Source organism: Pristiophorus japonicus, chromosome 4, assembly GCF_044704955.1.
Source record: "Pristiophorus japonicus isolate sPriJap1 chromosome 4, sPriJap1.hap1, whole genome shotgun sequence".
NCBI classification, from domain to species: domain Eukaryota; kingdom Metazoa; phylum Chordata; class Chondrichthyes; family Pristiophoridae; genus Pristiophorus; species Pristiophorus japonicus.
Genome location: NC_091980.1, coordinates 161,457,670 through 161,529,758, shown reverse-complemented (window position 1 = coordinate 161,529,758; position 72,089 = coordinate 161,457,670). Strand labels below are relative to the sequence as shown.

Here is a 72,089-nt window from a genome sequence, read left to right as displayed (position 1 = left end):
TAATTCAGAGAAGTGTGAGTTGCACTTTGGGAGGGTTAATAAAGAAAGGGCATTCACATTAAGCGGTAAGTCACTTAAAAGTGTAGATGAACAACGGATCCTTGGACTGCTTGTCCACAGAACACTTTTTTGGGAGAAATTTAAATTTTAAATCATTAAATCGTGTCCCCCGATCGAGGGGCGCACCAAACATTTCCAAGGCCCTTTTTTTGTGGTTTTTTTGGGGGTTTTTTAAGGTTTTTTTTGGGCACTAAAATCTTATTTTTTTTCCCTGCACGTGCCCCCTATAAAAGTGGAGGGGGACACTAAAAACACCGGCAATTAAAACAAATTAAACTTTAAAACATAAAATCAAATTAAAATTTGGTTGCCGGGCGTGATGATGCACTCCAGTCCTTCCGGCGCCCACCTCTAGCGGAAGGCCGCGAGCGTACTGGTGGACACCACGTGCACCATCTCCAAGGACACCCTGGCGCGGATGTACGCGCGGAAGAGAGGCAGGCAGTCAGGCTGAACGACCCTCTCGACCGCCCGCTGCCTGGACCGGCTGATGGCACCCTTGGCCATGCCCAGGAGCAGTCCTACGAGGAGGCCCTCGGACCTACCCGCTCACCTCCGCACAGGGTGCCCAAAGATCAGGAGTGTGGAACTGAAGTGCAGCCAGAATTTCAGGAGCAGCCCCTTTAAATAATAAAACAGGGGCTGCAACCTCGTGCATTCGGTAAAAACATGGAACACAGACTCTTCCAGACCACAGAAATTGCAGGCGGCCTGGAAGCCCGTGAACCGGCTTAAAAATTTAATGCACGGGACTGCTCCGTGCACCACCCTCCAGGCCAAGTCCCCGATAAATACTGGGAGGACTCCCACGTAGAGTGGCCTCCATCAGGGACCCCCGCCTCCTCCGGACGGCAAGATGGTACGCCATGGCATGTCCGGACGGCAGGCGAGGATGACAAAGTTGAGAGTGTGCAGGAACAGCCCGTACAGGAAACCCCTCCGCGCGGAACTGAAAGGCACGGAGGGGATTTCCTCGAGGTGGCTCAAGTTGTGAGGCGCCGGCTCCCGAGGGAGGTTCCGGGGTTTGGCGCCGATGAGGAATTCCGTCCAGACGGGAGTCAGTTCGGACGAGATCTCCCCACATGCTTGAGCCTCCTCGATGCACCTAACGGAGGCAGGGCCCAGAGATGATTTTAGCGACTCGATGGCATCGGCCGCGCGGCGGACGTTGGTGGAATTTAGGCATCGCGCCAGCGTGTCTGGCGCCATCCAGCCCGCTCCTCCACCATCGAGCAGGTCCCTGACCCTGGTCACCTCACCAGCCACAGCCCTCTCGTCCGACCGCCAGCTAAAACCTCGGTCGTGGAGGTACGGATTACCGAGCAGCGGCTCCTGCAGGACAGCTGCCACTCCAGCCGGTGGAGAGCTGCGCATGGTGGAGACTTTGTTCCAGACCCTGGTGAGTTCCTTGTAAAAGACAGGTAGCTCCTGGAAGGCAGTCCTGACGCCCCCCAAGCTCACAAACAGGAGCTGTGTGTCGTAGTTGAGGCCGTGCTGCTGGCGGAAGAAATACGTCGCCAGAGCATGCCACCTAGGAGGGGGCTCGACGTAAAGGTATCTCTGCAGGGTCTGAAGATGGAAAGTCGCAAGCTGGGTGCTGACGCACACCAACGACTGACCGCCCTCCCGAAGCGGGAGACTCAAGACCATGGCAGAGACCCAGTGCTTCCTGTTGTTCCAGAAGAAGTCCACCAGCTTCTTCTGTATCTTGGTGACAAACGCAGGGGGAGGGGTCAAAGTGACCAGCCGGTACCACAACATGGTGGCCACCAGCTGGTTTATGACTAGCGCTCGGCCCCTGTAGCACAGCACTCAGAGCAGTCCTGTCCAGCACCATAGGCGAGCGGCGACCTTGGCCTCCAGCTCTTGCCAGTTCGCCGGCCAGGCTTCCTCGTCAGGGCTAAGGTAGACTCCCAGATAGAGGAGATGGGTCGTGCTCCAGGCAAAAGGCCTAAGCTCCTCCGGCAGGGAGTCCATCCGCCACTGACCCACCAGGAGTCCGGAACATTTCTCCCAGTTGATCCTGGCAGAGGATGCGGCCGAGTAAATCTTCTGGCAATCACGCATCCTCCGCAGGTCAGCGGGATCCTCTACCACGAGGAGCACATCATCGGCATAAGCCGAGAGGACGACCTCCACGCCCGGCCCTTGCAGAGCCAGTCCCACCAACCTCGTCCGCAGGAGGTGCAGGAAAGGCTCCACGCAGATGGCATATAACTGGCCGGACATGGGGCATCCCTGGCGCACCCCTCTCCCAAAGTGAAGGGGCGCCGTCAAGGACCCGTTAACCTTTATCAGACACTCCGCAACGGCATACAAAAGTCGGATCCGGGCGACGAAATGCATCCCGAACCCGAAAGCGCGCAGAGTTCCGAGCAGATAGTCGTGATCCACCCTGTCGAACGCCTTCTCTTGGTCGAGAGATAGGAAGGCGACCGACAGACCAGCCTCCTGGGAATGATGGATGAGGTCCCAGACCAGATGGATGTTATCGTGGATTGTCCGGCCTGGGAACGTGTAGGACTGGTCGGAGTGGATCGTGTGGTCCAGCATGGCGCCAAGGCGAGCAGACATCACCCTGGCGAAGATTTTGTAGTCCGTGCTGAGGAGGGAGACCGGGCGCCAGTTCTTAAGGAGGCGGAGATCACCCTTCTTAGGCAGCAGGACGATGACTGCCCTGCGCCAAGAGAGGGGCATCTCCCCGGTCGCCAGACTTTCCCCCAGGACCCGCACGTAGTCGCCCCCTAGGACGTCCCAGAATGCCCTGTTGAACTCCACGGTCAGCCCATCCAGCCCCGGGGCTTTTCCCCTCAAGAGCAGGGCGAGGGCGCCGGTCAGCTCCGCCAGGCTTAGCGGAGCTTCCAGATTTTCGGCGCCCTCCGGGTCGACCTTCGGCAGGTCCTCCCACAAAACTCTACGCGCTTCCTCGCTGGGTGGCTCCGGAGAGAACAGAGCCCCGTAAAATTCACGGGCCCTGTTGTTGACGCCCTCCGGATCTGAGACGAGAGAGCCGTTGTCAGCCAGCAGCGTCAAGAGCTGCTTACGGACACTCTGTCTTTTTTCCAGCGAGTAGAAGAAGGGGGAGCCGCGGTCCAGATCCCGCAGGAACCGGATCCGCGACCTCACGAACGCACCTCGGGACCCGACGAGCTGCAGGTCCTTCAGCGCGGCCTTCTTCGCTTCGTACACCATCCGCAGGGCCAGTTCCTCGACGACTTGACCGAGACGGGACTCCAGATTGAGCACCTCTTTTTCTAGGCGCCCGGCCCTGGCCGCCCGCCTCTTGGTCGACCCCCTCGCGTACTCTTGACAGAAGACGCAGACGTGAGCCTTGCCCACGTCCCACCATAGCCTCAAGGAGGGGAAGCCCCCCTGCTTCTTTCTCCAGTCGGCCCAGAAACGATGAAACGAGTCCTGAAACCGCACGTCCTCCAGCAGCTGGTTGTTAAAATGCCAGTATGCAGACCCCGTCCTAGCGCGGAGCAAAGCGAGCTCCGCCCACACCAGGTGGTGGTCCGAACACGGCACCGGCCACATGGAGGCCGCCGGGATGCAGGAAACATACGCCCGTGCCACGCAAAGGCGGTCGACTCTGGACCATCCTACTCCAGGCCTCACCCAAGTAAAGGCGCTGGAGTTGGGAAGGAGATTTCGGCAGACGTCCACCAAGTCGAAGGACCCGACCAGGTCCCTCAACTTCTCCATCGCCGGACCGGTCCCTCGCCTCGAAAGTGCAGTTAAACTCACCCCCGAGGACAATGCAGTCGCCGACGTCGAAGGAGCCAAGAAGAGCGGACACTTCTTCGAAGAAGCGCTTTGCTGCGGTCCGGGCTGAGGGGCATACACATTCACGAGATGGAGCGGCACCTCCCCCAGGCAAACTGTGATGTGCAGCAAGCGGCCTGGCATGGGCTCCTCGACCCCCAAGATCTCTGGCTGAAAATGCGGGGCCAACAAGATGGCCACCCCACAAGAAGTGATAGTGAGGTGGCTTATGCGGTCCTCTCCTTGCCATTCCAGGAGCCACGTGGCTTCGTCTCCCGGAACGGTGTGGGTTTCTTGCAGGAAGCACACCGCATATTTCCCCTCCCGCAGGAGCGAAAAATTGTTAAATCTACGGTGTGCCTCTCTGCTGCCGTTGATGTTGAGGCTGGCTATGGTTATCTTCATGACAAAAGCATAGTGCAACCTCTACCTAACCTATTGTGGGGGGGGGAGTGGAGTCGTTTGTTGACCTCCACTCCTTCAGCAGCCCAGCGAGGAACCTTTTGAGCCAGCGCAGCTCAAGGCCTTGCGCCTTTGATAAGCGCCCCCCCGCGGCAGCGCGGGCGGACGCGACGAGCAACCCCGGCTCGGACCATCTTTCCAGGGCCAGATGGGCTCGGTTGCGGCGACCCTGGCTCTGGACCAAAAAGTCCCGGAGTTCCTTTACAGGAATGAGGGGGGACTCAGTGGTGGGCACGAGGAGATCCACTGCCTCACTGGCGATGGACTCGAGATCTTCTCCCTCGTCCCCCACCGAGTCCCCGTCCCCCTCCGGGAGGTCGCCACCAGCAGCCGGCCCGTCGACTGCACGAGGTATGGCAAACGGCCCGGCCGCTCCATCCGACCCTGGCTCCGCCCCGATCCCACCCCCAGGATCGTCGGTAGAGGAGTCCCCACTGGGCTCTTTTAAAAGCGGTGCTGGGTCAGGAAGCGACAGCGGAAGGGGTTCCTCCTCCACCCCAGGAGCCGGGGAAGGCGGAGAGACCTGGTCAAAGTAATGTTCCAGGTCCTCCAAGTACCTCAGCTCCAAAGTAGGGGCCGAGGGTTGTTGTTCTTCCCCCTCCCCGCCGCCACCCCCCGGCCCAGCGTGTGGATGTTCTGTAAAATTATCATTTTCAGTTTCTGCCGAGTCGAGCAAATCCCGGGGGAAGTTGGATATTGGCTGGGCGGGCTCAGGTTCGGCCTTTTCGGCCCCGCCCGCCTCAGTCCCCGGGACGCTCGACCCAGCGGCATCGTATTCCTCCGCTGGCCCCACGCCCCCCACGAAAGGCAGATCCTCCACGCCATCCCTGGGAGGCAGAGGCTGGGCAGCCTCGATTGCCCCTCCCTCCCCGGCGACAGATTCCTCCCGTCTACGGCGCAGTTTGGGGGTGCTAGTGGGGGACACGGGACACGCAGCGGGCACCGACTCCTCCGTGGAGGGATGTTGTTCCCCCTCCGCCTCAATGGAGCGGCGCCTCCTTTTGTTCCTGGGGATGCGCGGAGGCAGGGAGACCTCCATGTCTGCCGAGGCCTCCCGCTCCACCCCTCCCTTTTTCTTATCTTGCCCGCGCCCGAGCCCCTCTGTGATATTGGTCAAGGGCTCGGGCACGGGCTCAGGGCACCCCGCTCTCGCCGGTGACAGGGTTGGGCTGAGCGCGGTGATCAGACTGTCTGGCGCACTGAGGGGACCCGCCTCAAGATGTTTCGCCTTCCTCCGCGCCTTCTTTCCGATCGGACGTTCTCCCTCCCCCCCGCCGGAGGCCGTGAAAACAAAGGCCCCCGACAAAGCCCGCGCACCTACGGCTCCCGGCACGCGGACGCTACTAGGGGGAGGGGTGGCGGCGGTGCCAGCCTTGGCCGCCTTTGGTGGTTTGGCGGCCTTGGAGGTGGGGCAGTTCTTGCGAATGTGCCCCACCTCCCTGCAGGCATGGCACCGCACGCCGTCCGACATCCAAAAGATGCGGTAGGCAGTCCCCTCGTGCACCACATTAAAATTGCCCTCCGTCGTCTCCTCCCACGCCAGCCGGACAAAGAGCTGGCGGCGGAAGGAGAACACATGGCGCAGGCTGTTCTCCCTGAGGCCGAGCGGTATGGGGTTGATCCCCGACCTTACCTCCCCCAGTTGGTGTAGGTGCGGGAGGAGGAGCTGAGCGGGAACAAAGGGCGGGACATTTGAAATGATGACCCTCTGCGCGGTGGCCTCGAGAGGATCCACCGGCAGGAACGTCCCGCCCACCGTGAGCCCCTTTTCGAGGGCCAGGGACACCGCCCCCTCTGACCGCAGGAAGAATACAGCCTTCCCAGACATCTTGGAGGCTGCGACAATGGCCGAGGGGCCGACTACCCCAGCCATCGCCCGCACGCACTCCTCGATGCTCATTGTGGGGTGAGTGTAGCTCTTGACCCCGTGTTTTTTTGTTATCAGTCTGAATGGTGGCAGGGCAGCAGGAGGCGCAGGAGGTGCCGTGGATGTGGACGCCGCCTGCGCATATGTCCTAGCTGGCCCTGCCACCGGCGTGGATGGGGTCGCCATCATGGGGTCCCTTTAAGGGCTACACCCACCCTAAAGTCACAGGCCTTAATGGTCTTTAATTGGCCTCGTTGGTTTTTTGAGCAGAGGGAGCTCTTAATGGGGCACACCTCTCCCCCAGTTAACGAATGGGGAGGGGCCTTGCTCCCTCTGCTCAGTTGTCTTAATTGTTTTACAATTAGGAGGAAAGGGCTCTCAGAGAGAGAGGGGAGAGACAGAGAGAGGGAGAAAGAGGGTGGGGGGTTGGGAAAGAGGGAAGCTGCGAGGGCAGGTCTCCCCTCACAGCGATGGGTGGTTGTTTCTTGGGGTGCACTCCCCAGATGGCAAAAAACACAGTCTTTGTAGAATGGTCTTCGGGTGGGGGTGAAGATGTCTTCACCTGGGGTAGCTGGAGCCACCCAGGCACACACTCCCAACGATGTTTAATAGGGTGATTAAAGATTCTTCAGCCAGGTCGCTCCAGCTATCCCAGGCTCGGCAATGGGGGAGGGGTGCTTCAGTGGTGTGTGGGGCCTAGCTGTAAGCAAGACCCGCACACACACTTCCACACACACACACCCGCCGCGATGTTCCGGCCCTCGAAAGGTCTTCTTTCCTCCCCCCACCGATACAACAAAGTCTTTCGGGGAATGCACCAAAACATACCCACCTGTCGAGGATTGTCGAAATGGCTCTCCCTCCTTCCACACTGGATGGTGTTTTCTGAGGATGTTCTTTTCCCCCTCTCTCCAACTCTCTGTAGTAGCAATAAATGATAAATTTTCTGCTCTCCTCCTCTCCCTCTGGACGTTGAATGTGTAGTAAGCCAGCCCTCTCCTCCGCTTCCTGGGCTGTTCTCAGGGTTCACTCTCGGCCTTCCAGACAGGAGCTTCAGAAGGGAGTTCCTTCTCTCTCAGCAGCACAGCTCCAACTGAATAGGCCACGCCTCCAAAGCTCCACCATTGGTCCACAGATCCCTGAAAGTTAACAGGCCAGGTGGATCAGGTGGTTTCGAAGGCATTTGGAATGCTTGCCTTAATTGGCCGAGGCATAGAATATAAGAGCAAAAAGGTTATGCTTAAATTTTATAATATTCTGGTTAGGCCACAGCTAGAGTACTGCATGCAGTTCTGTTCACCTTATTATAGGAATGACGTGATTGCACTAAAGAAGATGCAGAGGAGATTTACTAGGATGCTGCCTGGAATGGAGAATCTTACTTATAAGGACAGATTGGATAGGCTGGGTGTTTGCGTGAATGATTCTCGGAAGATCACTCAACACTCAGAGTCGGTTCCAATGCCAAAGCGGTCTTTATTTTCCTCGGCGGGGAGAGAGCCTCTGATTTACTCCAGGCACTCTACTCCAATGAACAAAGAAATTCATTGATATTTATATGTTTTACAATAGTTCTTTACAGTTACTCAGCCCACTTCGGCTGGACACAATCCAGTCATAATGATTATAGGTTACATATGGGTTTCTTTAACCCAATAGAATTCTCCTGATACCTCAGGCGCTGTATGTTCAGTTTTTGTCAGCTCAGGCTGATTAATTACCTCGTTATGTGAGGTGCCCCCCCCCCTTATCTCTGTTCCTCGGGCTCTGCTGTGTGAAGTCCTTAATCAAGGACATTCCACATCAGGTACTATAATGGTTCGTTATAGTTACCTTGTCTCAAGTGAGTGAGCCAAGGCATTCCCGGTAGTGGGCCTCACAGGGTCATTGCTTGGTCATTGCTCGGTCAGCCCCAGTTCATTACTTGACTAACTGAGTTCCCATCATGCTTGGGCAGCCATTTTATATGTGGCCAATTTAAACCGATATGAGCTTAAATATATTCAGCAGGTGCCTAATGCCTAGTGTTTTGATATATTCAGCAGGTGCCTAATGCCTACAACAATTCCCCCCTTTCGGTAAAGGGACTAGTCCTAGTCCCCCTTTAACCGACCGCCCTACTTTTATTAAATTTTGTGCACGGCCCGGTACTCCCTGCCTCAACGTGCTGGCCTGTCACGCAGTTTCAGGAGTCCCGGTTGCTTAAATCAAATTGACAAAGGCCAAATCCTCCTGCCCCTTTATTAGACAGGCTTGTTTAATATTTGGGGACCGGTCATGGGTCCCTCTTCGTCGTGCGTGGTGCCTGCATGCCTGGCAGGCCATTATGCCCCATGTTATTGCTAAGATCAATTGTATCCCGACCAGTATGTGTGAAATTATTCGAATCCAAGGATGGATGTTCACATTTATTCCCCAGTCCCAGACCTTTCTCCACCAACTCTGACTTTGTAAGTCTACATCAATATCTTCTTCCAGTACTTTGATTTTAGTTTGCAGTTGGTGGTAGAGCTTTACGGATTGACCCACCCTGAGCCTCAATTCTCGTAATACTTTGGTTAGATGTGGGATAGGGACCTTATCTGGCTCGTCATAATCCTGCAAATGATCGTGGAGCTGATCGGTTACATCAATAACTTCGGGCTTCCGGCGCCTAACCTGGGTGATATGCGCTTGCCTGATCGTGACAGGTCATAGCGGCGCAAAGCAAAAGTTCGGCTGTGGTATCGGGCACTGCAGGTCATTATACCGGTATGAACACTCTGTGGTAGAGATGCAGTATCTTCCCTTCCCTCCGTAGTCTGCCCTCGCGAAGTGCCTGTGTGCGGGCACTATTTCTAGTACACACCCGTCAGTTCGGTTAAACCTGCACTCGTCTAGCTCACCTCGGCCTACCGGGTGAGGGCATACTGTGACCTCCCCCCTTTGCTTGCATTCTGTTAGGGAAATTCCAGTAAGTATGTAGTTTCAACGAACGGCGGAGGTGGTGGTCAGATAGTAACGTATGGAGACATATTCCCGTATTACTCCGATATTCTCTAGTTGGTACAGGGGGAATGGCCCTGAGTCCGGCGTGGCTATAGGAATCATCAGGACTATCCCTATCCCAGTATTCCTACCCATTTGGCAATCTAGAATTGCTGGGTATACTCGGCTCAGTCCCTTCAGAGTACAATTATCCATTGTCCGCTCTGGTTAGCCAACTGAGCTAAATGTGAATTGTCTATCCAATCGGGTAGAGATTGTGGCGGATCTGTCCCACCATCCACAGACCATAAGCGTGACAGAGTTGCCCCTGTCTTTGCTTTCCGGTATCTTCTTTTTCTGTATCAATGAGGTGATTGATGGTTTTGGCATGAGCTTCCAGGACTGAGATGCCATCCAACTGGATTTCGGCACCCTCCTTTCCTAGGTTGACTTGGTCTTCCTGGTTTTGCTCCAACCTCTCTAATAATCCCTTCATCACCCCTCTAAGCTGTTCCACCCTCTCGTTTAACCTTTGTATGTCTATCGAGTTTACTACGGAGGTCCCTGTATTGAAACTGGTAGCAACATCATTAACTATTCCCCTCTTTATCCTGGGGGCTGACCCCTGTCCTCGGAATCTAATGGCACCCATTGCATCGGCAACTCCACTTAATGCATTGTACACTTTCCTTGACTGTTCTGTACAGTATTCCGGCATCTGGATGCCTGAAATATCGATCAGGACAGGCACAATTTCATGTTTAACATTATCATACAATAATTCCCCTTCGTGGTACATTACAGTCCCATTTTCTGGTCCCTTAGTAGTTATGGGACAAGGAAGTTCCTCAGGCAATGTAGTGGCTCGTACGGGGTGTGCCGTCGGCGAAGGGGAGAAGCACACAGACAATGATATTGCAGCCGCCCCCACCTCCTCGTAGTACCCACACAGCCCCACTCCCTTTTTGCGGATGACTGATTGCTGGGACTGTCCCGGAGGTGCGCAAATTATGCCGAAAGTACATTCATCAGGCCCTTTGACATCCCTCCGTTTAATGCAGCTGCTCCTTATACCCGTGGAGCACTGTACACATACCCGGTTCTTATTAGGATTCACTTGTAACCATGCATTAAAATAAGTCCTGTCCTTGCTCCAATCCTTAGTCGCTGGGATGCACATTCCATCCGTTAAATTAAACAAGACTCCATAGTTCATGTAGTTGTTTATTTCCTGAGTGCGCTGCAATCCGTTGGTATCATCCAGTGTTTGTGTGGGTCTTGAGGTTACCAGTATCATGAGTCCCCAGAGTCGAAGTCACCACTGCGGTCCCATCTTGGTGAGTGTTTTATCTGAAAATTTTAAACAGATAGCCTGGTCATCACCAGGTGTTAGGTTCTGGTCTACTTGTGTCGCTGTCACTCTGTGGAATCGGAGGTAAGGGTTAGGTTAACCATATTCTTTATAGTCATACCATCTCTATCACTTCATGTCCCTTTCTGGGCTGCCGTCAGTTTTGCATTTGAGCCTGCTGTGCTCGAGCCTGCACGATGACTCATCTAAATATTATCCAAACTCCAATCAACACCAATGCCACCACTATTCCTCCAAACAATCCAGTCTGCTTTATTGTTAGGTTGGGTTTGTGGCCTACACCTACCCCCTGTGGGGTACATTGGCTCGATTGCCATAGGTGTTGGTGCTCTGGCTGCACACTTCCCTATCCGTCTGGTCCAGTTTTTAAAAATCTTTTCCAGCTTATTTATCTTAGCTTTTAACTCTTGAATTTGTTTTGTTTGAGTATCTTTCTTTTATTTGTATCAGGCGAGTATTATGGTTTGGAGGGCCATGACCACAGGGTCAGTGGGGCCTCCCTGGGTGCATTGCTCAACTGTGAGCAAATGTTGGATTGGTGTACACATGATACCAATTGGAGTCAATGCCGGGCCACCAAACGTGCAACCTGGCGATAGCCTTCACCATGCCTATGTCTGGGTGGGTACTGTGTACGTCGCGTATAAATGTTTCCCTGCCTTTTTTTGGCAACACCACGCAATTGCCCCATAGAACACAATTTGATTGGATGGACAATTCAGCCTTACATCGGTGGAAAAGCTTATTTTCATCTTGCATTTCCCCGGGTACCGTCAACCAGCTCTTATTTAGGATGCAGCTTTTTACTAGTGACAGCACAGGGTCTTGGCTAGTCCAGGTCCTGATCTGGTGAGCCATGACAGGTGACCCCTCACTATCAAAAGCATCCATTACCAGAATCAAGTCTGTGGGTTGTGCCATTTCCACCCTGTGGCGGATTACATAGTCATATGCCAACAATGTTAGTGCCCATCTTTGGATGCGGGACGAAGCATTGGTGTTGATATCTTTGCTTTCTGAGAGCAGTGAAGTAAGCAGTTTGTAGTCGGTTTCGAGCTCGAACCGGAGACTAAACAGATATTGATGCATTTTCTTAACCCCGTATACACACACTAACGCTTCTTTCTCAACAATACTGCAGGCTCATTCAGCAGTGGATAAATTTCTGGACGCAGATGCAACCAATTGCAGCTTGCCTGACACATTTGCTTGCTGTAACACACAACCAATCCCATATGACGATGCATCACAAGCTAGTACTAAACGTTTAAATGGGTCATACAATACAAGTAACTTGTTAGAGCATAGCAGGTTTCTGGCCTTATTAAAGGCTATCTCTTGAGATTTACCCCAAGTCCTGTCGTCATCCTTGCGTAACAATAAATGCAAGTATTCCAGCATAGTGCTGAACCATGGTAGAAAGTTGCCAAAATAGTTGAGGAGTCTCAGGAACAAACACAGCTCAATCACATTCTGTGGTCTGGGTGCATTCTTGATGGCCTCCATCTTTGAGTTCATGGGTCTGATGCCGTCCGCCTCAATTTTTCTCCCCAGAAATTCGACCTCTGGCAAGAGGAAAATAGACTTGAAGCGTTTCAGCCTGAGTCCCACCTCTGTCCAGTCGCTTTAGAAACTCTTCCAGGTTGTGCAAGTGTTCGGTGGTGTTTCGACCTGTGATCAAGATAACGCCTTGGAACACCACGGTACACGGAACCGATTTCAGAAGACTCTCCATGTTCCTCTGGAAGATGGCCGCAGCCGAGCAAATCCCAAAGGGGCATCGGTGGTACACGAACAGTCCTTTGCGCATGTTGATGCACGTCAATTTCTTTGACGGTTCAGCCAGCTCCTGTGTCATGTAAACAGAGGTTAGGTCTAGCTTGGTGAACAACTTTCCCCCTGCTAGCGTTGCGAATAGGTCCTATGCTTTAGGTAGTGGGTACTGTTCCTGTAACGAGACTCAGTTGATCGTTACCTTGTAGTCACGCAGATTCTGACCGTCCTATCGCTCTTTAACATCGGCACGATTGCGCTGGCCCATTTGTTGAACTCGACTGGCAATATGATTCCCTCTCATTGAAGTCTGTCCAGCTTGATCTCAATGTCTCTCACCTCATATATGGGACTGCTCGGGCCTTGTGATGAACGGGCCGTGCCCCAGGAAGAAGATGGATCTTCACCTTGGCACCTGTGAAGTTGCCGATGCCTTGTTAAAATAACACCGGGAATTTGTTTAACATCTGGGCGCAAGGGGCATCATCCACCGAAGACAATGCTTTGATGTCGTCCCAGTTCCATCGGATCGTTCCATGCCAGCTTCTGCCGAACATTGTTGGGCCATCGCCAGGTACAATCCATAGTGGTAAATCATGCACCATTCAATCGTACGATACTTTCACTGCCATAACAGGTTTGAGTTCATTGGTGTAAGTGCGCAGCATTGTGTGAATCAGGCTCAGTTTTGGCCTCTGTGCCTTGTTGCCCACAGTTGCTCAAAAGTATCTGGCTCATCATTGATTGACTCGCCCCCGTGTCCAATTCCATGGAGACTGGAATGTCATTTAGTCTAACTTTTAACATTATCGGAGGGCTTTTGGTGGTGAAGGTGTGTACCCCATACACTTCCACTTCATCCTCAGGTTGAGTTGCCTCCTCTGCTCGTTCAGTGTGATCCGCGCTGGATCGGTCATCCCCTGCTGACTCCGCCACTTGGTGAGTCAGAGGTCATTTGCACATTCGCTGGACGTGCCCCATTGTTCCACAGCCCTTGCACAGATAGTGCTTGAATCGGCATTGATGGACTCTATGACTGCCCCCGCAGTGCCAGCATGGTGTTAATGGATACGCATTCACACCCCACAGCGGCCTCTGAGTCACCCTAGGCCTGGCCTCTGTGGTCGTGTAGGCCCTACCATGTACAGTTTTGCCTGCTGAAGGCATTATTTTATGCATAGTACTTGCCAGCAAACTTCGATGCCGTGAAGATATCTATTCCGTGTTGTCGCTCATGGATATGCAAGCCTGGGCTATCATGATGGCATTGCTCAGATCTAGGGATTCAGCAGACAACAGTTTGTGAAGAATGACCTAGTGGCCAATTGCAAGCACGAAAAAGTCCCGCAACATTTCCTCCAAAGACCTAGCAAACTCGCACTGTCACACAAGGTGTCTTAGCTCAGCGACAAAGCTCGCCACGTTCTGACCCTTGGTGCAATGGTGCGTGTAAATGCGATACCTGGCCTTCGGCTTTGAGGTGTTCCCAAACCAGCATACACTGCTCTGTGTAAGTCTTGTCCGTTGGTTTGACTGCTGCCAGCAGATTTTTGATGAGGCCATAATATCGACGACCCACATATGGTGAGGAGAATCACCCTGCGCTTGATCGCCATCTCAGCCATGTCCAGCTCGTTGGCCACAAAGTACTGGTCGAGGGGCTCATGAAGGCTTCCCAATCATCACCCTTAACAAATCTCTCAAGAATACCAATGGCAACCATTACCACGTGAATGTTGGTGATCTGTAACTTGTCGCCAGTTGCTAAGTTCAGAATAACTCCACAAGACTGTGTTGTCAGCTCAAACCATTGTGACCTTGGTCACTTTAATCTAACTCCAAAGTGAGGCAGCAGCATGGTGGATTGCCTTTTATACCTGCTTGCTCCAGGGTGCACAGGTGACCCTAAGGTCTCCCACAGGTGTGCCCCCTAGTGGCAAGTCTTACGCATTGGTGAGGTTTGCATACATAACAGTTACAAACCTAGAGCTGGTAATTGGGATCAGACTGGATAGCCTCTTGTTGGCCGGCACAGATATGATGGTCAGTGCGGCAGCGATCAAATACAGCCAGGGTGATCCCCTGGACTAGTTTCGATTGCCTGGATGGGTCGGAGAGGAATTTTCCCAGATTTCTTTTTCCCCAATTGGCCTGGGGTTTAATCTGGTTTTTGCCTCTCCCAGGAGACCACATGGCTCCGGTTGGGCTGGAGCATAGAATGTTTCAATGTAAGGGGTGTCGCAGTTGTGTGGGGCAGACTGGTTGGGTTGGGAGCTCTTTGCCTTTCCGCCATTGTTCATTGGTTTATATGTAATTTTTAGGGCTGCTGACCAAGGGCCGTGCGGCTTTTTCGGCTGGCTCGGACATGATGGGCTGAAATGGCCTCCTTCTGCATTGTAAATTTCTATGTTCTATCTTTCTATGTAATACCATTCCCTGCTGATCCTGAAATGAGCTTGAATTGAGCTTTTGACCAGATATCCACAGCATAACTAGGACTGCCTGTTTCCACCTCTGTTACATCGCCCACCTCTGCCCTAGCCCCTGCTCATCCGCTGCTGACGCCTTCATCCATGCCTTTGTTAACTCGACTTGACTATTCTAATGCACTCCTGGCTGGCCTCTCACATTCTAAGCTATGTAAACTAGAGGTGATCCAAAACTCATCTGCTATGTCCGAACTCACACCAGGTCCCGCTCACCCATCACCCCTGTACTCGCTTACCTTCCGGTATAGCAAGGCCTAGATTTCAAAATTCTCATCCTTATTTTCAAACCCCTCCATGGCTCGCCCCTCTCCGGTCTCTGTAATCTACTCCTGGCCCACAACCCCCTGAGAGTTCTGCGTTCCTCTATTTCTGCCCTCCTGAACATCCCTGATTATAATCACTCAACCATTGGTGGTCATGTCTTCTGTTGCCTAAGCCACAAGCTCTGGAACTCCCTGCGTAAACCTCTCCACCTCTCTTTCCTTCTTCAAGATGCTGCTACATACCTCTTTGACCAAGCTTTTGGTCATCTGCACTAATTTCTACTTATGCGACTCGGCGTCAAATGTTTATCACATAACGTTCCTGTGAAGTGCCTTGGGACATTTCACTACATTAAAGGTGCTATATAAATACAAGTTGTTGTTGTTGTTGTTGAGAATTGAATATTTTTCTCATTTACAGCTGCTCTTCTTCATTATCATATTAACATAAGATGCATCAAGGAATCACTTGATACGATGAGGGGTGCGAATTCTCAAGCTGCTTTATTCACAGTGACAACACATGGACAAGAATCATCATCAGACTTCTAGAACAGAGCTAAAGGAATTCTAGTCTGGGCATAATATATATGGTGCTAAATCTGAGAATTACAGAGCCACTCAGCTCAATGCAATTATCATTTAACGCAACTGTACTTCAATTTCAACTGTTTCTCAAATCTACTCAGTTATATAATGGCCCCTTCCAGCCCATCTCACTAAATTATCGTCAATAAGCTTATTCAATATGTGTACTTAAAAGAAACAAAATTAATTGAAAAGTTGCAGTGTTTTCTGTTTCTTTATAAATTATTCTTGTATCTAATCAGGGCATTTATAGCAATAGGAGTTATGTTAACATAAAATATAATTATACAGCAAAGAAGGATACCATGAGGCCCATTGTGCCTATGTCGGCTCTTTGGTGGAGCTGTCCAATTAATCGCACTCCCCTGCTCTTTCTCCATATCCCTGAATTTTCCCTCCACGTATCTATTCAATTATATTTTAAATTATACTACTGAATCTGCTTCCACCACACTTTCAGGCTATGTATTTCACATCACATCAACTCGCTGTGTAAAACAAAATCTTTCTTCATGTCGCCTCTGCTTCTTTTGCCAATCACTTTAAATCTGTGCTCTATGTTTGCCGACCTTTCTGCCACTGGAAACAGGTTCTCTGTTTTACTCCATCAAAAAAATAAACGGATAAAACGTTAACGAAGGCATACATGTGAGTCTTCAGGGTGAGAAAAATCCTGGGGTGACAACTGCAATTAAAATATTGTAAAATTATTACAGGATGGTGGGGCTTGGAGTTAACAGAGCCCGGAGCATAACCAGGGGAAGCTTCACAAGTTTTCTCAAAAAATTGAAAGGAATTTCAGGCTCTATTAACTAATGCTCCAATATCCGGTCAATAATGGAACATTCGTTCTCGAGATTTAGTTGAGGAAGATAAATACCGCTCCACTCTCCGGAAAAGGATCACATCAAACTGCTCTGTCAGCGGCTAGTACAAGCCTTGTTTCTCATTGGTCAACAGTTCTTAAATTGCGATAAAAGCCTGGCCGTTTTAAATGGTGAGAATATTGACAGGTTAAAATCGGAGCACGAGTTCACTGTGCCTTGTTCCAGTGCACTTTTGCTCAGTGTGTGAGGGACGTGGGCTGAAGCAAAGAGAGTTAAAGATCACTGCGGGAACAGTGAGGCCTCTTTAAGTGAGTTTTACGTTTTGCTTATTGTTGCTTAATCGAAAGATACTCTTTTGTTTGCTTTCCACTGTGCTGCTGAATCTCAGGAGTGTTTATTAAGATCAGTTTGCCAAGTCATTACAGTATGAGTCTCCTAGGAGTCCAGAGTCTCCATGAAATAATCATAATTATTAGTAGCATTAGTAGCATTACAATAAAATTAATAGCTTTCTTATTTTCATGGTATGGTTCCACTAAACTTAGTATTAATAGTAATGATTCGTTAGTAGTAGTATTAGGAGCTTCTCTTCTTAGGCAATCCCTCCGAGTCAAGGATAACTTGCTTCCACAATAAAAATGAGTTCTCAGGTTACTGAACAGTCCAATGCGAGACCTACAGTCTCTGCCATAGGTGGGGCAGATGGTGGTTGGGGGAACGGGAGGTTGGGGTGCCTGGGTTGCAGCATACTCCTGCTGATGCCGATTGGCTTCAGCTTGCTCTCGGCGAAGTGACTCGAGGTTCCAGTGCCTTCCCGGATGCTTTTCCTCCATTTTGGGTGGTCTTAGGCCAGGGATTCCCAGGTGTCGATGAGGATGCTGCACTTTTTCAGGGAGGCTTTGAGGGTGTCCTTGAAGCATTTCTTCTACCCACCTGAGGCTCGCTTGCCATGTCGGAGCTCTGAGTAGAGGGCTTGTTTTGGGAGCCTTGTGTCAGGCATGTGGACAATGTGGTAGTCCAGCGGAGCTGATCGAGTGTAGTCAATGCTTCAATGTTGGGATGTTGGCCTGAGCGAGCACACTGATGTTGCTGTGCCTATCCTGCCAGTGGATTTTTAGGATCTTGCGGAGGCAACATTCTCCAGTGTTTTGAGGTGCCTGCTGTACATAATCCATGTCTCTGAGCCATATAGGAGAGCGGGTATCACTACTGATCTGTAGACCATGAGCTTGGTGCTTGGTTTGAGGTCCTGGTCTTCAAACACTCTCTTCCTCAGGCGACCGAAGGCTGTACTGGCTCACTGGAGGCAGTGTTGGATATTGTTGTTGATGTCTGCTCTTGTTGAGAGTAGGCTCCCGAGGTATGGATAATGATCGACATTGTAAAAGGCCTCATCGTGGATTTTGGTAACCGGGGGGCAGTGGCGGGGGCAGGTTGATACAGTGCCTTTGTCTTACAGATGTTTACTATAAGGCCCATGCTCTCATAAGCCTCAGTGAAGGTGTTGATGGTGGCTTCGAGTTCAGCCTCGGAGTGTCCGCATACACAAGCATCATGGAAATTGGTGGTTAGTGGTGTGCCACAGGGATCGGTGCTGGGACCACAACTGTTTACAATATACATAGATGACCTGGAAGAGGGGACAGAGTGTAGTGTAATAAAATTTGCAGATGACACTAAGATTAGTGGGAAAGCGGGTTGTGTCGAGGACACAGAGAGGCTGCAAAGAGATTTGGATAGGTTAAGCGAATGGGCTAAGGTTTGGCAGATGGAATACAATGTCGGAAAGTGTGAGGTCATCCACCTTGGGAAAAAAAACAGTAAAAGGGAATATTATTTGAATGGGGAGAAATTACAACATGCTGCGGTGCAGAGGGACCTGGGGGTCCTTGTGCATGAATCCCAAAAAGTTAGTTTGCAAGTGCAGTGGGTAATCAGGAAGGCGAATGGAATGTTGGCCTTCATTGAGAGAGGGATGGAGTACAAAAGCAGGGAGGTCCTACTGCAACGGTATAGGGTATTGGTGAGGCCACACCTGGAGTACTGTGTGCAGTTTTTTCACCTTACTTAAGGAAGGATATACTGGATTTGGAGGGGGTACAGAGACGATTCACTAGGCTGATTCCGGAGATGAGGGGGTTATCTTATGATGATAGATTGAGTAGACTGGGTCTTTACTCGTTGGAGTTCAGAAGGATGAGGGGTGATCTTATAGAAACATTTAAATAATGAAAGGGATAGACAAGATAGAGGCAGAGAGGTTGTTTCCACTGGTAGGGGAGATAGAACTAGGGGGCACAGCCTCAAAATACGGGGGAGCCAATTTAAAACCGAGTTGAGAAGGAATTTCTTCTCCCAGAGGGTTGTGAATCTGTGGAATTCTCTGCCCAAGGAAGCAGTTGAGGCTAGCTCATTGAATGCATTCAAGTCACAGATAGATAGATTTTTTAACAATAAGGGAATTAAGGGTTATGGGGAGCGGATGGGTAAGTGGAGCTGAGTCCACGGCCAGATCAGCCATGATCTTGTTGAATGGCGGAGCAGGCTCGAGGGGCTAGATGGCATACTCCTGTTCCTAATTCTTATGTTCTTATGTTCTTATGTTCTTATCTGCGTACTGTAATTTGATGATGGAAGATGGGACGACCTTGGATCTGGCTTGGAGGCGGCAGAGGTTGAACAGTTTCCCGTTCATCCAGTGATTTAGCTCCACTCGAGCGGGGAGCTTGCTGAGGATGAGATGGAGCATTGCAGCAAGGAAGATTAAATATATAAATAGCATTAGTATTATTGGCGATAGGTTTTAAATTCTTTTCATTAAAGCTCGGGAGGTGGGCTCATGGCATATCCATCTCAGTCAGGTGGTCAGCGTGATTGATTGCTTCAACAAATGCTACATACCACCATCTGTACCACAGTCTTTACACACTGCCCAAAGCACCACACCCCTAGCATTCACCCACCAACAATCTCTACCTACCAACATCATAACCACCTCTCACACCTTGCACATAATGACAACTATTCAGCTATGGCAGACACAATATTCATTAGTTATTAGAATGAATGTGATGCATGTGATATGTCTATTCATATATTTATTAATGGAGTTTTCAATATTTCGTGGTCTCTGTCATTTCACCTTTGTGCCCAGGAGGACACTGTGATATGGCATGTCACAGGGATGATATGATGGGCATGTGGTGAGCAAAAGGAATCTGGGTTTGAAGTCATCCTGGGGAGAGCCCTGATGTCCCTCCTCATCCCTCTGCGCACATGTTTCCACATTTATGGCTGCCTACACTCCCTCTATAGTAGATCCTGGAGGCTGAGGTGGCATGCCAGTACAGGCCCCATTAATGTTGCCAAGTGTAGCAGTTTAAATATTTGAATAATAAATGTAGCCACTTTGTATTTGCCACAACAATGCTGATAAAAAAGAACCTTGAAATTAGTCATGGAAACTCATCCACTAGCTGAAACTGGCAGGAGCCCACAGAATCTAACCTGCCCTGACAGCTGCGAGTGATTCATGTGGATGCCTTTAAATAACATCCCGGGAGCCAGTGACCTGCAGCTCTACACCTCCTATCTCTGTCTCTATCTGGTCGAGGTGCAAGGGTAAGTGTCCATAATGAATTTGGCACATTGGGCGCCCAGTGAGCATTGGTGTCATGTCTGCCTGGTGTTGAAGTCCCCGGCCGTACCTGGTACTGGCGGCGCAATGGGGGTTCCAGATTTGCTATGCGCCACTGCATTCACCTCGTCCCAGCACTACTGCATCAATGCCCATTACTGCCCTCTGCAGGCACTAGCGGGTGGTGATAGCCTATTGAATTTCCCCCATAGTTTTATTATTAACATCGTTTCGAGCATTAATAATATTAGCGGTATTGGAATTAATATTAAACTTAATATTTATTTAGCAGTATTATTAGCAGATCTTACTACTATTCATGGTATCAGAATTGGTATTAAGCTGAAACGTTTTATATTAGCAGTCGTATTCGGATTAGAATTGATAGTGTTGGTCTTGTTATTATTGGGATAATTCTCAATGTGAATCTCCTTCCTTCATGTAACATAACTGTTATAGCTGAGGATCAACAGTTTAGAATTAATTGTTTTAATAAAGTTCTCGCCTCAAAATAAATCATCTAATAACGCTGGTTTAGACTGAAAATATATGTGAAAAAAACTATTTCAATATCCCATTTGTTTTATTTTGATAAAGGAATCATGTTAGATTAGGATATGCCTAACCAAGGGCATATCCTAATCCAATTAGCAACTTCTAGTTCAAAAGTGGAATGTAAAAGTTGAAAATGTTAGATTATTTTCAAAGCTTAGCTTCATCAGTATCAAAATGTGGGTTATAACTAAAGGATGAAGTTTATAAATTAAGATAAATGAGCAGATTATTATTGGAGACCTTACTGTGCCCAGAACCAGAGCTAAAATCATCCAACTGCAATCGATGGATGCCATGTGCACTTTGAAAAATAAAAGTATTTGTGACATCATAAATCAAGATGGCAGATTGTTCGTCTAGTTCTCTCATTCAATTAACGACTTTATATTTATTACTCTTCTATTTATCCAGAGAAATAATTAAATGTTTTGCATCTGGAGTGTGTCTAGCTTTGGCAGCACTTTGATGTGAAATAATCTGTGTGGCAAAATTTCTACAGGGCAGAATGTCTATGCTTTGGAAAGTGTCTGATACGCAGGTAATTAACAAGACGGGATAAAGAGATGCTTTATAGTGAACGAGATATTTGAGCCGATCAAACTTCTATATGGAAACAAATACATTTTCCGCAATTCTTTCTGAGGACAGTTGAATTAAAAACTTAAGAACATAAGAAATAAGAGCAGGAGTAGGCCACCTGGTCCCTCGAGCCTGCTCTGCCATTTAATAAAATAATGGCTGATCTGATCATGGACTCAGCTCCAATTTTCTGGCCGCTCCCCATAACCCTTTATTCCCTTATCGCTTAAAAATCTGTCCATCTCCACCTTAAATATATTCAATGACCCAGTCTCCACAGCTCTCCAGGGCAGAGAATTCCATCGAGTTACAACCCTCTGCGTGAAGAAATTCCTCCTCATTGCAGTTTTAAATGGGCGGCCCCTTATTCTGAGTCTAACAGCTGGACTTTACACTTTTGTGCAGATCGGCCAATAATGGGTGTTATTTCCAGCATTGGTGGTAAGTATGGATGTTCAGATCGCCGGATTATTGCCCATTTTCAAAATCCCAACTTTCCATTTTATAAAATGGGCATTACCGCGAGCGATCCGAAATGGGCATTAGCATTAAATTTTTTGACCTTCTGCCGTAAAGTGGCGGCATCCATAGCAACGACATGGCAATGGTCGTTTCCCACTTTTCAGGTGGTCCGGGGTCATCAATACACACGCGGAAGAGGAGCGAGAGAGAGAGGGAGCAGAGAGGAACTGAAAGCATGTGTGGGTATGTTGTGTGCTTGTTTGGCTGTTTTGGGAAGTAGCAGGGAGATTTACCAGCAGCAAAAAGACTGCTGAGCACAAAGACCATTGTTTCCAACGAGTTTTTGTCGAAAAATAAATATTTAAAATGGAAGGGATGGAACAGGTGACCCAGCACGCTGTGGACACTGAGGACGCTGGCGAAAGCAGTGAGGTTGGAGAGGAACAATTGGGTGGATGCAAACGAGTGAGGAGATTCTCCGATGAGGCAAATCCCTCCTTCACGCAGGAGGTGGAGTCACGCTGGGGTCAATTGACCCAGGTTGGGTGTGGGAAGCCAGCCCCAAAGGTCTACCACAGGGTATGGGCTGACACAGCCGAAGTGGTCTCATCGGCGACCAACGAGGTGCATGAGAGCAATCAGTGCCGCAAGCACTGGAACAGCCTTGTTGGATCCACCAGAGTAAGTATTACATTTATTTACATTTACCTATATATTTATATAATGTTATTTGTAAGTGTAATGATTGCTTAAAATCAGATGTGATGTCTTGCACATATACCGGGAATGGTTTACTCTAAGCCTGTGTTTACGGTTTACATCTTTAGGTAAAGAATGATAATTATCATAATAACCATGATTACATCTGTCGGTTATGTGTTGCATTAGTCTCTGTGACAGTACCTAGCAATGATGTCACGCAATGATCTCATGCCATGTCGTGCTTGTGTTACCTTTTACAGAAGAATCTTTCGAAGAATAGGACTGAGCAGAGACGAATGAGTGGCAGGTCACCAGTCATCATGGAGTTCACCGACATCAAGGAACGGGTGCTGGAAGTTGTGGGGAGCCACCTCCGCTCAGCGACACATGCAGCTTCAGAACCTGATGTGATGCCACCTGATGTAAAGTCAATAGATGCCACACCCACTCATAACTGACCAGTAATATATGATAGATGATTGATAAAAGTGTTCTCTAAATTATGATGACCTCATGAGAATCATTGCAATGCATAATTTGGTCATGGTCATGAAATGTGATGTCTGTGCTGATTTTGATAGCAGTGGTGCTTTTGTCGTGCATATGCTGTGTGTAGCGTTGGAATCATCTTGTGACACTAGCACCCTCTTCTCCACTAATAACCTAATTTATGTTTTATAGCTCAGCCAGCAGTGCGGCCCCATGCAACACCACTGAGCCCAGAAGCTGGAGCTGCGGGGCCAGACTCGCCGGCCAATCGTGCATCTGGTGCTGAGGAGCCCCGATTCTCGCCTGTGGACCTACTGGCTGCCTTCTCCATGACTGGCAGTACAGACTTCAAAGGGCCTGCATTGCCAAGCTCCATAATGCAGTCGACACCTATGAAATCTAGTGCTCCTAGAGCCATTCCCTCCTCCACCGTGGAGGTACTGGGCCCAAGCACGTTGCCACAGGGCATCTGAGGAGGCTTAAGGATGATGCCGACCACGCAGAGGTTGGTTTGACAAAGCAGATCTGCTCCACGAGTGGCAGATCTGAGTAGGGATATGGTACACTTGTCCAGGAGGAGTGTTGACATAAGTCAGCAGATCCGACACACAATGGGGGGGGGGCATATCGCAACAGATGGCCAGCATGTCTGCCACCATGAGTGAGTACGTGCTGCGGATGGTGTAGGCCCTGGATGTGATAGCCAGGATCACTGGTGTTAGAGGCCTCCCAGTGGTCCCAGAGCGTGACACTGGACCCCAAGGTGCTGCAATCCCATTGCCAACGCCACATGAGAGCCAGGAGGAAGATCTTGCTTCTGGCTCAGAGCATGTTCCCACCTCGGGACCGTCCTCTCCCGTATCCGTCCAACCAGCGGTTCTGCCATCATCCCCCCCGCAATGAAGCAGTGCCTGAGGAGCTCCTTGGCCAGGTGGCTTGGACTCAGAAGGGGAAGAGGAAGGGATAGAGGTGGGGAGGAGAAGCGGAGGGGATGGGGGGGGGGGGAGAAATGTGAGGTGCATGGACACAGGTGTTGTCTTGGTCATAGTATTTTTATGTTGTTGCTATTTTGTCGGGAGGCTTGGGGGAAAGGGAGAGGGGGTACCTTGTTTCTTTGCATTTGTGTTCTATGTTAATGAAGTGTTGTTGGAAATGTTAAATATTTAGTGAATTATATAGATGTTATAAATTTGTTGTGGCGTGGGGTGGGGGTGGGGGGTGGTGTTTTTTACAGTTATAATTATGATTTTATACAAATGTTCTCATCAAATGTTTTTTTATTTCACAGAACCTTGTTGTGCATTGCCTCAGATAGCTGCACAGTTGCGCACTGGTGATCCCTTAACATAAAAGAGGATAATTCAACGTCACTGGAATCAAATTAAATTTTAACTGACACCAAGGTAATGCACACCATTCATGTATCAGCTGCAGACACAGCAGTGTTGAAGCTTTATAAATACAATCAAAATTGTTTCAAGCAATGCGCTCATTTATGAGCTGCTGACAAAGAGTCTTGCAGCTATGTAGCCACCACGGGCCCTTTCCTGCAATCTAAAGGGCGGCGGGGCATGGTTTCATCATCAGCCTGATTGTCTGACCCGAGGTCAGCATCCACAGCCTCGCCCTCCTCTTCCTCTCTCTCCTGTGGTGGACTGGCAGTCCCTTCTCCAATTCTTGTCCCCTCCTGATAGCCAATTTGTGCAGCATGTAGCACACCACCTTGAATTGAGCTACCTGCTCAGGGTGGTGTTGTAACTCGCCTCCTGAGTGGACCAGGCAAATAAAGAGCGGCTTAAGCACTCCAATGGTATTCTCGATGATATTGCATATTGCTCTGTGGCTATCATTTTATAGCTTCTCGGCTTCTGTTTGGGTGTTACGCAGGAGGATCATCAGTCAGGTGGCGAGGCCATATCCTTTGTCACCAAGCATCCAGCATTGACCTGGTGGCTGATTGGTAAACATGTCAGTTACAGTGCTCTCACACAGGATGTGAGCAGCATGGATGCTACCCGGAAATTTTGCATTTACTGACATTATAACTTGCTCATGTTTGACAGCATGTTGCACATTCAGGGTGTGGAATCCCTTTTGATTCCAAAAAACCTCTGCATCCCGAAAAGGTGCTTGGCTACGTATGTACATCCTATTGCTCCCTGCATCTTGGGGAAGTTTGCAATTCTGGAGAATCCTTGAGCCCCCTCAGTCTGTGCTTCCCTGGACATGGGGAAGCTGATAAAGTCCATCCTGCATGCGTAAAGGGCTTCAGTGATCTGTCGAATGCAGCAATGTGTGGCATTCTGAGATAGAGCGCAAATGTCACCAGCTGAGGCCTGAAAGGAACCCAATGCATAGAAGGTAAGTGCTGCAGTGACCTTGACCTCAATGGACAGTGCGATCCTGATGGTGCTGGCAGGCTGCACATCTCCCCTAATGAGCTGGCATATCTCACTGACACCCTCTTTCTGGAAGCGCAGTCTCCTAAGACATGTGTTATCGGACAAGTTCAGAAAAGACCGCTTCTACCTGTAAGTGCGTGGGGTGTAAGGTCTCATCTTCTTCAGCAGTCAGCGACGTCTGTGATTGGGCACATAATGCTGTTGAATATACCTTCTGCCATCTCTAGTCGACAGCCTGTGCATAGTCATCAAGATAGGATGAGAAATTACAGGCCCCATTGCAATCACAATCGATACTATACCCATTGTTCCCAAACAAGAAATTTACCTACTAAAACACCTAAAATAACTTCAAATCGTCCACAGTATGATAAGATGTTTGTTCAGATGTTCAAATCATCTGAAACGATCTCCAGAGTACATCAAAACTACCCAGAAGTTGAAGCAACATTTTATATGAACCAACCAACGATTTACAAAATGGCGCCCATACTGCTGGGCTTAGTTCAGCTGAGAGCAACTTTTACTCAGCGGGTTTTTCGGCGAGCGATATTTTCTGCGATATGTGGGCGGGGTGCCGAATGTAACGCTCAGTGATATTCTGGGCGTTACTTTTGCCCATTCTGATCTTTACAACAAAATAGTGGCCAGGCAGTATTATTATTTATTGGCATTAACGACATGCCGAAAGGAATGCTCAGCAATATTATGGGTGTTACTTTCACCCATTCTGATCTTTACACCGAAAAAAATGGGCGGGTGGCATTATTAATTCTCGGCATTAACTACATGCTGAAAGTAATGCTGAGTGATATGTGAGTGATATATGGGCATTAGTTTCCATTTAGTTGCTAAATGGGCGATATCTGGGGGTTATACCTCATCACAGAATTAAAATAGATGTTAAGTGGGCGGTATCGATGCAAAAAATGTGGAAAGTCTAGCCCTTTGTCCCCTAGATTTAGTTTCCCCTACAAGTGGAAATATCCTCTCTGCATCCACCTTTCGAGCCCCTCATTATCTTATATGCTTTGATAAGTTCACCTCTCATTCTTTTTAACTCCAATGAATGTAGGCCTAACTTACTCAACCTATCTTCTTAAGTCAACCTCCACACCTCCGGAATAAACTTAGTGAACCTTCTCTGAACAGCCTCCAATGCAAGTATATCCTTCCTTAAATACGAGACCAAAACTGTACGCAGTGCTCTAGGTATGGCCTCACCAATACACTGTACAGTTATAGCAGGACTTCTCTGCTTTTATACTCTATCCCCTTTTAATAAATGGCAACATTCCATTTCCTTCCTGATTACATGCTGTATCTACATACTAACTGTTCTGTATCTGTAAAGCATGCACTTCCATGTTCCACCACCAGGGAGCACATCCCCTGAAGTCCCAAGGGGTCCCAGCATCCCTTGAGAGCACTGAATATAAGCTGGCCCTTAAGGCCTGTTCCTCACTCTGGAGTGTCTTAATAAAGATTGAAGTCACTGTTACTTTAACCTCCCTGTATGCAGTCTCATCTGTGTTAGGAACACAATAACGGGCAACGAGTATACGAATCCAACGCAAAGATGCAGCAAATTGTGGGCATCCTGGAGAAGTTCTTGGAGAGTGAGGACTGGGAAGCCTATGTCGAACGGCTAGACCAGTACTTTGTAGCCAACGAGCTGGATGGAGAAGGAAGCGCTGCAAAAAGGAGAGCAGTCCTCCTCACAGTCTACGGGGCACTGACCTACAGCCTCACGAAGAATCTTCTGGCTCCAGTGAAACCCACAGATAAGTTGTATGAGGAGCTGTGTACACTGGTTCGGGAGCATCTTAACCCGAGAGAGAGCATGCTGATGGCGAGATATCGGTTTTACATGTGCCAACGATTTGAAGGTCAGGAAGTGGCGAGCTACGTCGCTGAGCTAAGGCGACTTCCAGAACAATGCGAGTTTGATAGCTACCTGGAGCAGATGCTCAGAGACTTTTTTGTACTGGGCATTGGCCACGAGACCATCCTACGAAAACTTTTGACTGTAGAGACACCGACCCTCAGTAAGGCCATTGCGATAGCACAGGCGTTTATGTCTACCAGTGATAACACCAAACAAATCTCTCGCACAAAAGTGCTAGCAATGTTCATAAATTAACTGGGACTGTGTTTGCGAGCAGAAACGTACAGGGCAGAAAACACGAGTCTGCAACTGCCAGCAGGCCTCAGGTGACCCAGATGACTCAGAGTCCGCAACAAAAGATTAATGAAAGGCAATTCACACCTTGTTGGCGTTGTGGAGGTTTCCATTCAGGATTTTCATGCTGCTTCAAAGGGTATGTTTGCAAGAGCTGTGGAACAATGGGCACCTGCAACGTACTGCAAGCTCTACAAAACCTGCTAACCACCACGTGGCAGAGGAAGATCAGTCCTTGGTGGATCAAAGCAATTTCGAGCCTCAGAGAGAGGAGGCAGATGCTGAAGAACACGGTGTACACACATTTTCGATGAAATGTCCACCCATAATGCTAAATGTAAAATTGAATGGCTTACCCATAGCCATGGAACTGGACACTGGCGCTAGCCAATCCATCATGAGTAAAAAGATGCTTGAGAGACTGTGGTGCAACAAGGCACTCAGACCAGCCCTGAACCCCATCCACACGAAACTGAGAACGTATACCAAAGAGCTCATCACTGTTCTGGGCAGCACCATGATCAAGGTCACCTACGAGGACACGGTGCACAAACTGCCATTCTGGATTGTCCCGGGTGATTGCCGCACACTGCTTGGAAGGAGCTGGCTGGGCAAAATCCGCTGGAACTGGGATGACATCCGAGCGCAACCACATGTCGATGAGGCCTCATATACCCAGGTTCCAAACAAATTTCCTTCCCATTTTGAGCCAGGCATTGGAAACTTTTCTGGGGTGAAGGTCCCAAGGATCCACTTGGTCCCAGAGGCACAACCCATTCACCACAAGTCGCGAGAAGTAGCTCACATGATGAGGGAGAAAGTGAAAATCGAGCATGGCAGGCTGCAACGCGAGGGCATCATCTTCCCAGTGGAATTCAGCGAGTGGGCCAGCCCGATTGTTCCAGTACTCAAAAGTGATGGCACGGTCAGGATGTGTGGTGATTGTAAAGTAACTATTAATCATTTCTCGCTACAGGACCAATACCCGCTACCCAAGAGAGACAACCTATTTGCGACGTTGGCAGGAGGCAAGGCATTCACCAAGCTCGACCTGACTTTGGCCTACATGACGCAGGAGCTGGAAGGGCCCCACCTGCATCAACACGCACAAGGGACTGTTCATCTACAACAGATGCCCATTTGGAATTCGGTCGGCTGCAGAAAACTTCCAGAGAAACATGGAGAGCCTACTCAAGTCAGTACCACACACAGTGGTTTTTCAGGACAACATATTGGTCACAGGTCGGGACACCGTCGAGCACCTACAAAACCTGAAGGAGGTCCTCCAGCGACTGGATCGACTGAAGAGTCAAAATGGGTCTTCATGGCAACAGAAGTTAAGTTTTTGGGGAGAAAGATCACGGCGGATGGCATTCGGCCCACAGACGCCAAGACAGAGGCTATCAGGAATGCGCCCAGGCCACAGAACATCACAGAGCTGCAGTCGTTCCTGCGACTCTTCAACTATTTTGGTAACTTCCTACTGGGGTTAATCACTCTCTTAGAGACCCTACATGTGTTATTGCGCAAAGGTGAGAACTGGGTATGGGGAAAAAAACAAGTAATTGCTTTTGAGAAAGCCAGAAACATTTTCTGCTCCAACAAGCTGCTTGCATTATATAACCCGTGTAAAAGACTTGTGCTAGCATGTGCCGCGTCGTTGTACGGACTCGAGTGTGTATTACAAGCTAACGTTGCAGGGAAGTTGCAATCTGTCGCCTATGCCTCCAGGCGCTTGTCTAAGGCCGAGACGGCCTCCATCAAGATTGAGAAAGAGGCATTAGCGTGAGTGTTTGGGGTAAAGAAAATGCATCAGTACCTGTTTGGCCTCAAACCAATCACAAGCCCCTCATATCCCTGTTCGCTGAAAACAAGGGGATAAATACTAACGCCTCAGCCCACATACAATGGTGGGCACTCGCGCAATCAGCGTATAACTGTACCATCCGCCACAGGCCAGGCACTGAGAACTGTGCAGATGCTCTCAGTCGGCTACCATTACCGACCACAGGGTTGAAAATGGCGCAGCCTGCAAACTTGTTGTTGGTGGCGCAGCCCACAGATTTGTTGATGATCATGGAAGTGTTTGAAAGGACAAATCACCTGTCACGGCCTGCCAGATTAGGACTTGGACCAGCCAAGATCCTCTGCTGTCGCTAGTAAAAAAAACTGTGTACTGCATGGGAGCTGAGCCAGCATCTCCATTCAAATGCAAGAGCTAATCAAGCCACTCCAGCGGCAAAAGGGCGAGCTATCCATTCAGGCAGACTGCCTGTTGTGGGGTAACCGCGTAGTGCTACCCAAAAAGGGCAGGGACACGTTCATCTCGGATCTCCACAGCACACACCCGGGTATAGTAATGATGAAAGCGATACCCAGATCCCACATGTGGTGGCCCGGTATCGACTCTGAATTAGAGTCCTGTTTACGGCAATGCAGCGTGTGTTGCTTAGTTGAGCAACACACCCAGAGAGGCACCACTAAGTTTGTGATCCTGGCCCTCCAGACCATGGTCAAGGGTCCATGTCGACTATGCGGGCCCGTTTCTCGGTAAAATGTTCCTGATGTTGGTGGATGCTTTTTCAAAATGGATTGAATGTGAAATAATGTCGGGAGCACCACCACTGCCATCATTGAAAGCCTGAGGGCCATGTTTGCCACCCACGGCCTGCCTGACATACTGGTCAGTGACACGGGACATGTTTCACCAGTGTCGAATTTAAAGAATTCATGACCCGCAATGGATCAAACATGTCACCTCGGCCCCGTTTAAACCAGCCGCCAATGGGCAGGCAGAGCGGGCAGTACAAACCATCAAACAGGGCCTTAAATGAGTCACAGAAGGCTCACTCCAAACCCGCCTTGAGACCCCACTCACTCACAGGGGTGCCTCCGGCTGAGCTACTCATGAAAAGGACACTTAAAACCAGACTCTCGCTGGTTCACCCCAACTTGCATGATCAGGTAGAGAGCAGATGACAGCAACAAAATGTAAACGATGTTCGCGCCACTGTGTCACAGGAAATTGATCTGAATGACCCTGTGTATGTGCTAAACTATGGACATGGTCCCAAGTGGATCGCGGGCATGGTGATAGCTAAAAAACGGAGTAGGGTGTTTGTAGTCAAACTAGACAATGGACAAATTTGCAGAAAGCACATGGACCAAACGAGGCTGCGGTTCACAGACTGCCCTGAACAACCCACAGCAGACACCACCTTTTTCGAGCCCACAACACACACCCAAAGGATCAACGACACCACCACGGACCAGGAAATCGAACCCATCACCCCCAACAGCCCAGCAAGGCCAGGCTCACCCAGCAGCCCTTAGGGCCAACAACATGCCAGCCCAGCAAGGGCACAGCCAATAAACCAGAACAGACATTTGTACCAAGACGTCCACCAGAGATAGAAAGGCTCCCGACCGCTTCACCTTGTAAATAGTTTTCACTTTGACTTTGCAGGGGAGCGATGTTGTGTATCTGTAAAGCATGCACTCGCATGTTCTGCCATCAGGGAGCGCATCCCTTGGGAGCACCGTATACAGGCCCCTAAGGCCTGGCCCTCACTCTGGAGTGTCTTAATAAAGACTGAGGTCACTGTTACTTTAACCTCCCTGTGTGCAGTCTCATCTGTGTTATGAACACAATTCTAACTTTTTGTGTTTCATGCACAAGGACACACAGGTCCCTCTGTACTGCAGCACATTGCAATTTTTCTCCATTTAGATTATAATTTGCTTTTCTATTTTTCTGCCAAAGTGGAGAACCTCACATTTCCCCACATTATACTCCCTCTGCCAGGTTTTTGCCAACTCACTTAGCGTGTCTATATCCCTTGTAGATTTCTTGTATCCTCCTCACAATTTGCTTTCCCACCCATCTATGTATCAACAAATTTGGTTATGTTACTTTCGGTCCCTTCATCCAAATCATTAATATAGAATTTAAATAGTTGAGGTCCCTGCACCAATCCCTGCGGCACCCCACTAATCACTGTTTGCCAACCAGAAAATGATCCATTTATCCTGATTCTCAGTTTTCTGTTCGTTAGCCAATCCTCTATCCATGCTAATATATTACCCCTCACCCGTGAACTTGTATCTTGTGCAATAACCTTTTATGTGGCACCTTATTGAATGCCTTCTGGAAATCCAAATACAACACATCCACTGATACCTCTTATCCACCCTGCTCGTTACATCCTCAAAGAACTCCAGCAAATTTGTCAAACATGATCTCCCTTTCATAAAACCATATTGACTCTGCTTGATTGTTTTTTGCTTTTTCCAAATGTCCCGCTACTGTTTCCTTAATAATGGAAGCCAGCATTTTCCCAACAACAGATGTTAGGCCAACTGGTCTATAGTTTCCTGCTATTTGTCTGCCTCCTTTATTTAAATTAGGCCCTTACATTTACTGTTTTCTGATCCGCTGGGACCGCCTCAGAATCCAGTGAATTTTGGTAGCTTACAACCAATGCATCCACTATCTCTGCAGCCACTTCGTTTAAGACCCAAGGATGTAAGCCATGTGGTCCCGGCGACTTGTCTGCCTTTAGTCCCATTATTTTACCGAGTACTACTTCAATAGTGATAGTGATTGTCTTAAGTTCCTCCCTCCCTATAGCCCATTGATTATCTACTATTGGAATGTTTTTAGTGTCTTCTATCGTGAAGACCAATAAAAAATATTTGTTCAACATCTCTACCATTTCCGTGTTCTCCATTATTAATTTCCTAGTCTCATCCTCTAGGGCACCAACATTCACTACAAAATAATCACTTGATAAACATAGAAGCATTTTTTTAATAATCCATTAAGAAAACGAAGTTCTCTTGAGCGGTCGTATGCTTTTCCAGATTCCACGGGTTCACGAGTAAATATAATTTTTTTGAGAGAGAAAATCTCAAAATCTACACATTTCATTTTCCAGCAATGGAACAACCAAACTCCGCAGGGTCCGTCCATCCAAAAAGAGCATCAAGCTTGCTTACTCCTCTTTGCTGCAAGCCCTGTGCTCACTGGCCGCCTCTGCGGTTTTCTTGTCCTTTGGTGTCTCAGTCATGTGCAGTTGCGATGTTCCCAGTCTCACCGCACACCGCAGCAAGCAATGCCAGAGGAGACCTACTACTTCATTTAAGCATCTATCAAACGCAAATGACAGAAACAATATTTATGCCAGGCAGTTATGTAATGGGGACAATGAGAACATAATAATAGAAAACCAGTTGACATTTTCTCTTCAACTCCCCTTTATTATTTTAACCTATCAGGGTGTATTTGAACATTCCTATTTAATCGCCGATGCTTGCAAATTATACTCTCGCCCCCTCACTCATTTCCCACTCAGTGTCTTCTCTTTTTTCTATCTCCCCTTTAATTTGCGAATTGGGTCACTTTCCCTTCCGTTCTCTGCTAGTGCTTCGTATTGGCTGGCAGTCAAATACATTTAATTTCGTAGCATACAGCTATCTGGAGTGTGAAGATGCCCAACAAATCAAGGTATGTTTAGGTCTGTCATGGTGTAACCTATTTAAACAGCACTCATCATTGTGCCAATCTACGGCCAGTTGGATTCATGCTGAACTCGGTGGATTGTTGTTTTGACGGTTGTATCCATGTTAAAGTGAAGGGATCAAAAAATGCTGTGGAGAGAAACGTTTCGGGTCTGTGACCCCTTGTCAGTAACTATGTTTCTCTCCACAGATGCTGTCTGACCTGCTGAGATTTCCAGGATTTTCTGTTTTTATTTCAGATTCCAGCATCCACCTTATTTTGCTTTTGTTAAAGTGAATTTCTGTGAATTTAAACAATCGTGCGCTGCGTTTCTACATCAAATAGTTTTTAAGCGTCTTTCTTTATCAGAGATTAAAAATTTGGGCGTGGACACGTGGAACTAAAACTGGTAGAAATCTGCATCCGGGACTGAAGGATATCTGCTTGCAGATTGGAGAGTCCTTTCGAAATCAAAGAGGATGAGCAGCTTCGAGGATAACAGTCCGCCTTGGAGATGGAGGAGAAGGACTATGAATTTAGTGGACACCCTTTAAAGATCACTATGTTTAAAGGAGCTCCTCTTGGCGTTTCCGCTTTTGTCTGGGAACCTGTAAGTTTAGCAGTCTGTTGTAGATGTATTGCTTGGATCTTACAGTAAACATCCTACCTATTTTGCAACGTATTTGCTGGATACACTCGCATGCAGGTACAAGTATTCACATCTCGGAAACGGGCCATTCAGGTCAACGACTCCATGCCTGTGTGTATGCTCCACACAAGACACCTCCCATTCCTCTTCATCTAAGCACATCAACAAAAGCTTCAATTATGTTCTCCCACGCGTTCTTATCTCATCATCATCATAGGCGGTCCCTCTAACGAGGATGACTTGCTTCCTCAAGAGGTCACAGATGTTTCAATGAAGGACCCGATGTTCCAGTCTTGAACTCCAGTTGAGGGGGTGGAAGAGGTGTGTGCATGGATTTTTTTAACGTGTGGTGACCGTTGCGCATCAGTCACCACACCAGCTCGACAGAGCTAGGCCTTTATCCAGTGGGAAGGGTTAATCAGGATGACTGGAGACCAGCTCTGCTACACAGACCTAGTGCACAAACATATCGCAGTGTGGGCAGGCCCGTGCTGCCCCTGGCCCCTTGGCTCTTCTGGGCCCGTACCCTCATTCGCCGCACCTTCGCCCATGATGCTCCAGGGCCCGGCGCTCCAGCTCTATATATAGCCCCGACCTGCGGTGGTGTTCTCACACAGATCAGGGCCACCCACTGTGTTCCAGGGCCCGGCGCTCCAGCTCTATTTATAGACCCGACCTGCGATGGTGTTCTCCTTCCTCTTGAATACATTTGTGCTAGCTCTGGTCTTGCCCGCAAATGGAAACATCTTCTCACAGCCTAGCCAACCAAATGTTTTCATAATCTAGAAGACATCTATCCAACACCCCCCCCCCCCCCGCCCCCCGACCCCAGTCTTCTACTTACTGGAGAAAAGAGCTCGGGGCTGGTCAATCTTTCCTGACAGATATAACCTCTCAGTTCTGGTATCATCTGGTAAATATTTTTGCACCTTATCCAGTGCCTCTATATCCTTTGTAAATACGGAGACCACAACTGTTCACACTACTCCAAGTAATGATCTAACCAATGTTCTCTGCAAATTTAACATAACTTCTCTCCTTTTCAGTGCTAGCCCTCGAGGAATTAACCCTACTACAATGTTTTTTTTTATGGTATTATTAACCTGCGTCATTACTTCTTGTGATATGTGAATCTGTGCCCCCAGATCTCTCTGTTCCTCTGCCACATTTGGACACTTAATTTCCAAGGAGTAGATTATCTCCTTTTTCTTCCTACCAAAATGTTCTTATTCACCGTACCAAAATATATTACCTGGCACTTATCTGTGTTGACATTAATTTGCCAATTACATGTCTATTTGGCAAGTAATGTGTTCCTGTATTTTGTCACAGTCCTCCTCTGTATTAACTACAACCGCAAATTTTAAAATTGTACTTCCCATTGCCAATTCAAATCATTTATGTTTATGGTGAACAATTATTTCTGCTGCATTACCATTATCTAACCTTTCTGTGACTGCTTCAAAGAATTCAATAAGGTTGGTTAAGCATGATCTTACCTTCTGGAATCTCTGCTGACTACGTTTTATTATATTTTCAGTTTCTAGATGTTTTTTTATTACATTTTTGATTAAGGATTTGAGTATCTTTCTAACCACTGACGCTAAGCTAATTGGTCTATAGTTCCTTGGGCTTTTTATATATAGGAATCATAGTAGCTGGACAGCAGTCTTCCGGCATGATTCCCTTTTCTAAAGAATTGTATATATGGAATAGTGCCTCTGCTATCTCTTCTCCAACTTCTTTTAAATTGCATGATGCGATCTATCCAGTACAAAAGATTTATCTTCTATAAGTTTGATTCGTTTATCAATTATCTACCCCTTCTTTAACAACAATGACAACCTGCATATTTATAGCGTCAATAACAAAGTAAAATGTCACAAAGTGCTTAACAATAAAAGCAGACATAGAATCACAGAAGGAGATATCGGGGCACTTGACCAAACATTTGGTCAAACAGGTAGGTTGTTAGGAGAATCAAAAAGAAGAGAGAGGTAGAGAGACGGGAAGGAATTCCAAAGCTTAGGAGCAAGACTGAGGACCAATGATGAATAAGATGCCATAATTGTAGGAGTGCATAAATCTCAAAGGCTTGTAGGACTGATGGAAGTTACAGAGAAAGAAAGGGGTGAGGCCATGGAGGGATTTCACAACAAGGATGAGGATTTTAAAATTGAGGCATTGTCAGACTGGAAGCCAGTTTAGGCCAGTGAGCACAGGGTTGATGGGTGAACATGGACCCCAATGTTGTGTTTTCAGATGACATTGCCGAGGGGCAACATTTAGATGAGTATTAGGAGGGGGGGGGGCAAGGATCGACCCTTGGGGGACTCCAGAGGAAACGGTGTGGGGGGAATGGTAAGAGAAGCCATTGCAGGTGCTTCTCTGACAGATTTGGTAGGTAAGAACGGAACCAGGCAAACAAAGACAGAATCATAGAAAATAGGTGCCGGAAACATAGAAACATAGAAACATAGAAAACAGGTGCAGGTGTAGGCCATTCAGCCCTTCGAGTCTACACCACCGTTCAATATGATCATGGCTGATCATTCACCTCAGTACCCCTTTCCCGCTTTCTCTCCATACCCCTTGATGCCTTTAGCTGTAAGGGCCACATTTAACACACCCTTGAATATATTGAATGAACTGGCATCAACGACTCTTTGCGGCAGGGAATTCCACAAGTTAACAACTCTCTGGAGTGAAGAAGTTTCTCCTCATCTCAGTCCTAAATGGCCTACCCCATATCCTAAGACTGTGTCCCCTGCTTCTTGACTTCCCCAACATCGGGAACATTCTTTCCGCATCTAACCTGTCCCGTCCCGTCAGGATCTTATAAGTTTCTATGAGATCCCCTCTTATCCTTCTAAACTCTAGTGTATAAAGGCCCAGTTGATCCAGTCTCTCCTCGTATGCCAGTCCAGTCATCCCTGGAACCAGTCTGGTGAACCTTCGCTGCACTCCCTCAATAGCAAGAACGTCCTTCCTCCGATTAGGAGACCAAAACTGAACACAATATTCCAGTTGAGGCCTCACCGAGGCCCTGTTCAATGCAGTAATATCTCCCTGCTCCTATACTCAAATCCCCAAGCTATGAAGGCCAACATGCCATTTGCCTTCTTCACCGCCTGCTGTACCTGTGTGCCAACTTTCAATGACTGATGAACCATGACACCCAGGTCTCGTTGCACCTCCCCTTTTCCTAATCTGCCACCATTCTGATAATATTCTGCCTTCGTGTTTTTGCCCCAAAGTGGATAACCTCACAGTTATCCACATTATACTGCATCTGCCATGCATTTGCCCACTCACCTAACCTGTCCAAATCACACTGCAGCAGCTTAGCATCCTCCTCAGAGCTCACACCACGACCCAGTTTAGTGTCATCTACAAACTTGGAGATATTACCCTCAATTCTTCATCCAAATCATTAAGGTATATTGTGAAGAGCTGGGGTCCCAGCATTGAGCCCTGCAGTACTCCACTAGTTACTGCCTCCCATTCTGAAAAGGACCCGTTTATCGCTACTCTCTGCTTCCTGCCTGCCAACCAATTATCTATCCACGCCAGTACATTACCTCCAATACCATGTGCCTTGATCTTGTACACCAATCTCTTATATGGTACCTTGTCAAAGGCCTTTTGAAAGTCCACATACACCACTCCCACTGGTTCTCCCTTGTCCACTCTACTAGTTACATCCTCAAAAATTTCCAGAAGATTTGTCAAGCATGATTTCCCTTTCATAAATCCATGCTGACTTTGATCGATCCTGTCACCGCTTTCCAAATGCGCTGCTATTTCATCCTTAATAATAGACTCCAACATTTTCCCCACTACTGATGTCAGTCTAACGGGTCTATAATTACCAATTTTCTCTCTCCCTCCTTTTTTAAAAAGTGTTGTTACATTAGCTACCCTCCAGTCCATAGGAACTGCTCCAGCGTCGATAGACTGTTGGAAAATTATTATCAATGCATCCACTATTTTTAGGGCCACCTCCTTAAGTACTCTAGGAAGCAGATAATCAGGCCCTGGGGATTTATCGGCCTTCAATCCCATCAATTTCCCCAACACAATTTCCCGCCTAACAAGGATATCCTACAGATCCTCTTTCTCACTTGACCCTCGGTCCCCTAGTACATCCAAAAGGTCATTTGTGTCTTCCTTCGTGAAGACAGAACCAAAGTATTTGTTCAATTGGTCTGCCATTTCTTTGTTCCCCATTATTATTTCACCTGAGTCTGACTGCAAGGGATCTAGGTTTGTTTTCACCAATCTTTTTCTCTTGACATATCTGTAGAAGCTTTTGCAGTCAGTTTTTGTGTTCCCGGCAAGCTTCCATTCATGCTCTATTTTCCCCCTCCTAATTAAACCCTTTGTCCTCCTCTGCTCAATTCTACATTTCTCCCAGTCCTCAGGTTTGCTACTTTTTCTGGCCAATTTATATGCCTCTTCCTTGGATCTAACATTATCCTTAATTTTCCTTGTTAGCCACGGTTGAGCCACCTTCCCTGTTTTATTTTTACTCCAGACACGGATGTACAACTGTTGAAGTTCATCCATGTGATCTATAAATGTTTGCCATTGCCTATCCACCGTCAACCCTTTAATTATCATTTGCCAGTCTATTCTAGCCAATTCACGCCTCATGCCATCGAAGTTAGCTTCCCTTAAGTTTAGGACCCTAGTTTCTGAATTAACTGTGTCACTCTCCATCTTAATAAAGAATTCTACCATATTATGGTCACTCTGCCCCAAGGGGCCTCACACAACAAGATTGCTAATTAATCCCTTCTCATTACACATCACCCAGTCTAGGATGGCCAGCTCTTTAGTCAGTTCCTCCACATATTGGTCAAGAAAACCATCCCTAATAAACTCCAGGAAATCCTCCTCTACCGCATTGCTACCAGTTTGGTTAACCCAATCTATATGTAAATTAAAGATGCCCATGATAACTGCTGTACCTTTATTGCACACATCTCTTATTTCTTGTTTTATGTTTTCCCCAACCTCACTACTACTGTTTGGGTGGCCTGTACACAACTCCCACCAGCGTTTCCTGCCCTTTGGTATTCCGCAGCTCCACCCATACCGATTCCACATCATCCAAGCCAATGTCCTTTCTTACTATTGCATTAATTTCTTCTTTGACCAGCAACACCACCCCACCTCCTTTTCCTCTCCGCCTATCCTTCCTAAATACTGAATAGCCCTGGATGTTGAGTTCCCAGCCTTGGTCACCCTGGAGCCATGTCTCTGTCATGCCAATTACATCATAGCCATTAACTCCTCTCTGTGCAGTTAATTTGTCCATCTTATTCCGAATACTCCTCACATTGAGGCACAGAGCCTTCAGGCTTGTTTTTTAATACACCTTGCCCCTTTAGAATTTTGCTGTAATGTGGCCTTTTTTGTTTTTTGCCTTGGGATTTTCTGCCCTCCACTTTTATTATTCTCCTTTCTATCTTTTGCCTCTTTCTCCCTTTTATTTCCCTCTGTCTCCCTGCATAAGTTCCCACCCCCTGCCATATTAGTTTAACTCCTCCCCAACAGCACTAGCAAACACTCCCCCTAGGACATTGGTTCCAGTGCTTCCCAGGTGTAGACCGCTTGGTTTGTACTGGTCCCACCTCCCCGAGAACCGGTTCCAATGCCCCAGGAATTTGAATCGCTCCCCTCTGCACCACTCCTCAAGCCATGTATTAATCTGAGCTATCCTGCGATTCCTACTCTGACTAGCACGTGGCACTGGTAGCAATCCTGAGATGACTACTTTTGAGGTCCTACTTTTTAATTTAGCTCCTAGCTTCCTAGGAGTAGGCCATTTGGCCCTTCGAGCCTACACCACCATTCAATATGATAATGGCTGATCATGCAACTTCAGGACCCCATTCCTGCTTTCTCTCCATACCCCTTGATCCCTTTAGCCACAAGGGCCACATCTAACTCCCTTTTGAATATATCTAATGAACTGGCCTCAACAATTTTCTGTGGTAGAGAATTCCACAGGTTTACAATTCTCTGAGTGAAGAAGTTTCACCTCATCTCAGTCCTAAGTGGCTTACCCCTTATCCTTAGAGTGTAACCCCTGCTTCTGGACTTCCCCAACATCGGGAACATTCTTTCTGCATCTAACCTGTCCAATCCTGTCAGAATTTAATATGATTCTATGAGATCCCCTCTCATTCTTCTAAATTCCAGTGAATATAAGCCTAGTCGATCCAGTTTTTCTTCATCTGTCAGTCCTGCTATCCCGGAGAATCTTTGCTGCACTCCCTCAATAGCAAGAATGTCCTTCCTCAGATAAGGAGACGAAAACTGTACACAATATTCAAGATGTGGCCTCACCAAAGCCCTGTACAACTGTGGTAAGACCTCCCTGCTCCTATACTCAAATCCTCTCGCTATGAAGGCCAACATGCCATTTACCTTCTTCACCACCTGCTGCACTTGCATGCCAACTTTCAATAAATGATGCACCATGAAACCAGGTCTTGTTGCACCTCCCCTTTTCCTAATCTGTCATTATTCAGACAATATTCCGCCTCCCTGTTTTTGCCACCAAAGTGGATAACCTCTTATTTACCTACATTATACTGCATCTGCCATGCATTTGCCCACTCACCTAACCTGTCCAAGTCACCGTGCAGCCTCTTAGCATCCTCCTCACAACTCACACTGCCACCTAGCTTAGTGTCATCTGCAAACCTGGAGATATTACATTCAATTCCTTCATCCAAATCATTAATGTATATTGTAAATAGCTGGGGGCCCAGCACTGAACCTTGCGGTTCACCACTAGTCACTGCCTGCCATTCTGAAAAGGACCCATTTATTCCTATTCTTTACTTCCTGTCTGCCAAACAGTACTCTATCCACATCAATACATTACCCTCAATACCATGTGCTTTAAATTTGCACACTAATCTCTTGAGTGGAACCTTGTCAAAAGTCTTTTGAAAGTCCAAATACACCACATCCATTGGTTCTCTCTTGTCCACTCTACTAGCTACATCCTCAAAAAATTCTTGAAGATTTGTCAAGCATGTTTTCCCTTTCATAAATCCATGCTGACTTGGACCGATCCTGTCACTGCTTTCCAAATGCGCTGCTATTACGTCTTTAACAATTGATTCCAACATTTTCCCCACTACTGATGTCAGGCTAACCAGTCTATAATTCCCTGTTTTCTCTCTCCCTCCTTTTTTTAAAAGTGGTGTTACATTAGCTACCCTCCAATCCATATGAACAGATCCAGAGTCTAAAGAATGTTAGAAAATGATGACCAATGCATCCACTATTTCTAGGGCCACTTCCTTAAGTACTCTGGGATGCAGACTATCAGGCCCTGGGGATTTATCGGCCTTCAATCCCATCAATTCCCATAACACAATTTCCTGACTAATAAGGATTTCCTTCAGTTCCTCCTTCTTGCTAGAGCCCCGGTCCCCTAGTATTCCCACCCAGCTGCACAGCGGAGGAGAGGTGTTGGAGGAGGATGGTGTAGTCAACTGAGTTGGAGGCTGAAGGTAGATGGAGAAGGATGAGCAGGGATAGATTACTATGGTCACAGTCACGTAGAATCCTATTTGTGACTTTGATAAGAGTAGTTTCAGTACTGTAGAGGGGGCAGAAATCTGATTGGAGGGATTGAAACATGGAATTTCAGGAAAGATAGGCATATATGACAACACAATCAGGATTTGAAGAGGAAAGGTAGGTTGGAGTTGCGTGTGAGTTTGCAGGGACAGAAGGATCAAGTGTGTTAGAAATCAGGGATGCCTAAAAATGTCTAAAACTGTTACAAGGGTGGGTATTTTGAGGAGAGAGGTGATGATGGCAGATTTGAAGAGGAGGGGGACAGTACCTGAGTAAAGGGAACTGTTAACAATATTAGTTAATATGGGGCCAGGATGGGAAGTTGGATGGTCATCAGTTTGGTGGGAATAGGATCGAGGGAGCAGAAGGTGAGTGAAATGGACAAGATGAGTTTGCAGAGAGCACAGCAGGAAATGGGACAAAATGTAAAGAAAGCTGTGAGTTCAGGTCCAAGGCAATGGAAAACTTTGGGGGAAGTTTGCCCGGTGGGATAGGGGAAGGAAGGGAAGCGATGAAGGCAACTGAATGGATGGTCTCAAATTTTGGGACAAAAAAGATCCTGAGCTATGCGTATTGTTATTGGACATGAGGGTGGAGAAGGCACAGTTTAAGATAATTATTTTTGTTGAAGAGGAGCTGCCAATTATCTTTGCATTCCAGGATGATCTTTGAATAGTGAGCCGTTTTAGCAAAAGAGAGCAGGACCCTATAGTGCTTTATGTGGTTCACTGGTGATGGATGGTTAAACCAATTGTCCACCATAGACGTTCAAATCTGTATGGCTTGGACTTAAGGAAGTGGAGATTAGGGTTATACCAGGAGGAACAACTAGGAAGAGAGAGAGTAACGGTTTTAATGGGGCAAGTGCATCAAAGGTGGAGGAGAGTGTGCAGTAGCAGCAAAAACATCATGTTGAATGGAGAGCCAAAGGCTAGATAGCTGTGAATTTGAAAGTGCAGGGCAATATGGTTTATTTTCACCAGGTTGGACACAGAAGGAAGTGGGGTTGGGAGGGGTTATAGCGCTATGCGTGGAAAGTGATACAAGGAAGTGATCAGAGATGGCCTTATCTGCCATAGTAATGATGGGAATAATGAGGCCACATGAGATTGTGAGGTCAAAAGGGTGGCTGTGAATATGGCTCGGAGAGTTTATATGGAAGGAGAAGTTTAGGGAGGAAAGGAGGGTAGTGAACTTCGAAAAGAGAGAGTAAGAAGTGTTGAGATCATCAAGGATGAGAAGTCGCTTGGTGCAAAGACTGAGGGAGGAAAGTAGAGAACATGTCTCAGTGCGAAACTTAGTATGATACCTGGGCAGTACAGGACAAGGATTTTAAATGAGAGCCATGAGGGGTAGAACATTTTAATCGTATATATCTTCATAACCTTTTTAATCACTTCTAATGTCATGTCCATCATGTTAAATTCCCTGGTAAATACGGAGGCAAACTAATTATTGAATGGCCTAGAATTTATGGTTCCCATGATCACATAGGCCTTCTGAAAGGGCCCACAAGTTCCAGGTTAGCGTATGTGCTACACAGAACAGATCTACCGAACTGACTAGAAAATCACTTTCGCTGGCACAAAGTTGCGCTATTTGCCCAACTAATGCCCAGCAAATGCCCACAAAACACTTATGCCTGGTAAAAGCAGGTATAGGACCCGCTTTCACCAGCATAAGGGTTATTATAAATCTTAAATTAATTATTTAAAAATAAAAAAATAATGCACAAACTCCCAAAATTAGTTAATATAAAGATTTGCCCCAATTAAAATGTTTAAAATTGTTTTTCAAAAAATTATTTTTATTGTATTTCCTGTAACAAATAGAGTTTAAATTATATTTGAAAATCAGAACATTTATTTTTATTACAGTTGTATAAATTGTTTCATTATTTGTTGATTCCAGTAGGGATGATGGTGATTCCATTTGTAAATGGAATCCGCTTTTCTCATTGGAGGACCTGGGCCACGTGATCCCAGGGATGCATCCATGCTGCCTGCACTACTAGAATCCATGAGCCTTTACGCAGGTGTGCACCTCTTGGCCCAGGACCTGAACTCTCTGTAGCTTTGGAGCCAAGAGGTAAGTTTGTAGATCATCCATGGGTTGGAGGCGTACTCCAGAAGTATGCCTCTGACCGCAAATTCAGTGCTACTATTTCTGCCATTTAGCTGTGAATTATGCCTCTGTGCTGTTCGGGTCTGGATTAAACATGGAAACATGGAAACATAGAAATCTATAGCGCAGAAGCAAGCCATTGCGGCCCACCATGTCCACGCCGGCCGACAAAGAGCCACACGGCCCTCGGTCAGCAGCTCTGAAGGTTACATATAAACCTATGAACAATGAACAATGGCAGAAAGGTAAAGAGCACCCAGCCCAACCAGTCCGCCCCACACAACTGCAACATCCCTTGCACCGAAACATTTTACACTCCACCCCAAACGGAGCTATGTTATCTCCTGGGAGAGGCAAAAACCAGATAAAAACCCAGGCCAATTGGTGGGAAAACAAATCTGTGAAAATTCCTCTCCAATCCATCCAGGTGATCAAAACTAGTCCAGGAGATCACCCTGGCTGTATTCGATTCCCTGCAGTACTTACCATTATAACTGCGCCAGCCAACAAGAGGTTAACCAGTTCAATCCCACTTACCAGCTCTAGGTCCGTAACCCTGCAGGATACGGTACTTTAAGTGCCCATCCAAGCACCTTTTAAATGTGGTGAGGGGTTCTACATCCACAATGCTTCAAGTCTTCAACACTGAAAGTGCTGCGCTCTTTTCTTGCACTATAAATATGTGCCGAGAAAAAGATTAGTGAAGTCAAGCATACGTCCCTTCCAGTCGGATTCAGGTGAATTTACAATGGGGAACAAAGAAATGGCAGACCAATTGAACAAATACTTCGGTTCTGTCTTCACGAAGGAAGAGACAAATAACCTTCCGCTTGTACTAGGGAACAGTAGGTCTAGTGAGAAGGAGGAACTAAAGGATATCCTTATTAAGCGGGAAATTGTGTTGGGGAAATTGATGGGATTGAAGGTCGATAAATCTCCGGGGCCTGATAGTTAAGGAAGTGGCCCTAGAAATAGTGGATGCTTGGTGATCATTTTCCAACAGTCTATCGACTCTGGATCAGTTCCTATGGACTGGAGGGTAGCTAATGTAACACCACTTTTTAAAAAAGGAGGAGGGAGAGAGAAAACGGGTAATTATAGACAGGTTAACCTGACATCAGTAGCAGGGAAAATGTTGGAATCAATCATTAAGGCTGAAATACCAGCACATTTGGAAAGCAGTGACAGGATCGGACCAATCAGCATGGATTTATGAAAGGGAAATCATGCTTGACGAATCTTCTGGAATTTTTTGAGGATGTAACTAGTAGAGTGGACAATGGAGAACCAGTGAATCTGGTGTATTTGGACTTTCAAAAGGCTTTTGACAAGGTCCCGCACAAGAGATTGGTATGCCAAATCAAAGCGCATGGTATTGGAGGTAATGTACTGACGTGGATAGAGATCTGGTTGGCATACAGGAAGCAGAGAGTCGGGATAAACGGATCCTTTTCAGAATGGCAGGCAGCGACTAGTGGGGTACCGCAGGGCTCAGTGCTGGGACCCCACCTTTTTACAATATACATTAATGATTTAGATGAAGGAATTCAGTGTAATAGCTCCAAGTTTGTGAATGACACTAAACTGGGTGGCGGTGTGAGCTGTGAGGAGGATGCTAAGAGGCTGCAGGGTGAATTGGACAGGTTAGGTGAGTGGGCAAATGCATGGCAGATGCAGTATAATGTGGATAAATGTGAGGTTATCCATTTTGGGGGCAAAAACATGAAGGCAGAATATTATCTGGACGATGGAAGATTAGGAAAAGGGGAGGTGCAACGAGACCTGTGTGTCATGGTTCATCTGTCACTGAAAGTGGGCATGCAGATACAGCAGGCGGTGTGGCAGGCAAATGGTATGTTGGCCTTCATAGCTAGGGGATTTGAGTATAGAAGCAGGGAGGTATTACTGCAGTTGTACAGGACCTTGGTGAGGCCTCACCTGGAATATTGTGTTCAGTTTTGGTCTCTTAATCTGAGGAAGGACATTCCTGCTATTGAGGGAGTGCAGCGAAGGTTCACCAGACTGATTCCAGGGATGACTGGACTGTCATATGAGGAGAGACTGGATCAACTGGGCCTTTATTCACTGGAGTTTAGATGAGGGGGGATCTCATAGAAACATATAAGATTCTGACGGGACTGGACAGGTTAGATGCCAGAAGAATGTTCCCGATGTTGGGGAAGTCCAGAACCGGGGGACATAGTCTTAGGATAAGGAGTAGGCTATTTAGGACTGAGATGAGGAGAAACTTCTTCACTCAGAGAGTTGTTAACCTATGGAATTTCCTGCCGCAGAGAGTTGTTGAACCCAGTTCATTGGATATGGCCCTTATGGCAAAGGGGATCAAGGGGTATGGAGAGAAAGCAGGAAAGGGTTACTGAGGGAATGATCAGCCATGATCTTATTGAATGGCGGTGCAGGCTCCTGGGGGCCGAATGGCCTACTCCTGCACCTGTTTTCTATGTTTCTATGTTTACAATAATATCTGCAGAGTGTCGGGACCACACACAATTGGCAGAAAACATTTTTTTTTAAACTTCCATTTCGATAGCGCCTTTGTTGATCTCGGGACATTCATAATTACGTTGATACCAAGTAAGTATTTTTGAAATGCAATCACTGTTGTCATTTAGGGAAATAATTTATGTACTGTAATATCCTAAAAACAGCAATGAGAGACATGACCAGATAATCTGTTATAGTGACATTGGACCAGGACTAAATGCTGTCCCGAACAAAATACCACCACCCAAGAAGGCAGAACGGAGAGATATTTTCTCGGTATTCCTAAGAGTCACCGCCCCCTCTCCCCCCCCCCCCCCCAGCTGCCCCGAAACCAAGCTTGGGAAGGTCACCTGCAAACAGGACTCTTTCAAAGCTGCTCTGACCTGCGCACACTAAAGTCATTGAGTGGCCTGTAAACAACCTTCCTTTCCTCCCTCTTCCCACATTGTCCTAGTGCTTTGTGATCTTTGTAAATCGATTAGCTTTAATATGAATATGTTTTTTTTCAAGGGCTTGTCCTTTATCAGTACTTTGAGGATGAGAAGATTAATTTTATTGGGAAGAAGGTACTTGAACTGGGATCTGGCACCGGGATTGTGGGCATTTTAGCGGTGTTGCTGGGTAAGTTATTCATCCTGCCATTTTGATTTAAGAGATTAAAAATAAAATTGTTTCGCTTGTTGGTATTTATACACACATTTGTATACGTGGAGGGCAGATATTTTCTTGACAATTACATTTCTCATTACACCCCTAATTATACATGCACCTTACAAGTTGTATTGTCTGTAAGTTATCTTCTCTGTTAAAGAGCCTACATTCACATTTGTATCCTTGCAGATACTTTTCACAGAGCGTACTCCATTGGCTATTATCCATTCTGTGTGGCCCTATAATGGAGACTAACCTTAAAAATTGGCAGGAATGGGAAATAAAGAATCCTGGCTACAATATATTCCAGAGGAATAAGGAAGGAAAAAAGAAAGGTGTGGGTGTGGCAATATTGATCGAGGATAATATGAAGGGACGATATCCTGGCGGGCTCAAATACTGAATCTATTTTGGTTGGAGTTAATGAACAGAAAATGAGCTATTACGTTGCTGGTTGTTTACCATAGACCTCCAAATAGTGAAAAGGAGATAAAGCAGCAAATCTGGAGGCAACTTTCAAAGAAATGTAACAATAATAGAGCAGTAATAATAGGGGATTCCAATTACCATAATATAGACATGGTGAAAACAGTGTAACGGGCAAGGAGGCTGAAGAATTCCTAAAATCTGTACAGGAGAACTTTATTAATCAGCTTGTTTCTAGCTCAACAAGGAAGGAAGCAGTGCTGGATCTAATTCTGAAATGAACTAGAGCAAGTGGAGGATGTTTCAGTTGGAGATCATCTGGGTAAGAGTGTTCATAATTTAAGTAGATTTAAAGCAATTATGGAAAGGAACAAAGAAAAATCAAAAGTGAAAATACCCAACTGGAACAGAACACAATTTCAGTGATTCCAGAAGGGAACTAGCACAGGTGGACTGGAAACAGATATTGGCCAGGAAATTAGTAAATGGTAATAGCAGGCCTTCAAGGTGGAGATATTTTGGGTACAAATCAAGAATATTCCATTAAGCAGGAAAGATGGAGCATCCACAGGTAGAGCTCCCTGGATGACAAAGGAAATAGAGGTTAAAATAAAACCAAAAAACATTTATGACAAATGTCAGGTACAATCAAAAACCAGGCAACATGCAGAGACTGTAGGAGGAAATTGAAAAAACATTAAAAAGACGGGCAAAGAGAGAGTATGTGAAAAAATTAGCTTGTAGCATAAAAGATTACCCAAAAATATTTTATAAAGGTATGACAAGTAAAAATTAAAGGTATGGTGGGTCTGATTAGTGACTAAAAAGGCAATCTTCTTGTGGAGGCAGAGCGAATGACAGAAGGACTGAATGAGTATTTTGCAAAAGAAAAGGATGAAGGTAATATCGCAGCAGAGGAGAAGGGAATAAAGGTATTCGATAGGAGTAAAAATAGATAGAAAGGAGGTGCTAAATAGGTTGACATCAATCAATGTTAACAAGTCACCCAGTCCAGATGGGATGTGACCTTCATTGCTGAGGGAAGCAAGGATGGAGATAGCAAAAGCTCTGATGACCATCTTTCAATCTGCCTTGGATATGGGAGTGGAGGATTGCAAATTTTACACCACTGTTCAAAAAAATAAAGCGGGATAAACCTTGTAACTACATGCCAGTTAATCTAACGTCAGCACTCAGAAAACTACGAGAGAGAGAGAGAGAGTCCATTGTCAAGGACAAAATTAAGTCTCACTTGGGGAAGTATGGGTAATAAAGGTCAGCCAGCATGGATTTGTTAAAGGCAAATCATGTTTGACTAACCTGATTATGTTCTTTGACGAAGTAACAGAGAAGGTTGATGTTACATATATGTACTTTCAAAAGGAATTTGTTAAAGAACCAAGTAACAAACTTATTTGGAAACTAATAGCACATAGGATTAAAGGGACCTCATTCACTTGGGTATGTAATTGGCTAATGGATTGACGACAGAGAGTATGTATCTTTTTATGACTGGAGAGAACTTTGCAGTGGGTTCCCCCAAGAGTCGGTATTAGGACCACTATTTTTCTTTTATATAAATGACCTAAACTTGGTTACAGGGAGTACAATTTCAAAGTTTACAGATGATACAAAACTCAGCAAATTAGCAAATAGTGAACATGATAGTAATAGGTTTCAGGGGGACATTGTACACTGGTAAAATGGGCAGGCACATGATCAATGCAATTTAACGTGCATACGTGTGAAGTGATGCACTTTAGAAGAAATAATATGGAGAGGCAATATTATCGAAAAATAGGATTTTGAGAGGTGCAAGAGCAAAAGGATCTGAGAGTGCATGTTTACAAATCTTTGAAGGTTGTAGGGCAAGATGATAAGATGGTTAAAAAAGCATATGGAATAATTGGCTTTGTAAATAGGGACAGTGTATACAAAACTGTGGAAGCCATGCTAAAACTTTACAAATTACTGGTTAGGCCTCAACTGGAGTATTGTGTATAATTCTGGGAGCAATATTAGGAAGGATGCCAAGGCATTGGAGAGGGCACAGAGGATGTTTACTGGGATGATACTAGGGGTGAGGGACTTCATTTATGTGGAGAGAGTGGAGAAGCTGGAATTATTCCCGTGGAGCAAAGAAAGTAAGGAGAGACCTCGAGGTATTCAAAATTATGAAAGGTTTTGATAGAGCAATTAGGGAGAAAATTTCATCTGGCAAGCGGGTCGGTAACCAGAGGTCATAGATTTGAAGTTATTGGCAAAGAACTAAAGGGAAAATGAGAAGATATTGTTTCTTGCAGAGAGCTGTTCTGATCTGGAATGCACAATCTGAAGGACTGGTGGAAGAAGATGCCATAGGAACTTTCAAAAGGCAATTGGACATGTACTTGAAGAGTACTAATTTTCAGGTTATGAGGAAAAAGCTGGGGTGTTGGACTAAATTGAACAGCTCTTTCATAGAGGTGGCACAGGCATGACGGGTCGATTAGACTCCTTCTGTGCTGTAAGATTCTATGATTCTGTTCTATATCACCATAGTTAATATTCACAGTTCTTATTCCTTAGTTACTACTCATAGTCTGCACCGCTATTGTTAGAAACATAGAAACATAGAAATTAGGTGCAGGAGCAGGCCATTCGGCCCTTCCAGCCTGCACTGCCATTCAATAAGATCATGGCTGATCATTCAACCACAGTACCCCTTTCCTGCTTTCTCTCCATATCCCTTGATCCTTTTGGCTGCAAGGGCCATATCTAACTCCCTTTTGAATGTATCTAACGAACTGGCTCAACAACTTTCTGTGGGAGAGAATTCCACAGATTATCCACTCTCTGAGTGAAGAAGTTTCTCCTCATCTCATTCCTAAATAGCTTACCACTTATTCTTAGACTGTGACCCCCAGTTCTGGAACTCCCCAGCAATGGGAACATTCTTCCTGCCTCTAACCTGTCCAATCCCGTCAGAATTTTATATGTTTCTATGAGATCGCCTCTCATTCTTCTAAACTCCAGTGGATACAAGCCCAGTTGATCCAGTTTCTCCTCATATGTCAGTCCTGCCATCCCGGGAATCATCTGGTGAACCTTCGCTGTACTCCCTCTATAGCAAGAACGTCCTTCCTCAGATTAGGGGACCAAAATTGAACACAATATTCCAGGTGTGGCCTCAGCAAAGCTCTGTACAACTGCAGTAAGAACTCCCTACTCCTATACTCAAATCCTCTAGCTAGGAAGGCCAACATGCCATCTTCACTGCCTGCTGTACCTGCATGCCAACTTTCAATGACTGATGTACCATGACACCCAGGTCTCGTTGCACCCCCCCTTTTCCTAATCTGTCACCATTCAGATAATATTCTGTCTTCCTGTTTTTGCCACCAAGATAACCTCACATTTATCCACATTATACTGCATCTGCCATGAATTTGCCCACTCACCTAAACTGTCCAAGTCACCCTGCAGTCTCTTAGCATCCTCCTCACAGCTCACACCGCCACCCAGCTTAGTGTCATCTGCAAATTTGGAGATATTACATTCAATTCCTTCATCTAAATCAAAGATTTATATTGTAAATAGCTGAGGTCAAAGCACTGAAGCCTGCGGCACCCCATTAGTCACTGCCTGCCATTCTGAAGAGGACCCATTTATTCCGACTCTCTGCTTCCTGTCTGCCAACCAGTTCTCTATCCACGAGAATACATTACCTCCAATACCATGTGCTTTAATTTTGCACACCAATCTCTTGTGTGGGACCTTGTCAAAAGCCTTTTGAAAGTCCAAATACATCCACTGGTTCGCCCTTGTCCACTCTACTAGTTTCACCCTCAAATATTCTAGAAGATTTGTCAAATGATTTCCCTTTCATAAATCCATGCTGACTTGGACCGATCCTGTCACTGCTTTCCAAATGTGCTGCTATTTCATCTTTAATAATTGATTCAAACATTTTCCCCATCACTGATGTCAGGCTAACCGGTCTATAATTCCCTATTTTCTCTCTCCCTCCTTTTTTTAAAAGTGGGGTTACATTAGCTACCCTCCAGTCCATAGAAACTGATCCAGAGTCAATCGAATTTTGGAAAATGATCACCAATGCATCCACTATTTCTAGGGCCACTTCCTTAAGTACTCTGGGATGATGCCTATCAGGCCCTGGGGATTTATTGGCCTTCAATCCCATCATTTTCCCAAACACAATTTCCTGACTAATAAGGATTTCCTTTAGTTCCTCCTTATCGCTACACCCTCGAACCCCAGTATTTCCGGAATGTTATTTCTGTCTTCCTTAGTGAAGACAGATCCAAAGTATTTGTTCAATTGATCTGCCATTTCTTTGTTCTCCATTATAAATTCACCTGATTCTGTCTGCAAAGGACCCTACATTGGTCTTCACTAATCTTTTACTCGTCACATATCTAAAGAAACTTTTGCAGTCAGTTTTTATGTTCCCTGCAAGCTTCCTCTCATACTTTATTTTCTGCTCATAATTAGACCCTTTGTCGTCCTCTGCTGAATTCAGACCCTTTGCCCTCCTCTGCTGAATTCATAGTCAATGCGCAATAATTTGTGAACCGTACGGGTATTACGAGGTGCGCACGCACTTGTTGGGGCCGCGCAAGTTCTGTGTGGAGGCATGAGCGACCTATAATTAATATTTGGCATGCACAATCCTCTAGTTACTAATTGATTAGCATACACTAGCAATTCCTATTCAGGCTTCACATGGTTCTAGTCATTATTGTACTGCATACCCATATAATTTGACACACAGTTTCCCCTATAATTAATATTATTAGTGCTTAGCTCTATAGATGTTATTTGTAGTGTCACCATATAATACATTTAAAATATCTTGTCAACAGCAACCAGATGACTCAGAGTTCATCCACTCAGTAACTGGGCTATATGGACAAGGACAACTGCTCTGTTAGTTGATTTCAGACGGGGTCGAAGCCTTCTAATTGACACATCTAATTGATGGGTTGTTATGGCTGACGGTCATCGGAGCGTTACAATTGGCGATGGTGTAAACATTACAGTTGGGAATATTGGAGCCGTTACCGTTGGGGTTATCAATCATTCCTTGGTCATTTTAATCTTTTGTGTCAATCGGGTTGAGCCGGCCTGCAATGCAAACTAATGCACTCTAATACTTAGAACAATCTCCGTAAAGTGCCTGATGATCAGGCACCGGAGAAAATCCATGCTAAAGTAATGCAAATGTTTGCATGCCCAACACAGTAACCCTTGAATCAAAAGGAAATAGATAGGTCCAATTAGAAAAGGATAACTGCCACTTGTCACATTTTTAAATGGAATGTGACTTTCAAAGGTCTCAGTTCACTTGATCTTCCTGTGAAACTGACATTGCAGCCAATGATTATAGAGCAGGCTTATGCGGGTGTTCATAATTTACCGAATCACCTTCAGGACACTGAAAATGTCTCAATAGTGGATAATCAAGCGGCTATAGTGAGGGAGGAACTTAATGCAACCACTATCATTAAAGAAGTAGTACTCGGTAAAATAATGGGACTAAAGGCGGACAAGTCCCCTGGACCTGATGGCTTGCATCCTAGTGTCCTAAAAGAATTGGCTGCAGAGATAGTGGATGCATTGGTTGTAATCTAGCAAAATTCCCTGGATTCTGGGGAGATCCCAGCAGATTGGAAAACCGCAAATGTAACACCCCTATTAAAAAAGGAGGTAGACAGAAAGCAGGAAACTATGGACCGGTTAGCCTAACATCTGTCGTTGGGAAAATGCTGGAGTCCATTATTAAGGAAGCATTAGCAAGACAGTTGGAAAAGCATAATTCAATCAAGCAGAGTCAGCATGGCATTGAGGATGTAACAAGCAGGGTGGATAAGGGGGGGACCAGTGGATGTGGTGTATTTGGATTTCCAGAAGGCATTCGATAAGGTTACTGCACAAGATAAAAGGTTCATGGGGTTGGGGGTAATATATTAGCATGAATAGAGAATTGGCTAACTACAGAAAACAGAGAGTTGGGATAAACGGTTCATTTCCGGTTGGCAAGCAGTAACTAGTGGGATGCCGCAGGGATTGCTGCTGGGGCCTCAACTGTTTACAATCTATATTAATGACTTGGATGAAAGGACCGAGTGTAATGTAGCCATGTTTGCTGATGATACAAGATGGGTGGAGAAGAAAATTGTGAGGAGGACACAACAAATCTGCAAAGGGATATAGACAGGTTATGAGTAGGCAAAACTTTGACAGATGGAGTAAAATGGAAGAAAATGTGAGGTTATCCACTTTGGCAGAAAAAATAGAAAAGCAAATTATAATTTAAATGGAGAAAAATTGCAAAGTGCTGCAGCAAAGAAGGACCTGGAGGTCCTGTGCATGAAACACAAAAAGTTAGTAATCAGGAAGGAAAATGGAATGTTGGCCTTTATTGCAAGGGGGAATAGAGTATAAAAGCAGAGAAGTCCTGCTACAAGTGTACAGGGTATTGGTGAGGCCACACCTTGAGTACTGCGTACAGTTTTGGTCTCCATATGTAAGGATGGACATTTGCATTGGAGGCTGTACAGAGAAGGTTCACTAGGTTGCTTCCGGAGAAGAGGGGGTTGACTTATGAAGATAGGTTGAGTAGGTTGGGCCTGTACTCATTGGAGTTCAGAAGAATGAGAGGTAATCCTATCGAAACAAAAAGACAATGTTGGGGCTCGACCAGCTGGATGAGAGAGGATATTTCCACTTAAAGGGAAAAATAAACTAGGGAGCATAGTCTCAGAATAAGGGGCCTCCTATTTAAAACACAGTTGAGGAGGACTTTCTTCTCTCAGAGGGTTGTAAATCTGTGGAATTCTCTGCCCAAGAGAGCTGTGGAGGCTGGGTCATTGAATATATTTAACATAAGAACTTAAGTGGAGCTGAGTCCATGATCAGATCAACCATGATCTTATTAAATGGCAGAACAGGTTTGAGGGGTCAAATGGCCCAGTCCTGCTCCTATTTTTTATGTTCTTATGTGCTCCGTACTTGTACCAAATGGCCCAGAGAGGTAGAATTTATTTACCGAACTCTAGTTTTCATTCTCTTGCATGGGAAAAATGCATTATACAGCTCGTGCTGCTGGGAAATAATTGGGTAACTGTTGTTATTTGATGGTTTTTCCCAGGTGGAGATGTCACCATGATGGACAGACCATACGTTTTGAAGCAAATAGAATACAATGTCTCTGCTAACATTCCCGTTAGCTCCAGACAATGTTTGAAAATTAGTGCCCTTGCTTGGGGTAATGATCAGGAAAACTTTACAACCGACTATGATTTCATCCTGTGCTCGGACATTGTGTACAACCCTACGCATTTTGAAGAGCTCTTACAGACACTGCTGCATCTCTGCAAGGAAAAAACTACATTATACATGTCTTCTAACATGACTGCCAGAGTCGGGTCCGCCAATTTTCACCAGGAGCTCTTGCCAAAGCACTTTGATAGTGAGCAAATTGATATAAACAGGAGTAACCATATTTACAAAGTGACGAAAAGAGTCCCAGCTGATGAGCACTAGTTTCTGATGCAGAGATTGGGAGAGACAATGATCAACTTGTCACAACACTATTTTAGGGATCCGCCAGATTGACTACCTACTCATGAAGTCAGCTTAACACAAAAATCTTGTGTTTTTCCCTACTTTCGCTTTGTTTCACAAGTCCCCTTCCCGAATCTTCCATAATATGCTGATTCATACTGACACATTACATTAACGCGTTCCTTTAGAGCAGATTAAAAATTAATGGTTCATCCAGTGTTTATGTAAGTGAAAGTGCATAAAGGTTGTGACTTTGGCGTATTAACTTTTCCAGCCACCCAAAAGCTCAGATACTCACCCCATGGACAGGCACATAGTTTAAATGTTAACATTATTGAGTCACAGTAACAATATACGATCCCAGGGTAGAAATTATTCGGTTCAGTATCAGTGATGAACTTCCGATCACACTATTATGAAATTCAGTATTTCTATTACTTAAACAGGAGTTAACCATTATAAATAATTGGGCTAAATCCCTCGTTAAAAAGCTCAGAACGGAATTTCATACGGGCGGCAATTTATTTGCCAGCAATATTGTAAAGAGCATTTTAACCCTCCAATATGTATTCAATTCTGTGAATTCACAGAAGCAGTAAGGTTCAAACTGATTCAACTGACCGACATCAATATAATTTCAATTTCTTTCTCATGCCGTGGATATTTCCAACTGTCATCGCCCTGATAAGAACATAAGAACATAAGAAATAGAAACAGGAGTAGGCAATATGGCCCCTCGAGCCTGCTCCGCCATTCAATAAGATCATGGCGGATCTGATCATGGACTCAGCTCCAATTCCCCACCAACTCCCCATAACCCCTTATCCCCTTATTGTTTAAGAAACTGTCTATTTCTGTCTTTCATTTGTTCAATGTCCCAGCTTCCACAGCTCTCTGAGGCAGTGAATTCCACAGATTTACATCCCTCTGAGAGAAGAAAGTTCTCCTCATCTCTGTTTTAAATGGTCAGCCCCTTATTCTAAGATCATGCCCTCTAGTTCTAGTCTCCCCCATCAGTGGAAAAATCCTCTCTGCATCCACCTTGTCAAGCCCCCTCAGAGTCTTATACATTTCGATACTAGTGAGAAGGAGGAACGGAAGGATATCGTTATTAGGCGGGAAATTGTGTTAGGGAAATTGATGGGATTGAAGGCCGATAAATCCCCAGGCCTGATAAGTGCTCTGGGATGCAGTCTAAGGAAGTGGCCCTAGAAATAGTGGATGCATTGGTGATCATTTTCCAAAAGTCTATCGACTCTGGATCAGTTCCTATCGACTGGAGGGTTGTTAATGTAACACCACTTTGTAAAAAAGGAGGGAGAGAGAAAACGAGTAATTATAGACCGGTTAGCCTGACATCAGTATTGAGGAAAATGTTGGAGTCAATCATTAAGGATGAAATCGCAGCGCATTTGGAAAGCAGTGACAGGATTGGTCCAAGTCAGCATGGATTTATGAAAGGGAAATCATGCTTGACAAAACCTCTGGAATTTTTTGAGGATGTAACTAGTAGAGTGGACAAGGGAGAACCAATGGATGTGGTGTATTTGGACTTTCAAAAGGCTTTTGACAAGGTCCCACACAAGAGATTGGTGTGCAAAATCAAAGCACATGACACTGGGGATAATATACTGACATGGATAGAGAACTGGTTGGCAGACAGGAAGCAGAGAATCGGGATAAACGGGTCCTTTTCAGAATGGCAGGCAATGACTAGTGGAGTACTGCAGGGCTCAGTGCTGGGACCCCACCTCTTTACAATATATATTAATGATTTAGATGAAGGAATTGAGTGTAATATCTCCAAGTTTGCAGATGACACTAAACTGGGTGGTGGTGTGTGATGTGAGGAGGACGCTAAGAGGCTGCAGGGTGACTTGGACAGGTTAGGCGAGTGGGAAAATACATGGCAGATGCAGTATAATGTGGATAAATGTAAGGTTATCCACTTTGGGGGCAAAAACACAAAGCCAGAATAATATATGAATGGTGGCAGATTACGAAAAGGGGAGGTGCAGCGAGACCTGGGTGTCATGGTACATCAGTCATTGAAGGTTGGCATGCAGGTACAGCAAGTGGTGAAGAAGGCAAATGGTATGTTGGCCTTCATAGCAAGGGGATTTGCATATAGGAGCAGGGAAGTCTTACTGCAGTTGTACAGGGCCTTGGTGAGGCCCCACCTGGAATATTGTGTTCAGTTTTGGTCTCCTAATCTGGGGAAGGATGTTCTTGCTATTGAGGGAGTGCAGCGGAGGTTCACCAGACTGATTCCAGGGATGGCTGGACTGACATACGAGGAGAGACTGAATCAACTGGGCCTTTATACACTGGAATTTAGAAGGATGAGAGGGGATCTCATAGAAATATATAAGATTCTAACGGGACTGGACAGGTTAGATGCGGGAAGAATGTTCCCGATGTTGGGGAAGTCCAGAACCAGGAGACACAGTCTTAGGATAAGGGGCAGGCCATTTAGGACTGAAATGAGGAGAAACTTCTTCACTCAGAGAGTTGTTAGCCTGCGGAATTCCCTGCCACAGAGTTGTTGATGCCAGTTCATTAGATATATTCAAGAGGGAGTTAGTTAGATATGGCCCTTATGGCTAAAGGGATCAAGGGGTGTGGAGAGAAAGCAGGAAAGGGGTACTGAAGGAATGATCAGCCATGATCTTACTCAATGGTGGTGCAGGCTTGAAGGGCCGAATGGCCTACTCCTGCATCTATTTTCTATGTTTCTATGTAAAACTGCATGGAGTGGCCTCACCAATACCTTATATAACTATTGCAAGACTTCCCTGCTTTTATACTCCATCCCCTTTGCAATAAAGGTCAATATACCATGGCCTTCCTGATCATTTGCTGTACCTGCATACTATCCTTTTGTGTTTCATGCACAAGTACCCCCAGGTCCTGCTATACTGTGGCACTTTTCTCCATTTAAAGATAAACTTGCTCTTTTGATTTTTTTCTGCCAAAGTGCTTGACCTCACACTTTCCAACATTATACTCCATCTGCCAAATCTTTGCCCACTCACTTAGCCTGTCTATGTCCTTTTGCAGATTTTTTGTGTCCTCGCCACACATTGCTTTTCCACCCATCTTTGTATCATCAGCAAATTTGGCTACGTTACACTCAGTCCCTTCTTCCAAGTCGTTAATATAGATTGTAAATAGTTGGGGTCCCAGCACTGATCCCTGCGGCACCCCACTAGTTACTGGTTGCCAACCAGAGAATGAACCATTGAGCCAGATTCTCTGTTCTCTGTTAGTTAGCCAATCCTCTATCTAGGCTAATATATTACCCCCAATCCCATGAACTTTTATCTTGTGCAGTGACCTTTTATGTGCCACCTTGTCAAATGCCTTCTGGAAGTCCAAATACACCACATCCACTGGTTCCCCTTTATTCACCCTGTTCGTTACATCCTCAAAAAACTCCAGCAAATTTGTCAAACATGACTCCCCTTCATAAATCCATGCTGACACCGCCTGACCGAATTTTGCTTTTCCAAATTTCCTGCTACTGCTTCTTTAATAATGGACTTCCCAACCACAGATGTTAGGCTAACTGGTCTATAGTTTCCTGCTTTTTGTCTGCCTCCTTTTTTAAATATGGCATTACATTTGCAGTTTTCCATCTGCTGGGACCTCCCCAGAATCCAGGGAATTTTGGTCAATTACAACCAATGCATCCACAATCCCTGCCACTACTTCTCTGAAGAACCAAGGATGCAAGCCATCAAGTCCAGGGGATTTATCTGCCTTTAGTCCCATTATCTTACCGAGTACCACCTCCTTAGTGATTGTGATTGTATTAAGTTCCTCCCCCCCTATAGCCCCTTGACTATCCACTGTTGGAATATTGTTAATGTTCTCTACTGTAAAGACTGATAGAAAATATTTGTTTAGAGTTTCTGCCATCTCCATGTTCCCCATTACTAATTCCCTGGTCTTGTCCTCGAAGGGACCAGCATTTACTTTAGCCACTCTTTTCCTTTTTATATACCTATAGAAACTCTTGCTATCTGTTTTTATATTTTGTGCTAGTTTACTTTAAAAGTCTCTCTTCCCTTTCTTAATCATTTTTTTTGTCATTCATTGCTGGCTTTTAAAAGCTTCCCACTCTTCAGTCCTCCCATTAGTTTTGGCCACTTTGTATGCCCTTGTTTTTAATTGGATACCGTCCTTTATTTCTTTAGTTAGTTACGGATGGCTATCTTTTTTCTTACACCCTTTCCTCCCCACTGGAATATATTTTTTATGAGAATTGTGAAATATCTCCTTAAATGTACACCACTGTTCTTCAACCGTCCTACACTTTAATCTATTTTCCCAGTCCACTTTACCAAATCTGTCCTCATACCTTCATAGTCTCCTTTATTTAAGCTTAGTACGTTGGTTAGAGATCCAACTTTCTCACCCTCCATCTGAATTTGAAATTCAATCATGCTATGATCACTCATTCCGAGGGGATCCTTTACTAGGAGATTGTTTATGATTCCAGACTCATTATACAGGACCAGATATAAGATAGTCTGCCCCCTGGTTGGTTATGTTACATGCTGCTCAAGGAATCCATCCCTTATCCACTATATAACATAAGAACATAAGAAATAGGAGCAGGAGTACTCCATGCAACCCCTCGAGCCTGCTCCACCATTTAGTACGATCATGGCTGATCCGATCATAGACTCAGGTCCACTTCCCTGCCCACTCCCCATAACCCCTTATTGTTTAAGAAACTGTCTATTTCTGTCTTAAATTTATTCAATGTCCCAGCTTCCACAGCTCTCTGAGGCAGCGAATTCCACAGATCCACAACCCTCTGAGAGAAGAAATTTCTCCTCATCTCAGTTTTAAATGGGAAGCCCCTTATTCTAAGATAATGTCTCTAATTCTAGTCTCCCCTATCAGTGTAAACATCCGCTCTGCATCCACCTTGTCAAGCCCCTTCATAAGTTTATACGTTTCGATAAGATCACCTCTCATTCTTCTGAATTGCAATGAACAGAGGTCCAACCTACTCGACCTTTCCTCATAAGTCAACCCCCTCATCTCTGCAATCAACCTTGTGAACCTTCTCTGAACGGTCTCCAAAGCAAGTACATCCTTTCATAAATAATGAAACCAAAACTGCACGCAGTATTCCAGGTTTGGCCTCACCAATACCCTGTACAACTGCAGCAAGATTTCCCTGCTTTTATACTCCATCCCTTTTGCAATAAAGGCCAAGATTTCATTGGCCTTCCTGATCACGTGCTGTACCTGCATTCTAACCTTTTGTGTTCCATGCACAAGTACCCCCAGGTCCCGCTGTACTGCAGCACTTTGCAATCTTTCTCCATTTGAATAATAACTTGCTCTTTGAATTTTTCTGCCAAAGTGCATGACCTCACACTTTCCAACAGTGTACTCCATCTGGCAAGTTTTTGCCCACTCACTTAACCTGCCTTTGTCCTTTTGCAGATTTTGTGTGTCCTCCTCACACATTGCTTTTCCTCCCATCTTTGTATTGTCGGCAAACTTGACTACATTACACTCAGTCCCTTCCTCCAAGTCGTTAATATAGATTGTAAATAGTTGGGGTCCCAGCATTGATCTCTGTGGCACCCCATTGGTTACTGATTGCCAACCCGAGAATGAACCATTCATCCCTACTCTCTGTTTTCTGTTCGTTAGCCAATCCTCTATCCATCTAATATATCATCCCCAACCCCGTGAAATGTTATCTTGTGCAGTAACCTTTTATGTGGCACCTTGTCAAATGCCTTCTGGAAGTCCAAATACAGCACATGCACTGGTACCCCTTTATCCACCCTGTTTGTTACATCCTCAAAGAATTCTAGCCAAATATGAACTTCTCCTGAAGGCTATCCTGACAAATTTGATTTGTCCAATCAATACAGTGGTTAAAATCATCCATGATTATTGTTCCCTTTTTACAAGCCCCCACTATTTCCTGGTTTATGCTCTGACCAACAGAGTTGCTACTGTTAGTGGGCCTATAGACTACACCCACCAGTGACATTTTCCTCTTATTGTTCTTTATCTCCACCCAAACTGTTTCAACACCCTTATCATTTGAGCCAATATCGTTTGTTACTGTAGCAGATCTGCGATGGCTCCACCCTGCTCCTCCATTTATCCCAAATCTTACCTTCACTCTTTCCTCTGGCCTTAAGTGCAATTCTCACATTTCCTCCATTGCTAAATGAGATTCCAAGTTGCTCGGTTTATAGGTGTCGAACCCTCAGGTACCCTCGCCAGCTCTTATGGCTGGAAATCGATCTCGCTGGATAAATAGGGGCCGACTGCTGTTTATTCCCCTGAATTACAACCCACAATCTGTACCCTGCTGCTTTACTCGCTTGGATTTATGGGAGCTTGAATACCCTGAGTGAAGATGTAACTGAGAAGCCAATCCGATGCCTGCAATAAAGCTGCACACCTTAATCTGCTAACGATGAATCTAACAAACTGAAATCCGCATTTTCTTTCGAAAATTGCTGCTCAGTCAACATACGCCTGGTACCTTTTCTCTCGTTGCCTCAGTTGAACCCTGGGGAAACCAGATGTAACGGGTTTAGCTCTGCAAGGGCAGAACTTCTGAACTTTTTTTAATAGACTTCGGATTATATGTTGTGATTATATCTTTGTATTTCTTTCTATGCATTGGATTTGTATCACTAGCTCCAGTATATACATTTCCCAACTACTGTGACATTTTATTTTTAAATTGGGAGAGGTAAATCACAACACAAACAGGCATCACGTGTTAGCAATACATACTTTTAGACTATAACACAGTACAATTAAGTTGTGCCTCAGATGTAGGGAATAACAGAACGGCTCTGGAATAGTCTATGTTCATGATGTCATAAATCTTAACTACTTTGTACTGAAGTAATAGAACAGGGACAATCGTGAACTTGCACTTGAATGGAACTAGTGGCGCATAACAAAGAATTGCTGCTTTACTTTTGTTTTTCCAAAACCATATGACTTAAAATACTGTGTAACAAAACATGCATGATAATAATAAAATAAGTTTTACAACAAATCTTGATATTGCAAAGTTTGGATAATTTTGCATGCCCTTATTACTGAATCAACTCATAGAATCGCTATAAAGAATATATTTAGTTCAACAATATTTTTATTTAAGATATCAAGCTAAATATCACCATGCACTCAATTTATTGAAAACATCATTGCAGATTAATACAGGAGTATTGTAAAACATTGTCAGAACTTGTTTACCGACGGTACTTTCTGGATGGCTGAGTTATGATGCTGCTGCGGGCTTCATTATACTGCAGCAGCAAACAGTCTGTGCATTTAAGTAATACTCACTTTTGTACATCACAACCTATTAAAAAAAACGTGATTATGCAGGTAACCAGGCCACCAACGTGGTAGATAAGGGAATGTCTGCGGGTGTTGTGAGAATCCGAGGGAAATCTCCATTTGAGATTCCCCCTACTAACTTACATGCACTAAATGAAGTAAGTATTATTAGTTATAGGTTCAAATTTGTATTATGTAACTGTTACGCGATATATGGATTCTTGAATAATCATGCATTTAAACTAGTGTGATATGCCTTGGGTAGATCCAATTAGATTTAAAATGGAAGAAACAAAGGTGCTGCACCTTTCTTGGCCAAATTAATAATGCAGTCAGCAGCATTCCTTGCAGAACAAAACAGAGAGCTTGTTTAGGGAACAGAACTATAAGAATTAATGCAATTTCAGGGACTAAGATAAGAGGCAAAGGAATTGTAAGATTATCATGGATTAGTTGATTTTCAGAATACCTGTTTTGATATCTTAAAATCATTAATATCTTATAATCATCAGTAATGGATATATAATCGTATGTAAGAATTAAATGTGTAAGTTTGTAATCATCAACTGTGTAAAATCATAGAGTCATCAAATGGTTGCAGCATAGACGAAGACCATTTTGCCTATCGAGCCTGTGCCAGCTCTCTGCAAGAGCATCTCAACTCATCCCACTACCCACCCTTTCCCCGTAGCCCTGCAATTTTTGTTCTTTCGGGTACTTATCCAACCTTTTTTTAAAGCCGCGATTGAGTTTGCCTCCACCAACTTTTCAGGCAGTACATTCCAGATCCTGACCAGGCGCTGTATAAAAACACTTTTTTCTTATGTTGCATTTGGTTCATTTGCCAATAAATCTGTGTCCTTGGGTTCTCGACCCTTCTGCCAATGTTGCTAGCTAACTATTCTGTGCAGACACCTCATGATTTTGAATATTTCTATCAAATCTCCCCTCAATCTTCTCTGCTCGAAGGAGAACAACCCCAACTTCTCCATTCTATCCACGTAATGGAGGTCCCTCATCCCTGGAATCATTCTTGTAAATCTTTTTTGCATCCTTTCTAATGCCTTCACATCCTTCCTAAAATGCGGTGCCCAGAATTGGACACAATACTCCAGTTGAGGCCAAACCAATGTTTTATACAGGTTCATCATAATTGTCACACTTTTGTCCCATATACCTCTATTCACTAGGCCCAGGAAAGCTTTTTCAACCTCTTTCTCAGCCTGCCCTTCTACCTACAACGATTTGTACACATATACCCTGAGGTCACTCTGATCATGCACCTCCTTTAGAATTGTACCCTCCAGTTTATATTTCCTCTCCTCAGTCTTTCTACCAAAATGTAGCACTTTACACGGTGCTGTGTTAAATTTCACCTGCCACATGTCCACCCATTCCACAAGCCGGTCTATGTCCTCTTCAAGTCTATTACTGTTCACTGTTCACTGTACTTCCAAGTTTTGTGTCATTTGCAACTACTGAAATTGTGCCCTGCACATGCACATCCAAGTAATTAATATATGTCAAGAAAGCAGTACTCCTAGTATACCTAGTATACCTTCCGCCAGTCCATTCATCAATATTCTCTGTTTCCTGTCACTTAGCCAATTTTGTATCCATGCTGCCACTGTCCCTTTTATTCCATGGGCTTAAATTTTGCTGGAAAGCCTATTATGTGGCACTTTGTCGGACGCCTTTTGGAAATACATTTACACCATGTCAACCACATTGCCCTCATCGACTCTCTCTATTCCCTCATCAAAATCTTGATCAAGTTGGTTAAACACAATTTGCCTTTCATAAATTCATGCTGGCTTTCCTTAATTAATCCATATTTGTCCAAATGAGTTCATTTCTTTGCTGATTACTGTTTCTTAAAGCTTCTCCACTACTGAGGTTAAACTGACCAGCCTATATTTGCTGGGCTTATCTTTACACACGTTTTTGAACAAGGGTGTAACATTTGCAATTCTCCAGTCCTCTGGTACCATCCATGTATCTATGGAGAATTGGAAGCTTATGGCCAACACCTCCGCGATTTCTTCCTTCACTTCCTTCAGCATTGTACTTTAAGTACAGCCAGACTTTCTAGTACCTCGTGTTTATCAATTCATATCCCATCCAGAATCTCGTCTACCTCTTCTTTTACTATGTCTATGGCAGCATCTTCTTCCTTAATAAAAGAGAATGAAAAGTATTTATTTAGTACCACAGCCATGCCCTCTGCCTCTCTGTGTAGATCTCCTTTTTGGCCCCGATTCAGCCCCAGCCCTCCTCTTGCTATTTGTATGCCCATAGAAAAGGTTTGTATTACCTTTATGTTAGCTGCCATTCTATGCTCACACGCTCTCTTTGCCCCTCTTATTTTCTTTTTCATTTCTTCTCTGAACTTTCTATATTTCTATATTTAGCCTGATTATCAATTTTTTAGCGACCTGACATCTGTCATATGCCCCCTTTTGTTGCTTCATCTTACACTCCATCTCTTTTGTCATCCAGTGAGCTCTGACTTTAATTACCCTACCATTCCCCCTAGTGGGAATGTACTGCAACTGTACCCAAACTATTTCTTCTTCATGGGCAGCCCATTGTTCCATTACAATTTTTCCTGCCAATCTTTGATTCCAATTTGCCCGGGTCAGATCCATTCGCATCTCACTGAAATTTGCATTTCTCCAATTAAGCACTTTTATTCTAGATTGCTCCCTGTCCTTTTCCATAATGGATCTAAACCTTATGATACTATGATAAGGTTCCTTAAATGTTCATCTACCAACACTTGCTCCTCTTGACCTACCTCATTCTCAAGAACCAGATCCAGCAATGCCTTGTTCCTCGTTGGGCCAGAAACATGCCAACCAAGGTCTCCTGAACACAATTCAGAAAGTCTTCCCACTCTCTGCCTTTACACCAATATTATCCCAGTCTATATTAGGTTAGTTGAAGTCCGCCATTATTACTAGTCTATTGTTCTTGCAAATCTCTGGAATTTCTCTGCAAATTTGCTCCTCGATATTTTCCCACTTGTAGGTGGCATGAACCTAATGGTAACTAATGGGTTATTATTTTGTAATGGGGTCTTCCGTCCAGTTTCAGTTTCATGGGTGTGCTGATTGGAGAAGAGCCCTTTTTTCAATTCACAGATACAGCGACATATATTGCATTGGAAACCAAATGGATACAATATTTTGCTTTGCTTGCCATAAGCTTTACAGCCAGATGTTATAACCTCATAGTCTCAAATATATTCAAGCCAACCTGGTAGGCGTGATGTCACCACTGGTGGCTGTTTCCCCAGGCATCGGAGATAATATTGGAACATTTCAAGATGGATTTTAGATTGTCTTTATAGGGTTCCATCTGCCCACCTCTGTTAAGCTATTCGGATAGCAGCTCATCAAAAAAGTCAGTTTTGGAAATAGTATAATCAGCTTTGCAAACAGCAGGGCAGCTAAACATTTTTCAACAGGAAATGTTAATTTGCAACACCTAAAGCTCTGACAGGTCACCTTAGAGGACAAGACGCACCCATCAGTTTCTCTGGAATGTGTAATTAGATCCTCTCTGCCTACATAATCAGTGACTTAGCAAAGTGTGATTCGAGCCATTCTGACTGTCTACTCCAGACAGAATAGAGGTCACTTCGAACAAACAGGACTCATCCTCGTGGGTTGAGTCCATTTACCAGCCCCCCAAACACATTCCTGCCCCAGCATCCAATTTCCTGACCCCTTAGCCCCCCCTGCCCAAGTTTCTGACCTACTTACCCCCCGCTCAAGTTCCTGACATCTCCCCACCCTAGTGCCTAATATTCACCACCAAGCCTAACCAGCCCATGTTCCTGACCTTCTCCCTCCCACCCAGCCCAAGTTCCTGAACTTCTCCCTCCCACCCGGCTTCTTGACCTTCTCCCCCTCCCCAAGTTCCCGACATCATCCACCCAAGTTCTTGACCTCCAGCCCACCCCGGCTTCCTGACCTTCTACCCTGCCCAAGATCCTGACCACCTTCCCCCAACACCAGCCCAGGTTCCTGACTTTCTCCCCCTATCCAAGTTCCTCCCATATGGATTCATGATCTTCTCCTGTGACAAATTCCTGACCTTACCCCCCCTTCCCCGCCATGGATGGTGCATTATATGTGGGTCACGGATTATTAACAGGTTTATTGGGTATGAAGTGAATAGTGACAGTATTGTGACTTCCAGATCTCATCCAATCTTATCATCTGGATCACATTCTTGCTCTCAAGCCGCCCTTTAGACCTGGATCACTTTCTTCTGCCATCCCCACTATGCTCTCTGTACTCTTTACCACCCGCCCCCCCCTCCTCAACAGCAAGTTCCTGGCCTCCCTCTCTCGCCCCTCCAATTCCCTCTCTCCCTCTGATCCCCATCTTCCCTGATTCCCACTCTCACCCTCCAATCCTTCTCTCTTTCTCTCTCTCTCCAATCCATCTCTCTCCCTCCAATCCCCATCTCTCCACTATCTCTCCCTCTCTCACTGCAATCCACCCTCTCTAACTCCAAACCCCCTCTCTCTACCCCTTCTCTCCCCTCTCTCTCCCTCTGATCTTCCAGATCCCCTCTCTTTCTCTTCTCCTCAGCTCCCGTCTCTCTTCCTTCGATCCACCCGCTCCCTCCAAACACCCCTCTTTCCCTCTGATCTCCCCCTCTTGCTCTCCTCCTCACTCTCCTCTCTCTCCCTCAAATCCCTCACTCTCTCTCCTCTCTCTTTCCCTCTGATTCACTCTCTCTCCCTCCGAACCCCCATCTCTCTCCCACACTCTCCCCCCTCTCTCTGATCACGCTACTTCACCCTCCGATCTCCTTCTTTCTACTTCAGATAAACCCCCTCCCCTCTTGCTCCCTCCCATTCCCTCTCTCTCCCCTGTCGATCCTCTCTACTCCCTATGACCCCAGTGATGGGTCTTGTCCCACAGAGCTGAGTAAAGCCTGGTCCATACTGCACTGCAGCCTCAACTGTGGGGTTCTATGCATGTACAGCAGGACCTTGGTGACAGCATGCATGCTCAGAAGGGGTCTGATGCACAAAGAGGGCCAGACTAACGATGCGCATGTGCAAAAGGATACAAAATGTTCGTGCAGATAATCACTTTGTGATGTTAATTACTTTGTAGCGCAAGCAATAAAAATGCATGGAATTGTTCCAGTACTTGAATGGAACTGGCAGTGCACAATACGTAATCATGGGTTTATGTTACCGAAACAATGTGACTTTAACTGGAACCACTGTGCAACAAAACATGAATAATAATAATAAATTGTTTTTCCGCTTAAAGCCTGATGTTGCAAACTGTGGATAATTTTTTGCATGCCCTTACAGCAAGAATAAAAAAAAATTTTTATTCATATAGTGCCTTTAACATCCCAAGTTGCTTCATAGGAGCATTATTGAACAAAGTTTTACACAGAGCCACATAAGGAGATATTAGGACAGGTTGCCAACATCTTAAAGTAGTAAAGAGAGATAGAGAGGTGAAAAGGTTTAGGGAGGGAATTACAGAGCTTAGGGCCAAGGCCACCAGTGGTGTAGCAATTAAAATCGGGGATGCACAAGAGGGCAGAATTGGAAGAGTACAGATATCGCTGAGGGTTGTAGTAAAGCTGCAGGAGATTAAAGAGATAGGGAACAAAAAGGCTGTGGAGCTATTTGAAAACAAGGATGAGAATTTTAAAATTGAGGCATTGCTTCACCAGGAGCCAATGTAGGTGAGCCAGACAGAGTTGATGGGTGAACAAGCTCTTATTACTGGACCGACTCAGAATCTCTATAAAGAAGATCATGATCTCAAGTATATTCTTAATTCAGATATCAAAGTAAATATTGCCATGCACAATGAGTAAGCAAACTGGTCACATTCAATGTGGGGAAATGTGAGGTTATCCAATTTTGTCCAAACAAATATAGGTCTCAATTTTTCAAATCGTGAGAAGTTAGGAAATGTGCAGGAGCACAGAAATTCAGCTTTCATGTACAGAAATCGCATAAAACTAGTGGACAGGTACAAAAATAATTTGAACGGCTAATGGAATATTCGTCTTCATCTCAATGGGTCGGGAATACTAAGGGGTGGAAGTTATGCTATAGTTGTATAAAACCATGGTTAGATAACATCAGGGCCACTGCATTCAGTTCTGGGCCCTGCACCTCAGGAAGGATATATGCGTGCAATGCAAATTGAACAGTATCTTACCAGGACTAAAAGGGCTAAGTTAGAGGTTAGGTTGCATAGATTATTTCCTCGAGTGTAGAAGATTAAGCTGTGATATAATTCAGGAGTTGAAATGATTGAAGGATTTGATGGGTTAATAGAGAGGAACTATTTCCTGTCAAGAGGGAGTCCAGAAAAGGACATAACATTAAAATTAGAGCTATGCTGCTCAGTAATAATGTCAGGAAGCACTTCTTCACACAAATGCTATCGGGAGTCTGGCACTCTTCTTCAAATAGCTGTCAAGGGTACGCCAACTGGAAATTTCAAAACTGAAATTGATATATTTGTGTTAAGCAAATTTTTTAAGGGAGACGGAATGTAGGCCGTAATCTAAATGAAAGGTGGAACAGACTCAAGGGGCAAAATTGCCTACTCATGTTCCCATGTTCCAATTACAACACTGTGCACTTACCTCCACTGTTCTTTGGTTTATGTCTCTTAGCCAATTTTTAACTTTCCATGAGTCATAAAAATTATTGTTTGTACTCTTCACGAGTTTTAAATGTGGTATGATAGCACAGTGATTATATTACAGGAATAGGAATCTTGAGGTCTGGACTAAGAAACTAGAAACATACCTTCAAATACCAAAAACAGATTGTATTTACAAAGCGTCTTTAACATAGCAAAACATCCAAAGGAGCTTCAAAGAAGTGTTATAAGACCAAACAAATTGACACCGAGCCACAGAAGGAGAAATTAGGGCAGATCACCAAAATATTAGTCAAGGAGGTAGGTTTTAAAGATCATCTTAATGGTGGAAAGAGAGGTAGAGAGGGAGAGATTTAGGGAGAGAATTCCAGAGCTTGGGGCCTAGGCAGCTGAAGGAATGGCCACCAATGGTTGAGCAATTAAAATCAGTGTTGCTCAAGAGGGCAGAATTAAATGAGCACATATATCTTAGGGGGTTACGGGGCTGGAGGAGATTACACAGACAGGGAGGGGCGAGTCCATGGAGAGATTTGAAAACAAGTGTGAGAATTTTAAATTAAGACGTTGCTTAAACTGGAACCAGTGTAAGTCAGCAAGCATAGAGGTGATGAGTGAGTGTCACTTGGTGTGATTTAGGACATGGGCAGCCGAGTTATGAGTGACCTCAAGTTTCCATAGGGTAGAATGTGAAGACCAGCCAGGTGCGCATTGGAATAGTCAGGTCAAGAGGTAACAAAAGCATGGGTCAGGGTTTCAGCAGCAGATAAGCTGAGGCAGGTGGAGATGGGTGGTGGTACGGAGGTGGAAATAGGTGGTATTAGTTATGGCACATATATGAGGTAGGAAGCCCATTTCAGGGTCAGATTTGACATTAATGTTGCGAACAGTCTCATTCAGCCTCAGACCGATGCAGGGTAAGGGATGTAGTCGGTGGCGAAGGAGTGCAGTTTGTGGTGGGGGTCGAAGACAATGACTTTGGCCTTCCCAATAGTTACAAAGAGTTGAATAGAATATGCAGCACAGAAATGGGCAATTCGACCCAACCAGTCAATACCAGTGTTTATTTATACTCCACTCGAGCTTCCTCCCTTCTTTCCTCATCTAACTGTATCACATAACCCTCTATTACCTTCTCCCTCATATGATTATCCAGCATCCCCTTAAATAGATTCATATTATTTGCTTCAACCAGTTCCTGTGGTAGCAAGTTCCACATTCTCACCACCCTCTGGGTAAATAAGTTCTTCTGAATTCCCGATTTGATTTTTTGGTGACTATCTTATATTGATGGCCTCTAGTTTTGCTCTTCTCCACAAGTGGAAATTCTCTCTCTGTATCTACCTTATCAAAACCTTTAATAATTTTAAAGACCTGTTAGGTCACCCCTCAGCCTTCTGTTTCCAAGAAAAAAGAGACCCAGCCTGTTCATCCTTCCCTGATAGGCATAACCTCGCTTTTCTGGTATCATCCTTGTAAATCTTTTTGCCCCCTTTCCAATGTCTCTATATCCTTTTTATAAGATGACCAGAATTATACGCAGTACTCCAAGTGTGATCTAACCAAGGTTGGATATAAGTTTAGTCTAATTTCTCTATTTTTCAACACAATCCCTCTAGAAATAAACTCTAGTGCTTGGTTTGCTTTTTTATGGCCTTGTTAACCTGTGTCGCTACTTTCAGTAATTTGCTTATTTATACTCCAAGATCCCTTTGTTCTTCCTGGAGAAAATTTCTTCTCATCCAGCACTGGATATCGGACAAGCAGTCTGAAAATTTAGAGACAAGTGGAGCGGTCAAGAGCTTTTGAGAGTAGAGGTGTGAGGTAAAGCTGGGTGTCGTCAGCATACATGTGGAAACTGGTGCTATGTTTTCAGATTATATCACCAAGGGGCAACATGTAGATGAGAAATAGGTGGGGGCCAAGGATAGATCATTGGGGAACACCAGAAGTAACAATGTGGGAGTGGGAAGAGAAGCCATTGCAGGCATCTGGCTATGATTAGATAGGTAAGTATGGAACCAGGCCAGCACAGTCCCACCCAACTTGACGACAGTGCAGAGGCATTAGAAAAGGATGGAGTAACCAACCGTGTCAAAGGCTGTAGACAGGTCGAGAAAGATGAAGAGGGATAGTTTTTCTTTGTCAAAGTCACAAAAGATGTAATTTGCGACTTTGATGGAAGCCATTTCGGTACAGTGACATGGGTGGAAACCTGATTCAGGGGATTCAAACATGGAGCTCCGGAAAAGATGGGCACAGATTTGGGAGGTGACAAGAAGTTCAAAGAATTTGGAGTGGGAAGGGAGGTCGGCGATTAGGTGGTAGTTTGTCATAATGGAAGGGGAAAGAGTTGTTGTTTGAGGAGAGGGGAAATGATGACAGATTTGAGGGAGAGGGCACAGTACCTGAGGAGAGAGAACCGTTAACAATATCAGCTAACATGGGAGCCAGAAAAAGAAGTTAGGTGATCAGCAGTTTATTGGAATAGGGTCGAGGGAGAAGGAAGTGGGTCTCATAGACAAGATTAGCACAGTGAGGTAATGAGGAGAGATCGGCGAGAACTGTAAAAAATCTGAGTTCAGGTCTAGTGCAGGGGGAAATCAGAGGAAGTTTGGCCTGGTGGACTGGGGAAAGAAGGGACCTAGCAGAGGCAGTTGATCCGATGGTCTGAATCTTAGAGACAAAGAAGTCTCCTCGCACTTGCTATTAGAAGCGAGGGTGGAGGAGACGGAGGAGAGGCGTTTAAGAATGTGTTTAGTAGTAGAGAATAGAAGCCGAGTGAATTGGGAATTTGAATTCGGGTAATTAAATAAAACTGGAATAAAGTGCTAGTGTCATTAATGGTAATCATGAATGTAAAGTCCTGACCCTGCAGTACAGACTTACACAAGGCATATGCTGAAGCCAAGGTCACTCAGGACCTGCACCTTTATTTCACAGCTCTCGAATGCCTCACTTGCCTGAGGCCTGCCTTTATATACCTGTGTGGGACAGGTATGCAGTGTCTCCTGCAAGTGCACCCCTGGTGGTAAGGTATGCTTGCGGTTACAGGTCATATCTAGCTACAGTCATGTATAACATGGTAAGATACAGTTATGTACAGTAGTGTCAGATACATGACATCACCCTTCCCCAAGGTCTTATTGTTTTTATAGATTCAGTCTCTCAGGTGGTCTACACTCTCGCGTGGAGTGTCTTAGTTGTGGTTCGGTTGTTTGCCTTGGTGCCTGTTTTTCGTTCGGTGTGATTGCTGGTATCTCTCCTGGGCTGTCTGTTTCGTTCAGTATGATTGTTGATATCTCGCCTGGACTAGCTGTTGAGACTGCCCTTTCCTCAGGTTGTTCCCTCTGTCTGTCCACCAGGTGTGGTGTGAGTTCCACATTGTCGTCTGCCTCTAGATCTGCAGTGTTGTTGGTGAATCTACTTTTTACTTGGTCTACATGCCTCCGGCAGGTTTGGCCATTGTCCATTTGTACAACCAGTAGCCTGTTTCCTTCCTTGCCAGTTATTGTCCCTGCAAGTCATTTGGGACCTCTGCCATAGTTTAGCACAAACACTTTGTCCCCTATCTCATTCCACCTCCCCATCGAATTTCAATCAT

At 45.5% G+C, this 72,089-nt stretch overlaps 1 protein-coding gene across 1 annotated transcript; it reads left to right on the top strand.

Moving 5' to 3' along the window:
* Window positions 1–33,455: 33,455 nt before the first annotated feature.
* Window positions 33,456–54,452, top strand: LOC139262712 (EEF1A lysine methyltransferase 3-like). Its single transcript, XM_070877865.1, has 3 exons — window positions 33,456–33,555; window positions 46,338–46,448; window positions 54,058–54,452. The coding sequence occupies exons 1-3, from the start codon at window positions 33,456–33,458 to the stop codon at window positions 54,450–54,452; spliced, it is 606 nt and encodes a 201-aa protein (XP_070733966.1).
* The last annotated feature ends 17,637 nt before the right edge of the window (window positions 54,453–72,089 follow it).

What these genes read in the sequence shown, in the direction of transcription:
- LOC139262712 (XM_070877865.1), top strand. Translation starts at nt 33,456, where the DNA reads ATGGAGGAGAAGGACTATGAATTTAGTGGACACCCTTTAAAGATCACT. An exon ending in TTTTGTCTGGGAACCTGTAA is followed by an intron (nt 33,556 to 46,337) that starts GTTTAGCAGTCT and finishes TTTTTTTTCAAG; the next exon opens with GGCTTGTCCTTTATCAGTAC. An exon ending in CATTTTAGCGGTGTTGCTGG is followed by an intron (nt 46,449 to 54,057) that starts GTAAGTTATTCA and finishes GGTTTTTCCCAG; the next exon opens with GTGGAGATGTCACCATGATG.